At 43.0% G+C, this 72089-nt stretch overlaps 1 protein-coding gene across 1 annotated transcript; it reads left to right on the plus strand.

Annotated features, from left to right (window-relative positions):
* The first annotated feature begins 9010 nt into the window (after positions 1-9010).
* Positions 9011-41973, plus strand: GOLGA5 (golgin A5). Its single transcript, XM_024206007.3, has 13 exons — positions 9011-9158; positions 10383-10997; positions 13247-13468; positions 14529-14748; positions 15752-15875; positions 19135-19338; positions 22397-22567; positions 23787-23915; positions 32839-32937; positions 35494-35719; positions 37212-37317; positions 39750-39813; positions 41141-41973. Exons 2-13 carry the CDS (start codon positions 10433-10435, stop codon positions 41219-41221), a joined length of 2211 nt encoding a protein of 736 aa, XP_024061775.2. The 5' UTR covers positions 9011-9158; positions 10383-10432; the 3' UTR covers positions 41222-41973.
* Positions 41974-72089: the final 30116 nt, after the last annotated feature.

Raw genomic sequence — 72089 nt, forward strand, 5'->3', positions numbered from 1 at the left:
TCTCACACTTAAATTGTATGTAACTATTTAAACAAATATGCTGTTAACTTTAATTACACCTGGGAGAATTCTGCGCCACTGCGCATGAGCAGAATTTTTGTCCCCCACAGATTTCTTTGCTTCCCCGCAGAAAAATGACTTTGACGGGGAAGCAAAGGAAAGCTACAAGAGTGGTCATGCGACCCTCCCCAGCAATATGTTTCTGGTGCCCAGCTGGCAGAGAGGTAAATCACTGTGGGGCATGTAGCTACACACCGCAATGTGGACACAGCCTGCTTTTCACTGTGGTGTGTAGCTACGCATACCCTATACACTGTCACAAGAGGTGTACTATGTATACATAGCCACAGATCACCAAAAGCACTCAGCTTTCTTACTAACATCCTGTGAAAAACTGGGTCAAAGTCAATTTTTCTGTCCTTCTGTCAAAGCTTTCATAGGATTGATACAAGTAACCTGAGGGACTGTCTCACCCTGTGTGATTGTGACTATCCATGACAGTTGCATTCCAATGGAACAATAGTGCTGTCACCCTCTAGAGTGAGAGATTCATGTTTGCAGAGATAGAACTTTCTTGGTGAGTGGCCATAGATTTGGAACTCATTCTTGGAAGATATCCACATAATTACAGACATCAGCATATTCAGAACAGAATGTAAACCCCATTTCTTTGAGCCTGCTTTCCCACTATATCACAATCAAAAGAAAGAGAAATTGATCCCTGTTGACAGGGAAAGGGGAAAAAAGAAATATCTTAAATTCATTATTTTGAAAGGTGCTGAGGTACAGTGGAGATGAGCACTAAAAGTGGTAAAACAAAATTCAAAATTTGAAAATTGTGATTGAAAGAGGACAGTTTTTTTGTGAAAATGTTCACGAAACAATTCATCCTTTTTTTCGACCATCTTTAATGAGCATTCTATAAGAATCTAGATAGATGCTATTTGTTTAATTCCATGTAGTTTTACATTAAGCTGTATCCTGTAGGTAGACAGCATTATTACTTATCCTCAGAGCATTACTGTGAGCAGTCATAAGCTCTTTCCAACAAATGCACCACAAAGAAACCAAGCATATGCTTGGGTGTGGGTGAAATATCCAAATCCTCAGCTATCATTTCAACCCCTGAGTCTTCTGATGTCTGACAAAATAAATGCACTCTTCATTTTGAGATTTTTTGCCTTTTTTTTTTTTACACATCATTCATCAGTTTTTGTCCCCTAACTTTTCTCTCTATCAGCATTTAGAATGGCAGGCACTGTTACCAGTTTGTGTGAATAATACATCAGTATGGTAATTCTCTGACAGAAGGAGAGAAAATGGAAAGAGGAAATAAGCACTGAAGGTACTAGCAGGAAAAGTTTTGTCATCTATTACAGGAAGGAGAAGAATGAATTAGGAATGATGATAGGAAAGGAAAGAAGATGTAGCAATAGCAACACAAGGTTATACTTTTAAATATATTGTTGATTTCCACCATGTTACAATTAAATAAAGTACATAGGAGACATTACACAACTGTTTTAGTGCTTGAAACTGTAGGAGGTGTGGCTTTGGAGGAGTCTTGTGACACAGGTGTTTTCCACCCTGGCTAGTAAGTGTCTTAAATATTTTTAAAGCTCTACATTTTGCACCTGGCAATCTGAGAGATTGCCACTCTATCCACGGCCACATTTCAGCTAACAATCCCCATATTTAATAATCTAAGGGCTGGAGGAAGGATAGTCTCAGGGTCAGAGTCACTGCTGCCTTGCACCTTGAGTAGTCATTTAACTGTAATTTAGCTAGAGTTGCCCTACACTCTCCATGTATTCAGTTGCTTATAACTTCGCCAAGCTTTTAGTCATTTCATTTAAGATTTTCCATGCTAGGTGTCTGCCTCAGGTTGAATGTTTTTTAGAAACTTCCAGATAAAATAGTTCAGTCATTTCTGAGAACAAAATAGGGGAAAAACACATTTTTGCCCATGTTAAAACAAATTCTTATAACCATTTCATTGAGAACTCTAGCGCCTTCACGCTTTGGAGCAGTAACTTGAAATTTGGCAAGGTGATTGTCCTAGAGTTAGGAACATGACTTTTGCCCTCCCTATGAAAAGACATCCAAATTTGTTCATACTGTGAGACTCCAAAAATTTAGTTTGCATATGCTCAGTAGACTAAGTTTGGCAGTTTAATTACCAGAAGATTTCATCTGCCCTGAGCATGCTCCATCACAACACAGATCCTACATGCTGACTGGACTGAGTACGCACCATCCCTACAGTTTGACTGATCATGTTCCAACCTGGAATTTCAGAGGCTGGGCAGGACTTTCCCTGCAATTGCTCTTTGTGCCTCAATTCTTCATCTGTAATGTGGGGATAATACCACCTAGTCTCACAAGGGAGTTGTGAAGATAAAAGTCACTAATATTTGTGAAACATGCTGAGAAAGTTCATAGAGGAGGTGTGGTGGGCCTGGCACCACAGTGCCCCTTTGTGGCAGGGGTAGGATGGGGTGTCGGCACCTCGCCATTCTCAAGTTTCTGCGCCCGACTCTCTGTGGGCGGCCAGTTGTGGCCTAATGGCCCCCTTCCACACAATCACTCCTGTCGGGCGAGATAGTGCGGCCTAGTGGCCAGGGTCCATACAATTCCCCTCGCAAGCAAGGTAGCGCAGCCTAGCAGCCAGAGTCCATATAATCCCCCTCGCAAGCAGGGTAGCGTGGCCTAGTGGCCAGAGTCCCTAGGATTCCTCACAGTTCGGGGGTGAGGTGGTGGGGGACCTGGGCCCGCCCTCTCCACTGGGTCCCGACCGGGCCGACGGGATTGTCGTGCGGGAGGGGGTGTGGAGCGCTGGCTCTGGGAGGGAGTTTGGGTGCAGGAGGGGGCTCGAGGCAGCGTGTTGGGGTACAGGAGAGGGTACAGGGTGCTGGATCTCGGAGGCTCTCAGCTCAGGCGGCTCCCTGCAAGTGGCGACCTGGCCTGGCTGCTCCTAGGCAGAGACGCGGCAGTCGGCTCTGCGCATTGCCTCCGCCCGCAGACACCGCCCCCACAGCTCCCATTGGGCGCTGTTCCCAGCCAATGGGAGCTACGGAGCTAGTGCTCGGGGCGGAGCAGGGGCAGCGCGTGGAGCCGCCTGCCACGCCTCTGTCTAAGAGCAGCTGGGACAGGTCGCCACTTGTAGGGAGCTGCCTGAGGAGAGCGCCCCCCGATTCTGGCACCCCGCATCCCCTCCCGCACCACAACCCACTGCCCCAAGCCCCCTCCCAGAGCCACCCCATCTCGCGCCCCAACCTGCAGCTCCACACCCCCTCCTGCATCCAAACTCCCTCCCTCTTAGTTAACCAGCATTTTTCACTTACTGGCACCCCCTATTCCCCCAACATGTCGGATAAAACAGCTTTTACTGTATATAACTTGGTTGGAGAAATAACTGAGGTAAATCTTGGGAAGTGTTATGAACTTCAAAGGACTTTTTAAAACTTTGGTTTGAGGTTTTTATTCCCCTCATGCCATGTGCTCTGAGCTGAAGCCTCAGCTGATGGGAAGAGACCACTTGCATGACTCATCTTCACAGGGAGGTCAGCAGAACAGCAATAAGTCTTTAGTCCTCTTGCTGATGTGATGGTTTCTCAAGCAAGACATAAGGCATTTCCAGTTGCAAAATCCAACCACAGCCCATCTGATATCGCTGAGTCTTCTTTTTCAGGAAGCACGTAACAATTTTTGTAGAAGAGCAGTTCTTCACAATAATTAATGTCCCTCTTCCTGGATGGTGATTCACATAGTCACAGAGGCTCACACTACACCTGCTCAAATATTATACTAAGGATAGGGCCCTTCGTTTTCAGTTTTTATTTTATTTATTTTTTTTCCCCTGGAATTTATCAGAGTTTATTACCACAACAACAAAAACAAGTGAAAATCAGTGCAAAAAACTACTGATTTCTCTGGGTAAATATCAGGGTCTATTTTGGTGGATGGAAAGACAGGGCAAAAAAGTAGATTAGTGCTTTGAATTCTGTTCATTTATGTGGTTTGCTGCAGAACTAAAACAGAACTCAAAACACAATGCCACCACTGAGTTTAAGAAAACAATACATCTCTAATCCCAAAATAAAACTTTTCATTTGAATAAACGGTTTACTATTGTAAACTGTTAGCCTATAAATATTTACATTTAATAATTGGGCCACACCATTTTCAGCGCATACACTCAACTTCATCCTTTTTTCCTGTTTTTGTTTTTTTAAACTTTTGAATACTTCCTTGTGTTCTGAGACGTATTCTGACACAGATTTTAATTTTCCTCCCATTTTAGTGTGTCAAATCTTTAAATCGTTATCTGCTAACAGCTTGAAATGTGTACATAGTGTGTGTGAGTTTTATCAGTACGTTCTGATGTGCACGCACTTCAGAGCTTCCGTGTGTGTCTATTTGTTCATTGTATGTATCTTCTAGACTAATACATAGCCTTACTTCAACTGGCAGCTTTGCATATACACACATAGACTAATGTGTTATCGTAATACATATATCTCATGCACTGTATTGTATTTTCCTAATAAAACAAGTTATTTTTATATCTTTGAATGGTACAAAAGTAGGGTGAAAATCGGAAAAACCTGAATAATACTTTTTGTAAAACCTGGGAAATTTTCAGTAAAAATCGGTTTAACTGAAAATGAAGGGGCTTAAATGTTGAATACAGATATTACAAGTGAGATATAACTTTGTGCTCTAATCAAAAACTGCTTCTTGGGCCTAGTACAATCACAAAGACAAAACCAGAAATTTGGCAGCTCTGTCCCCTGTCCTGCCTCTAACTTTGTATGAAATGACAGGCCCTTTAAAAGTATTATCTTAAAGAAACTCTTGTATTGGTACGTAATATACTACTACAATTTGGTTCCTCAATAGTCAGATCTTTCCATTCTTTTTATACATCATGAAGAATTTTTCGATCCTTCAGACAGACTGAAAGGTTTGAGCTTCTCCTGCCATCAGAAGACAGAAGTTACATTAAGATGAGGGAGCTTAAACAAAACCATCAAACTACTTAAACATTTTTCATTTTAAAAATACTATTAGCTCTCATTTATAAAACCCCATAGACATTTGAAACTGTAATCCATTAATTCATTTACAATCATTTTTCCATCATGCCATATATGTAGAGGAAAAAGAACTGAATCATTTGAAAAATAACTATAACTATGAACAAACTATAAATACCAAGAATGTTTGTCAGATTATGAGTTTGGTAACATTAGGGCCTGATCCTAGAAAGCCTTAGTACTCAGTTTGGTTCCCAAACTGGATATGTTGCAGAGATGATGCATGGACGGGGAGTGCCTAGATTTCTCCCTTCTATTTGGCCCTGGTTCCTCCCCGCAGAGCTTACTAGTCAGTACAGTAGCTCAAGTGACAGGGATAGACAAGGTGGGTGAGGTAATATCTTTTAGTGGACCAACTTCTGTTGGTGATAGAGACAAGCTTACACAGAGCTCTTCTTCAGTTTTAAATAGATACCTTGCAGGGATCTTGCCTTACTTTTCTATATGGGGCACAGCCTAGTGTTGGTCCAATTATATTATTATTGCTATAGGGGATAAAATCAAAAGCTAAGAGGAATATAACGTGGAGCTCCAATATTATGTGCCAAATGGGACTCTACATTCACTACAAACTACCATGCTCCTCCCTGTTTAAAAAGCCAATAAAATGGTTTTCATCTTTAAATCTTCTGCTAATCTTAAAGGTTAAAACCTGTTAATTTCCCACTGTTCAATGATAGTCCAGTTTGCTCTTTTGTGCTGTTACAATGCACTATGGCCTTCATTGCATACCATAAAGAATTATTAACATATATCGCTGGTTGAGGGGTGTGTTGATGCTTTCAGCAGTGAAAAAGTAACTCCCTTATCTAAAAACACACCCATATTCATCAACCAAACTAGTCAGCTGTACGTACTTTAGAACATGTATTGTACAGCTAGTGCAGGTAGCAATGCCTATAGATAAGTGTCGGGGCATCCTTTCCATTATAAGACCCTTGTTGCCATTGCTTATAATTTTACCAAATTTAAACAGTTTAGTTCTGGAATTTTCCATGACAGGTGTTTGCCTAGGGCTGCTGTTGCTTTTTAGCAAAGTTTCAGCTGTAACAGTGTGTCTGTTTCAGAGACCAAGATTAAGGGAATATGTTTTGCCCATGTTCATTTTTTGCTCTCAACCGTTTTGTTGAGATGCTCAGAGCCTGCTTGAAATGTGGAAACAGTGGAATCTGGTTGAAAGGCCTTATAATGTTCATTGCAGGTGGTAGGGTTGCCTGGTGTCCAATTTTCGACTGGAATGCCTGGTCGAAAAGGGACCCTGGCGGCTCCAGTTGGCACCGCTGACCAGGCCATTAAAAGTCCAGTTGGTGGTGCAGCAGGGGCCTGGGGCTAAGGTAGGCTCCCTATCTGCCCTGGCTCCGCGCGGCTCCCAGATGCAGCTGTCAAGTCCCAGCAGCCCCTAGGCACTGGGGGGGCCAGGCAGACTCCGCACGCTGCCCCCGCCCCCATCGCCGGCTCCGCAGCTACCATTGGCTGGGAACCATGACCAATTGGATCTGCGGGGGGCGGCGCCTGCGGACGTGAAGGCAGCGCGCACAGTGCAGAGCCGCCTGGCCGTCCATGCGCCTAGAGGCTGCAGAGACCTGATGGCTGCTTCCTCAGAGCCGTGGTAAGCGCCGCCCAGACCCCGCACTCTCCCACACCCCAGCCCCCTGCCCCAGCCCAGAGTCCCCTCTTGCACCCCAAACACCTCATCCCTGGCCCCACACCAGAGCCCACACCTCCAGCTGGAGCCCTCACCCCCTCCCGCACCCCAACCCCAACCCCCTGCCCCAGTGTGTGATTGTGTGATTAGAAAGTTGGCAACCCTAGCAGGTGGACTACACTAAAGTACAAGTAATAGATGACTAAATATGGGGGGAAGTAATTTGTGTCCTTTTCAAAGAAGGGGGCTGGGGAGGAAATGTATTCCGGGAACTGCTGCAGTAGCAGAAGAGCACGTACTGGCAATGGGAATGAAGGATGGTCCCATGGTTAGATAGCAACCTAAGATTTAGGAAACACAAGTTCAATTCTCTGCTCTTCCAGGTGTCCTGTACGACCTTGGGCAAAATACTTAGCCTCTTGCTGCCTGTTCCCCACATGGGCAGAGATGGGGGGGGGCATTGGAGAGCATTGCCCCCCACTCCCCAAACTGGATATGTTGCAGAGATGATGCATGGAGGGGGAGCACCTAGATTTCTCCCTTCTATTTGGCCCTGGTTCCTCCCCGCAGAGGAATGTTTGCAGGGGCAAGCGGTGACATGCGGCTAGGTCAGTTTCCCCATCTGGGCTGTGTAAGGGGAGGTGCAGGAGAGCACCTCCTGATGATACTTCACAGCACAGCACAGCCGGGGAAACTGACTTGGACACACAGAGCACCTGGTGTTGCTGCTTCCCCCCAACTCCCTAGGGGGGCACAGAGGAATGTTCAGGGGATGAGGGGGCGAGCAACAATGCCAGGCGCTCTGTGTGTCCAGGTTTGTTTCCCCACATGGGCTGCCTAAAGGGAGGGCAGAAGAGCAGCTCCTGACCCTCTCCCTCACAGCAGAGCTCTAGCTTGGGCTCATTTCAGTTTTACCAGCCTATAAAATAAGAGACTTGCCCCAGAAACACAGGCATCTAGACATGGGGGCCACATTCTAATCACCACTGGTAACATGTAGCAAGTGAACATAAGATCTGACCAAGTGTCTGTGCAGTGTACAGCATTGACTGTGTCAAGCCCAGCTGAGTGGCAGAGTGAACAGGGAAGGTTAAATGTGAGTGGAATGTGCTTAGGCAGATGAGCAAAGGGGACAGGCTTTAGCGATGGATTTGTTCAATGTGTGCATTGCATATTTATGTATCTCTAAAACCTGGGAGACATGCTTTAGTTACATGAAAGTGCTGGGTTCTGTTTATTCAAGAATTTGTTTTTACGCTAATGTTAATTTTTAAGTGGTAGCTGGTAAACATGGCAAATAATTAAGTTACAACAAAAAATGAAGGGTGATTAAATAATGGACGTAAACTGTACTTGTGATTTCAAGTACACTGTAATTTAAGTACCACAACAATTGGTAAATCCAAAAATTAGACCTATGCCTATTATTACCCTCACATAGAAGTCAAATTACACCTATGGTTCCCCATCTGTACAACTGGGGCTACAGGGTCTGCCCTGCCTCTCAGGAGCAGCCTGGGGAGAACCAGGTGAAAGACTGGGAAGCGCGCAGGTGCTGAGGAGGTGGGACCCCTGGCAGTACCCCAGATAAGCTGTTCCCACTGAATGGAGGGGGAGAGGAATGTGAGGTGGGGCGAGCATGAAGCTGCTCTGGTTGAGCAGCTGTAGCTATAACCCCCTGGCTGGAAGTTTGCAACTCCAGGACAGAGCAGGGCCCGGCCTGGACAGCTGGGGTGGCTCGTTTCTGTGTGAGCTCACAGCGCCCTCTAGAGGCTGCTCCCTGCTCCGCTTCACGCCTCGCGGCTGTGAGGAGGAACAAGAAGGGAGGGGGGCTGGAGGAGGGGTTGTTGGCGTTAGACCCGTTGCCCTCAAACGAGTGGGAGGGGCCTGTGAGAGAGCCGAGGGAGGGGTCACGCGGAGGGAGATCAGGGATGAGGGGCAGCGGGGGATGGGTTGAAGTGCGCAGGCCTCGGCCTCGCCGCGTGACCCCAGGCGGCGCGAGACACTGTGGCTGACAAAGTGTGCAGCACCGCTCTAACTCCGCCCCTCCCGCCAGGAAAGCTACGGGGCCTCTTGCTCACTCCCTGCCCCTCCTCTCTGGGACTGGCGGGAGCTCGTGGCAAGGGGCGTGGGCTTGCTCCCTCCCTGCCCCTCCTCTCCCGGCGGTGGGGGACGTGGCCTCGCTCCGAGGTTCCGTCCCTCACGGGGCTGGTTCGGAGCGCGCCTGCGCATCCGGCGGCCTGGCCGGTGGTGCGCTGGTGGCCACGTCTCCCGGAAGATGGAGCTGAGCTGCCGTGTCCGGCCTGCGGCCTCTATGTAGCCGCTGCGGTCTCCGCCGCCGATTTATCCCCCGCATCCCTCGCCCGGCTGCTGGCCGGGTGCTCCCGCGGAGGCAGGGCGGGCGCCGGGACAAGGTGAGGCCGGGGCTGAGCTGGGGCCTACTAGCGCGGGAGAGGCGGGCGGAGGGGTTTTGGGGACGGGAAGGGCTTGGCGGGTGGGGGTTAAGGGCGACTCCTCATTCTGAACCGCCTGCTCCCTCCCCCCGTCTTGTGCTGCCGCTGCCGACCCTTCTGTCCCCGGCCCCGTCACTGGTGTCCGCACGGCTGGCGCCAGTGTCTCCTCCAGGGTCCAGGCAGGGCTGTGGGCTCGTATGGGGCCCGGCTCCCCCGAACACAGGCACAGTGTGTCATCGCTGGCAGCCTACGGGGCCCTCAGGACCCGACTGGCAAAGGTATATGGGTGCCTAACCCCAACTGACCTTCTCGCCTTTAAAAGTCTGGCCCTTAGTGCCCATATGGGCCCTTCCCTCCAACATAGTTAAAGGGGTCCACACTGTCCACAAGATTAGGAGTTTTAAAGCAAACTATTTGTGTTGGGGGAGGAGTTCCTGAAAGTGCCTCTGGAGAGGTCTGTATGTCAAAGGTCAAAGAAACTTTTTTTTCTACTATACATCTGTGGTTATCAGCATTACTTCCTATTTCCCTCTCCATCCCAGTTTGTTTTCCTTTAATCTGCTGCAAGCAGACCATCATTTTATAATTATAGGGGTTGCCACAGCTGCTATCAGGTGTTGATGCCCTGAATGACTATGCTGGTTTAGTAGCTAAAACTCATTCCTCTACAGTACGGGTAGTCATTTGAATGGACCCCAAAATCTTTTTATTTACTTATTATTGGGCGATTAAACACTGGAATAAATTGCCTAGGGAGGTTGTGGAATCTCCATCTCTGGAGATATTTAAGAGTAGGTTAGATAAATGTCTATCAGGGATGGTCTAGACTGTATTTGGTCCTGCCATGAGGGCAGGGGACTGGACTCGATGACCTCTCGAGGTCCCTTCCAGTCCTAGGATCTATGAATCTATGAATTATAATTATTTAATTATTTTCTCTGGAGTCTGGACCTTAACTATACATTGACTAAGAAATTTGGACCCTGACAAAAAATAATTGACTACCCCTACTCTACATTTTCCTGTAAGAACATCTGATTTGGAGTCCTTCCAGTAATATGGCATGTTAATGGATGAAACAAGGACAAAACTATTAACATAACCATAGTTCACAACAAAGATAAACCAAATGCATCAGTTCATCAACATATATTTGATCTGTAACCATTTTGTATCTTTTTGCAGCTCACGCTTTTGGAGTTCAGTTCTGTAGATTTTGTCAGTAGACATCCATTATGTCTTGGTTTGCTGATCTTGCTGGAAAGGCAGAGGACCTTCTCAACAGAGTCGATCAAGGAGCTGCATCAGCTTTGAGCAAAAAAGATGGTACAGGGAACGTAATATATGATAATACGGATTTGGAGTCTGCCAGGGAATATCCTGAACTGCACCAGCAAACCGGAGAATTGAAATATCAGACATCATCTAAAGCAACCTATATCTCCTCAGCAGCTGAAAATATTAAACACCAGAAAGCTACAATCCTAGCTGGAACTGCAAATGTCAAAGCCGCATCCAAGATGTCTTCAGAGGCCTCTTCTCCAGCAGAAAGTGTTTCCACACCCAGACCTTCTTCCCAGTTTGTGAGAAGGAAAAAGTCTGAACCTGATGATGAGCTTTTGTTTGATTTTCTCAATAGTTCTGAGAAAGGAACTAATGGACGGATGGACCCTAAAAAGGAGAAGAGCAAGACAGTTGTTCTTCAGAATCACTCTCGGACTTCAAGCATTAGTTCTGTGCCTACAAGTACACAAAATGTAAAAACTACTGAAGACAGTTCCATGAGGAGTCGAAGCCATGGTAGCTAACTAGAACTATTTATTGAACATAGGTATATTTAAAACCATGTTATGTGAAGGGAAACAAATTTACTGACAGTAAATGAAATAGATTCTAATATGAGGGAAAGGTGTTCTAGAGTAACAATAACATGGTTGGGAGTCAAGAACCTCTACATTCTAACCCCAGCACTTCTATTGATTCACTGGGTGGCCTTGGAATAACCTTACCTATTTCCCTCCATTTCTCCATATGTAAAATGGGTATAATACATGAACTGCCTCACGAGAGTACTTAGTTGATATCAGTACAGTTCATTGAATATTTAAAGTACTGTAAGTGCATGTATTAGTATTATTAAATCAAACCTATTCTGTTCACTTATTGTATTGAAGTTGGTAAAAAAAAAAAAAAACTTAGAAACTATAATAAGGGGAGAGCTACTTCTCAAAATTTGGATATGTTTATAGTTAAGAGTTTTTATAACTCTTTAATGATTAATCACAGCTAATTCAAGATGTATTAACTGTAGATTCATGTCACATGGTAACCTGATTATAGGTCACATTATAAGCCAATCATTGGTCTTTTTAGTTAGTATGTCTCTTAGTGCATCTGACATAAAAGAGAGTCCATAATTTTTGTGGGAGCTAGTTGTAAAATGGAGATAGGCTATTTGTGCATTTTATAATTATTGACAAAAATAAATGTATTGTCACACAGTGTCTGGTTATGTGAAGACTGTATAAACTAAAAGGAAGGGAATGGCACTTAGAACGTTTTAACTCTAGGGCAGGGGATTCAAGTAGTATTGAACAAATCTTGCTTGGATTTATGGTGCTGTTTTCTTGGTGTGTCAGTATTCAGAATTAATGGCCCACCCCATCTCCCTAGGGCACTGTGTGATGTGGACTGTTGAAGGTGGAGCAGGCTTGTTGGTGAGCACAAGGTGAAGTAAAGAGTATGATGACAGTTTAAAACACTGGATTCAAATGGACACCCTTGCTTTGTATTGACTTCAGTCTGCATTCACTGGTTTTCATCCAGTTATCCATGGTGGATACACTGAATCTGAAGTAAAATTAACATGGGTGGAACAGCTGTTTCTTTACTCTCCCTGCATGTCATACTGTTTCATATTGACACCAATGCAAGGCTTTAAAGCTAAGGCCCTATAGTATATGCTCATTGGCATCAAGAATGTTCTATAAGACTTCAGTAACCCCCTATTAGGAATCCAAATCCCGGGTGTGTGTTTTCTGGTGACTTGGTCAGAGCACTGTCAGCTGTTAGTTTAGAGTGTTCTTTCTATCAGCATCCATTCTATAAAAGAGAATTGCTACTTAGTTCCCATAATTCAGGGAATTTATATGCAGTTAGGATTTCTAGATACATGAAAATTACAAGGAACTTTTGAATAGTATTACAAAACCTCTTATGGAAGTATGATATGAGGCAAGAATAAAGGAAATATTCCACAGCCTACTACAGTGCTTCAAATCATTGTAATTTCCAGTGGTTTTTATAGTAAACATTTCTTTGATGAAAAGTGGCTCCCCCAAAAATAGATTGATTAAATACTTTGAGGCCAGGTGGTTAGTAAAGAAGTTGGTGAGGAGATGGGTATAATTGAAGTAACCTTAATAGGCTATCTTATATAAAGTGAATATACTGCACCCATCTGTGTTTGGATTAGATTTTTGAGGCTTGCTGTTGGCAATATAATTCATAAGAATGAAATTTGAATGGCTTATACGTGACATCAGAACTCCAAGATGAAAAATTTTACTTTGGAAATATGTACAAGTATGTGTATCTTTAGAATATTAAGTCCTAACAGCCAGCCAGTGTGAACTTGGACATTTATATTAAAAATAACACACCGCTTGCTGACTGTATGTACAGTGTATTCTATAACTCTCTGAAGTTTTCTGCAGCATAGTCATGAAAATGTTAACATTTTCCCACCCGATATGACTTTTTGTTATAACCAATTGCTAAACGTTATGCCATCTGTGGCTGTTCTCGCTACACTGTACAAATCATCTGCATTATACTATTTAACTAGAATATGGTACTATATAGGTCTATTTATTGTGAGTAGCTATTCAGTGATCCACTTTAATGGTGAAATGTCTATTTTATATTTATATATATATATATATATATATAGAGAGAGAGAGAGAGAGAGAGAGAGAGATCATTGTATGGCTACTCACAGTAAGTAGACCAACAAACATACTTGATTTAACTCAGATTTCTTTGTATAGAAACGCCTGACGGCTCTGATTCTGGATTGGATACACAAGTGGATGTTACAAAAGATTCATCACTAAATACAGCAACTAATCCCAGCCTTTCAGCTAATGATGATTGCAAATCGCACGAACTGTCCAATCTTCGCCTAGAGAATCAACTACTTCGGAATGAGGTTCAGTCTTTAAATCAAGAAATGGCTTCATTAATTCAGAGATCCAAAGAAACACAGGAAGGTAGTCTAGTTTGGAAGCTTATATTTCAAAATATTAACTGGTTTTGAGATTCTAGTAAAATAGAAACTAGTACTGCCTCTCCATCAGTGACTTGTGTTCAGATTCAAGTACTTCTAGTTAAATCTATAGATGTGGTTTGTTAAGCATAGTGATTCCTGACCATCTAAATGAGTACTAAGCTGGAGAGAATGAAAAGTATCTTTGAGCTATCCACCTTAAGCTCATTAGCTCCTAATGAATTTAAGACAAAGATGTTCTCATATGGTGGGTAACATGGCCTTCACTGAAACCATCTGGAACAAAAAAAAATTTACTTGCGATAGTTGGGAGGAGTAGTCATTCGACAACAACAACAACAAAATGAGTAGTGATTAAAGGGACACAATCAAGTTAATTAGACCCAAAATTTAGATTGTGTAAAAACAAGGTTTAGGAAAGGCTACTGCTATTAGAAATGTTTACACATTTTTTAAAAATGTCTGACTTTTTTTTTTTTTTTTTTTTTTATAACAATCTTCTGCAATATTTGAAACCCAAACATTACGGCATGTATTATGCAAATATATGATGCCCAGAAAGTGAAACAGTCTAGAAAATAACAATAAAAAAGTCAGATTGACTAGTCTATATGTTCCTTGCCTAAGCTAATTGAAATGCAAAATCTAGTAAAAAGCCAATTAAATTTGTAATATTGTTTAACTAATCAAAGCTGATAATACCACAGGTTAGGGAAATCTTTTTTTTAAAACAGTACTGCATATGAATTTTAACCTAATAATTTTGAGTAAAGGTTAAAACTAATGTGTTCAGTTTAAAAAAACAAACAAACAGTACAATCTCAAAGATGTCATCTTAACACTGACTCTAGTAGTGCCTTTTTAAGTCAGCTCTGACTTTTTTTCAATGTTATATAAACTGAACTGGTTGCACTTAATTTTTTCTTGTATGGATTGTGACACAAGCGGCATTCTAACCATGTGGCATCTAATACTATTTATTTTTTCTTGAGGCAGCAGATTTTATTGTATATATGCATATATATCCTTTTTCTTTTTTGTAGAATTAAAGAATGCCAGAACAAGGGTAGAAAAATGGAATGTTGACCATTCAAAGAGTGATAGGGTGGTTCGAGAACTTCAAGCTCAGGTTGATGATCTTACAGAAACTGTTTCTGCCAAGGATTCCCAACTGGCCGTGCTGAAAGTGCGGTTGCAAGAAGCTGATCAGCTACTGAGTACTCGGACAGAAGCCCTGGAAGCATTACAGAGTGAAAAATCACGGTACTTTAAAACCATTCCAAACAATAGTAATAGGTTGGAGAATTCAAGCTATAAAGATTGGTGTTTTCAGTAGTCAAAATGACAATTGTTATCGCTTTCCTATGCAAACGTTCCCCGGTTTACGCAAATCCGACTTACGCAAACCCACACTTACGGAAAAAGTTCCATAAGCGGGTTTTTTTTTTTTTTTTTTTTTTGCGTAATTGTCGGATAGACGCCCCCTACTTACGTAAAATTCGACTTACACAAGGCGTTCCGGAATGGAATGCTTGCATAAGTCGGGGAGCGTCTGTATATCTAGATTTGAGAATTTTAGTTAGAAAAAATGTAAGTATTATTTAAGGCTTGATTCAGATATCGTTATACTTAACATAAGCGTGCCATTGACTTCAGTGGGAACAGGTCAGAGTCCTAAATAAGTTTAATTGCCACTTGCTTGTGTCGGTGTCTGTTTGTGACTGAATTGATATAATTGTTCAAATGCATTTTATATAAACCATTTGTGTAATTCTAATATTTGAGAGAGAAGTCTGAAATTTGAGATCTCACATTGATAAGGACTATATTTGGCCAAAAGGGCAAATAAAATGTTTGCCTACAAGTGTAAGAACTTTCCTGTTTGTGTCCACATTGGGTGTTCAGTAGTCAGTTGAATACTTGCTCCTTTATTTAAAAAAAAAAACAAATCAAACCTAACAGTAAAATTCTTCAAGTTAGAAGTAGAATTTAGGCGACAGAATATGTGGGGTACTCTTACTTTTAGATGAGCTGTAAGTTTTATTCTTACTATTCTACCTGTGTTCTGAACTAGTGTTTAAGAAAATATATTTGTAGAATTTTTTCTGCATTAGAAAAGAAAAACATTGCAAAGTGAAAACCAGGCAAACCATTTAATTAGCACTGTCTGACATAAGAGAGTTTGAAAAAATCACCTTATTGTTTCTACCTTGAAAGCATAGTATATATGCTTACTTTTCAATTACATTCTGTAATACTCTTTTAGAATAATACAAGACCACAGCGAAGGGAGCAGCCTGCAGAATCAAGCCCTTCAAACTGTGCAGGAGAGGCTACATGATGCAGACTCCGCATTGAAGCGAGAACAAGAAAGTTACAAACAGATGCAGGTTAGATGTGAAAACGGAGGTGGAGTGTCAGATTCTGCTTTTGGGTTCCTGAAATCCGAGATGCTAAGTGCCCTCAACTGCCACTGACTTTGCCTGGAGTTAAGGGTTCTGAGTACTTAGCAGGATCTGGCCTCTGATGAAGTAGGTGTCCATTGTACACTAATTTATTCAGCTTTTTTAAATTTTATTTTCCAGATTCAGTGGTGATAGAGTCAAGAAACTATTGACCACTTTTATTGTAGTTCTGTTTTTACCAGACTTTGTTAGTGTTTAAACATAAAACTCCTCTTTAAATAGATTTGTGAACTCATGTTGCTAATAGATTACTGAACTAGTTTTAATCTTGTTTACTTTCCATAGTTTATACTTTTTTGCTTATTACTTAACTGCACTTAATTTGGACAATTAGTTTGAGCATTGGCCTGCTAAACCCAGCGTTGTGAGTTCAATCCTTGAGGGGGCCACTTGGGGATCTGGGGCAAAAATCAGTACTTGGTCCTGCTAGTGAAGGCAGGGGGCTGGACTCGATGACCTTTCAAGGTCCCTTCCAGTTCTAGGAGATGGGGATATCTCCATTATTAAATTAAATGGAATCCATCGATGCATTTTTTTTTTCTGATTCTCCCAAATTAGTATGCTTTTTGGGTGTTCACTCTACAACAAGAAAATGTTAAAACCTGCTGTGGCCAGGGGAGAGGCACCCCAATCCGGCCCAGCCACGGCTGGGGAAGAGGCGCCCAGCCACGGCCGGGGAAGAGGGCCTGTCCCGCGGCCCCAACCCCAGAGCTGCTGTGGCAGGGAGAGGCGGGGAGAAACACTCTTCCCCCAGACCTGCCTGGGGAGAGGCGCCCATCCTGCGGCCCCAGCCCCGGAGCTGCCAAAATCGGGAGAGGCACCTCTTCTTCTTCCTTCCCCTTCCCTCCCCGCCCCCTGCCCCAGGTGCTGTTGCAGAGAGACAGAGCTGTGGGGAGTCCTCTTTCCCTGCCATAGCCTGGAGCAGCCTGCACCCTAAACCCCTCATCCCTGGCCCCACCCCAGAGCCCGCAGCCCCAGCTGGCGCCCCTCTTCCCCCCCCCCCCCCCCCCCCCCCCCCCCCCCCCCCCGCACTCCAACCCTCTGCCCCAGCCCTGAGCCCATCAGCCCCAGCTCAGACCCTGCAGCTCCTGCCGGAGCCCTCACTCCCACACTCCAAACCCCTCAGCCCCACCCCCGTCACATGAATTTTGTTATGTGCCCCTATATGGAGGTGATTTACTTCTGAGGGCATTCTGTGCCAAAAAATTAAAAATTCTGCACACAATATTTTAAATTTCTGCAAAATTCTGCAAATTTTATTCTTCAAATAAATGTGGAGGCTCCAGCATGGCATTGGGGAGCATAGGTGCTGATTCTGTGGGTGCTCCGGGGCTGGAGCACCCATGGGGAAAAACTAGTGGGTGCTCTGCACCCACCAGCAGCCAAGCTCCCCACCTCGCCTCCTCTGAGCGTTCTGCGTCCCCGCTCCTCCACCTACCTCCCAGCGCTTGCTGCCGCCAAACAGCTATGCTATAGCAAGCTCCAGGAGGGTGGGGGAGGAGCGGGAACATGGCGCACTCAGGGGAAGAGGCGGGGCTGGGCTGGGGATTTGGGGAAGGAGTTGAAATGGGGCAGGGAGGGGGCGGAGTTAGGACGGGGACTTTGGGGAAGGGGTTGGAATGGGGGTGGGAGGGGGCGGGGCAGGGGTGGAGTCAGGGCGGGGGGGGGGAGGTCAAGCACCCACCGGCACCATTAGAAGTCAGTGCCTATGTTGGGGAGCACAGGCCACTGGCTGCACAGAGGTGGGATATCACTGTGCAGCTACCCCCGGGACACGGACTCAGTGATGAGGCTGCACCCAACCCTGACACAGCGCAAGGACAGGGCCTGCCCCAGAAACACCCCAGGGCCCTGCCCCTCCATGCCAGATGCACCAGGCAGGTGTGGGCAGGCAAGCTCAGCATTGCAGGATCCAAGTGTGGAGGGGCTTAGTGTGGGGGGATCCAGGTGTGGGTTGAGGGGGTTCGGTGTGGGGCAATCTGGGTGCGGGCGGTTCAGTGGGGGATCTGGATGCGGGGGGATCTGGATGCACAGGGGCTTGTTGGGGGGTTCTGTGTGCAATGGTAATGGGACTCTGCAGGGGGGTCCAGGTGAAGGTGGTTGGGTCTCAGTGGGGGGCAGGTCTAGGTTTGGCGAGGATAGGACTCGACAGGGGGTCTTGGTGTGGGGGGCTCATTGGGGGAGATCCAGATGCTGGGGGAGTGGGGCTCAGTGAGGCGGGGATCCAGATGCAGCTGGTTGGTTCTTGGTAGGGTGGGGATCCATGTGCGGGTGGCTCATCAGGATGGTCTAGGTGCAGGGGGAGTGGGGCTCGTCTGGGGGGGCGGTTCTGGGTGCCGGGGGGTGAGGCTTGGCAGGAGGGTCTGGGTATGGATGCATGGGGGTTGGACGGATGTGGGAGCAGCTCCCTATACAGTGATTCACCCCCCCCCCCCCCCCGCAACTGAGGTGCAATGGGTGCAGGAAGTGCGGCGGGGAAGGAGGGGAGAGTTTTAAGAGCTTCCTACAGCCAGGGAGAAATCTGGGGGTGGGTCTGACATGGCTCCGGATGCTGTGCAGGGGAAGAGGAAGTCCCGTCTTCCCCAGCCCAGCCAGAACTAGCAGCTGTGCCTAGTGCAGGGTAGGAGCCACCAGCTAGGTCTTCCCTAGTCCCGCCTCCTGCCCCACAGTGATTTACTTCTCTGCCGGCTGCCCTGGGCACCCGAAACATACTGCTGGGATGACAGCTCTTGTGGCTTCCCTTTGCTTCCCCGTCAGAAAGTCATTTTTCTGCAGGGAAGCAAAGAAATCTGCGGGGGACATAAATTTTGTACGTACACGTGGCGCAGAATTCCCCGGGGAGTAAAAATTAGAGGGAACATTGGTCTAAATCCCAAGTGGACTGTGTCTTTTCAAGGGGCAATTTGCTCATTTTGTCAGTCATATGGCTTAAATAATAGGATGAATTTTCTTTACTCAGTAAAGAAAATATCTGTTGTTTAATGAATTAGATCTGGCTGCTTTCTAGGATTTAGCACTCCATTGAATTTAGTGTGAGTTTTGTCTGAATAAAAAGTACTGAAGAAGATTTTAACCTGGAGGGAGTGAATGTCTTGTTTCTTATATAGTCAGCGTTGAAACCTCTTTTTTGCTAACTGAAAGTTGGGATTGTATTAATTGTTTAAACTTTTTTTGCCACTAATAGAATGAGTTTGCTGCTCGCCTTAGTAAAATGGAAGTTGAGCGGCAGAACTTGGCAGAAGCAGTTACTGCAGCAGAACGAAAATATGTGGATGAGAAGAGGAGAGTGGAGGAGCTTCAGCAGCAAGTCAAAGTAACTAAAAACAACATGGAGTCTGTTAAACAGGAATTGGTGGACTACAAACAAAAAGCTACTCGCATACTCCAGGTAAGAATGCAACTCCCTTCTGAGTATAAATAACTGAGAAGAAATCCAGGTTAATGCAAAAACATTGACACATGAATTTAAAATGGAATGGAGCAATGAATCATTGGAATGGGTCATCATGTTTAATTTTGTTCCATTTATGTTTTCTACATCTGATCAGTGATATATTTGCCTTTGGACTCTTTATATTAACAGTATATTATAATGGTGCAATTTATCTTAAAATACAGGATGATAGAATTACATTTAATAGAATCCCATGCCGCTGAAGACTGAGTTAGATAATTAACATGCAAATTAAAATCCTGATCCTGCAATAGAATCATAGAAGATTAGGGTTGGAAGAGACCTCAGGAGGTCATCTAGTCCAACCCCCTGCTCAAAGCAGGACCAACACCAACTAAATCATCCCAGCCAGGGCTTCATCAAGCCAGACCTTAAAAACCTCTAAGGATGGAGATTCCACCACCTCCCTCAGTAACCCATTCCAGTGCTTCACCACCCTCCTAGTGAAATAGTTTTTCCTAATATCCAACCTAGACCTCCCCCACTGCAACTTGAGACCATTGCTCCTTGTTCTGTCATCTGGTACCACTGAGGACAGCCTAGCTCCATCCTCTTTGGAACCCCTCCCCTTCAGGTAGTTGAGGGCTGCTATCAAATCCCCCCTCACTCTTCTCTTCTGCAGACTAAGGGTACGTCCAGACTACCCGCCGGATTGGCGGGTAGCGATCGATCTATCGGGGATCGATATATCGCGTCTCCTCTAGACGCGATATATCAATCCCCGAACGCGCTCCCGTCGACTCCGGAACTCCACCAGGGCGAGTGGCGGTAGTGGAGTCGACGGGGGAGCCGCGGCCGTCGATCCCGTGCCGTGAGGATGGGAGGTAAGTCGAAATAAGATACGTTGACTTCAGCTACGCAATTCCATAGCTGAAGTTGCGTATCTTACATGGACACCCCTCCCCCACAGTGTAGACCAGCCCTAAATAAGCCCAGTTCCCTCAGCCTCTCTTTGTAAAACATGTGCCCCAGCCCCCTAATCATTTTCGTTGCCCTCTGCTGGACTGTCTCCAATTTGTCCACATCCTTTCTGTAGTGGGGGGCCCAAAACTGGACGCAGTACTCCAGATGTGGCCTCACCAGTGCCGAATAGAGGGGAATAATCACTTCCCTCGATCTGCTGGCAATGCTCCTACTAATGCAGCCCAATATGCCGTTAGCCTTCTTGGCAACAAGGGCACACTGTTGACTCATAGCCAGCTTCTCGTCCACTGTAATCCCCAGGTCCTTTTCTTCAGAACTGCCGCTTAGCCAGTCGGTCCCCAGCTTGAAGCAGTGCATGGGATTCTTCCGTCCTAAGTGCAGGACTCTGCACTTGTCCTTGTTGAACCTCATCAGATTTCTTTTGGCCCAGTTCTCCAATTTGTCTAGGTCACTCTGGACCCTATTCCTACTCTGCAGCGTATCTACCTCTCCCCACAGCTTAGTGTCATCTGCGAACTTGCTGAGAGTGCAATCCATCCGATCATCCAGATCATTAATAAAGATGTTGAACAAAACCGGACCCAGGACCAACCCCTGGGGCACTCTGCTTGATACCGGCTGCCAACTAGACATCGAGCCATTGATCACTACCCGTTGAGCCCGATGATCTAACCAGCTTTCTATCCACCTTATAGTCCATTCATCCAATCCATACTTTTTTAACCTGCTGGCAAGAATACTGTGGGAGACCATATCAAAAGCTTTGCTAAAGTCAAGATATATCACATCCACCACTTTCCCCATATCTTCCCCATATCTACAGACCCAGTTATCTCATCATAGAAAGCAATCAGGTTGGTCAGGCATGACTTGCCCTGGATGAGTCCATGTTGACTGTTCCTGATCACCTTACTCTCCTTCAAGTGCTTCAAAATGGATTCCTTGAGGACCTGCTCCATGATTTTTCCGGGGACTGAGGTGAGGCTGACCAGTCTCTAGCTCCCCGGCTTCTCCTTCTTCCCTTTTTAAAAGATGGGCACTGCATTTGTCTTTTTTTTTTTTTTTTTTTCCAATCGTCTGGGACCTCCCCCGATTGCCACGAGTTTTCAAAGATAACGACCAATGGCTCTGCAATCACATCAGCCGACTCCCTCAGCACCCTCGGATGCATTGCATCTGGGCCCATGTACTTGTGCATGTCCAGCTTTTCTAAATAGTCGTTACCCTGTTCTTTCACCATTGAGGGCTGCTCACCTCCTCCCCATACCGTACTGCCCAGTGCAGCAGTCTGGGAGCTGACCTTGTCTGTAAAGACAGAGGCAAAAAAAGCATTGAGTACTTCAGCTTTTTCCACATCATCTGTCACTAGGTTGCCTCCTCCATTCAGTAAGGGTCCCACACTTTCCCTGACCACTTTCTTGTTGCTAACATACCTGTAGAAACCTTTCTTGTTACCTTTCACATCCCTTGCTAGCTGCAGCTCCAATTGTGCGTTGGCCTTCCTGATTACACCCCTGCATGTTCAAGCAATATTTTTATACTCCTCCCTAGTCATCTGTCCAAGTTGCCACTTCTTGTAAGCTTCCTTTTTGTGTTTAAGCTCACCGAAGATTTCTCTGTTAAACCAAGCTGGTCATCTGCCATACTTGCTATTCTTTCTGCACCATCAGGATGGTTTGTTCCTGCGCCCTCAATAAGGCTTCTTTAAAATACAGCCAGGTCTCCTGGACTCCTTGCCCCCTCATATTATAAAGTCTGTGGGTGGACCACTGCGCTGATGCGGAGCAACGCTACAGTCTGTGGATTCCATGCAGGTGTAAGGGTTCACCCACATGGATCAAATTGCAGGTTCAGTACCTGGGGGGTGGGGGGGTGTGTGTGTAATATATATATTACAAAAATGTTAGATGTAGTTTTTAATTTTAGTTTCATGCCTGAAATTTTAGAGCCAAGTCTTGCTGAGAGATTCAAGCATGGATCTTATATAGTCGGGGGAGTGGAGCATATGTATTTAAGGGTAGAATTTAATAGCATCTTTATTAATACAAAAGCATTTTTAATCTTTCAGTCTAAAGAAAAGTTGATAAACAGCCTAAAAGAAGGCTCTGGCATTGAAGGGCTGGATAGCCTTACTGCAAGCACCATGGAATTAGAAGAACTGAGACATGAGAAAGAAACACAGAAGGAGGAAATACAGAAATTAATGGGGCAGATACAGCAGCTGAGAACAGAGCTACAGGTAGATATCTTTATATGCAGTCCTTGTAGTTAACCACGTAAGTATGTGGGATTACAGTGGCCTTCGTGTTGCTTCTATTAATACCACTATAATGGTATTCAAGACACCTTGTTACGGTTGGAACAACCATTTTGCTGCTTTTAACATTTATTTATTAGTGGGTTTTTTAAAAAAAAACTCTTGTGGGTGAGACAAATGCTTTGCCATTGATACTCCAGTTTCTCTCCATTCTCCTTGACCACTCCAGTTCCTAGGGTAGAGGTAATAAGGTGTCTGAGGGCATGAGGGGAGAGAGGACATAGGTGTTGCCCCTACTGCTGTCTGTCCTCTCCCCCATCCCAGGCCCCCATTGAAAGATGGTATTTCTGCCCAAAAAACTGTCATAGATATTTCTTTGGCGAGTGAAGGGTGTGCCTTTTTGTTCTTCTAAGCTTCCTTAGGACTGTTGATCTTCACAGTAGCTGTAGTCTCTGGGCAGCCACTGTTCCCTTAGTTGGCCTCAGAGGCAACGTGGGGGGGGCATGCAGGGTCACATGCCTCCCCCCCGATTACTTGTTCACATGGTACAGTGGGCCCCTCTCCCTGCGGAGCAGCTGAGCCAGGGGGCTGTGCTGGTCAGAGAGAGGCATAGGCAGGAGTGGAAGAACAGCTGGGAGCTGCTCTGAGTCACCAGTGCTTTAACTCTTCCTGGAGAGGCAGAGGAACAGCTGGGAGCTGCATGGAGTGGTTGCTGCTTTCCCAGGAGAGCAGGAGGGCTGCTTTCCAGAAGGGGAGTGCTGCTGGGGGGAGGTTGGGGGGTGCGTGACTTGAGTTGTTCCGAAGTGCCCTCCCCCCCCCCCCCCCCCCCCCGCACACACACACTGTTAGCAGGAACGCGCTGTCTGTGATTAGCCCTGCTCCCTGCAACGATGTACAAGTTTACCTGTTGAGGCTTCAACCTGTAGACAGGATGAGAAAGGAGGTTGTCAGTTGGAGGTACCTAAATATTTAAAAAAAAACAAAACAAAAACGTGCATATTTACATACACACTTTAAAACATTTTTTATTACTATTTAGTCATTTATACCGAGGCTCTTTTTTCTTGAAAGCAACGAGAGGGGAAAAAAGTGGCTAAAGCCATTTTAAGTTCCACTCCGCGGGAGTAGTTTTTGCTATTACTACAGTGATAGCTGTGTGGCTTGATGTTACTGGAACAATAACATTTTATATTATTTTTAGGATATGGAGGCTCAGCAGGTAAGTGAAGCTGAGTCAGCAAAAGAACAACTTCAAGACCTCCAAGAACAGATAACAACCCACAAAATGGCCAAACAAGAAGTGGAGGCTGAACTGGAACGGCAAAAGCAGGTAAAGAATTACAGAGAGCTGAGAAATGTTATTCTAGGCCCTATACAACCATGGCTTTGAAAAGCATTTTGGCTTAGAGTTGCCAGAGTTACTATGAAGGCTCAAAGGAGAATGCTTCTATAAAGTTTGAAGAGAATTTGTCAGTCATTTGTCATGTATCAGCTGTATTTGAAGAAATTAGTTTGTAATTAAACAGCATTGATGATTTGTGGTGTTGCTAGTTTTAGGCCCAGTGATTTCAGTAGGAATTATTTGCCACTGATTTCAGTGGGTACAGAATTGGGCATTGTGCTTCCTGCAATCTGATCTGCACAAATATATTCTTCTGCCTTCAGGGAGTTCAGCTCAAGTTAATGCAACCATTGTGATGGGGCCACTCACCTCACATGAGTGCCTCCCATCGGGTGTGCATCTGCCTGCATTCTGTCTCTAGCTGTGCCATTTACGGCAACCCCTATTGGGCATTTAACTTCTCAAGCAGGTTTTCTATGACTCAGCCCTCCGGCCAAGTCACACACAGTCCGTAGGTGTACAACAAAACAAACTCCTTTCAGGGTACAAGTCCAACAGGGCCTATCACAGTGCCCTCAATTAGTATCTTTAGCTCTCTCTCTGGGCTTAGTGCTTAGCTCCTGTCTAGGCTAGCTTTCAAATTGTCCTTTTCAAACAGTCCCTGCTCTGGGATGGAGCAGTGCTCTTTAGAGACTTTTTGCCTCCTGGGGAACCCCAACTGACTCCAGCTGTGCAGCTGAGTCGCTCTCTGTTCTGTCCCTTTCTGAGGGTTTATCAAAGTCCACAAATGCTGACCCTCTTCAGTGTCTTCAGTCTGCTCCCTGGGCCTGTGTAAACTCCCCTTCTTCAGGGCTGTCATAAATATAAAGGGAGGGGTAACCACCTTTCTGTATACAGTACTATAAAGTCCCTCCTGGCCAGAGGCACAAAATCCTCTTACCTGTAAAGGGTTAAGAAGCTCAAGTACCTGGCTGGCACCTGACCCAAAGGACCAATAAGGGGACAAGATACTTTCAAATATGGGGATGACGACTTTTGTCTGTCTGTTCTGTGTGCTTGCCGGAGACAGATCAAGAAAGCAAGCAATCCAACTCCATTAGAATTAGTAAGTACTAGCAAGGGAATGCGTTAGCTTACTTTTATTTTGGCTTGTGATTTTCTCTGTGCTGAGAGGGAGGTGTATTCCTGGTTTTCTTTTTGTAACTTGAAAGTTTTGCCCAGAGGGAAATCCTCTGTGTTTTGAATCTGATTGCCCTGTGAGATTATCTTCCATTCTAATTTTACAGAGGTGCTTCTTTTACCTTTTTTCTTTCTAATAAAGTTCTGTTTTTTTATGAATCTGTTTTTTTTTAATGTCCTAAAAAAACCCAAGGTTGGTCTGTGCTCATCTTGTTTATTCTCAAGCCTCCCCAGGAAAAGGGGTGTAGGGCTTGGGGGGATATTAGGAGGGAGTAGGAACTCCAAGTGGTCCTTTCCCTAAGTTTTATCTAATCACTTGGTGGTGGCAGCGTTTACATAATCCAAAGTAAAAGGGAGAATTTGTGCCTTGGGGAGTTTTTCACCTAAGCTGGTAGAAATAAGCTTATGGGGTCTTTCATGTGGGTCCCCACGTCTGTACCCTAGAGTTCAGAGTGGGGAGGGACCCCTGACAAGTGCTTTGGCCCACTACTCCGGGTCCCAACCCAGGAACCCTACAAAAACCAAGGAACCCTGCTGTGTCCCTTTTAACTGTGCAGCTACTGTTCCCTAGGCCACTTCCCCGCAGCCCTTTCACCTTTACCTTCACTCTTAGTTCAGGGCTGAAGTCTTGCTTGAGTCCCTGCAGTCAGCCAGGAGCATCTTCCTTGCTCCCCTAGTCCCTGCCAGCAGCCGCTGTGTCCAGCTCTGCAGGTCCTGTAGCCAGGAGCACCATCCTTGCATCTCTGGCTCCAGCCAGTGACTGATCTGCTCTGTCCAGCAGCTCCTTTTTATATGAGCCTGCTGGACTCTGGTTGCTTCCCCACAGCTACTCTAGGCAGCCTGAAGGACTCGCCTCTACTGCTCCTTTTCTGGGGCTGGGTGTGGTAGGCCCATGAGGCCTCCAGCAGGGGTGTCAGGGGTCTGGTACACCCCATCACAACTATACAGGGGTCTGATTGGAGTAACTGATTACAGGATTAGGGCCTGTGTGTGTGAGCATGTTGCCCTCTATTGGCTGGCTGCAATTTAGAAAGGATATAAGGATATTTCTATAGGTGGCTGCTCTCAGAGCTCTTTCTTCAGCTCTAGTGATAAGAGATTGGTGGTTTTAGAGTTAGAGAGACAGGATTCCAGTTCTGGTTCTGCAAGAACATACTTTATAACGGAAAGGGGGCTGCCTCTTCATAGTTAAGGTTCCTTAGAGACTAACAAATTTATTTGAGCATAAGCTTTCGTGGGCTACAGCTCAATGAGCTTATGCTCAAATAAATTTGTTAGTCTCTAAGGTGCCATAAGTACTCCTGTTCTTTTTGCGGATACAGACTAACACGGCTGCTACTCTGAAACCTATAGTTAACGTTGCAACTACAGTCCCATTACAAGATTGATTTCTATCTCACTTTAACTCCAAACAGAAGAGAGATCCTCATGCTTTTGTAGTCTGAGTTAAGTCTCATTGACAATTAGAATGTTTTCTAAAAAATGGATTAATCTGAGTAAGTACTCTTGAAAATAAGTTCAGAGTGTTCCTTTAAAATGTTTGCAAAACATCTAATGTTTCTTTGGGTCCCTCCATATCTCTAATGAAACTACTCTACATAGCAGACTTGAAAGATAGATAGATTTTGACAATGACTTGTGCAAGAGGCAGTTTTTAAGGGAAGGAATAGTAAAATTTGTATTTGAAAGATCAATACATGATTTTCTTTGAAGCCAGCAGCCAAAAAAATAAAATCATGGTGATGACAAATATTTGCATCATCAAACTCTGAACTGATCTGGGCTAACGTTCAAAAGTGAAATGAAACCACAGGATCTGATAAAACTATTCCTTTTATACCCTATCAAAGGGTATTTTCCCCCTTTTTTCGCTCACCCTCCCGCCGCCAGACGTAGAAGGAATTTCAAGGGTCTGTTTGCAGCAGGTGTGAATGGACCACTAGACAGTTTGTGGCTTACCCAAGTTTACACAGGAAGTTGGAAACCGAATTGGGCTTTATATGCAGTCTTCTCAAATTTCTATATTTAAGGCCAAATGTAAAATGAGGCTAATAACATTTACCTCTTTTTGTAAAGTGCTTTGGGTTCTGCAGATGAGAAAGCACAAGCTAAGTGCAAAGCATTGTTAGTGACATTTTTCTGATGAGATAACTACTTCAATGGGTTGTTAGGGAGGCACTGTGTACATTAGACATTGGCTGTGAAACAAAGAGACCAGGAGTATAATCTCTGGTGTGACATTACAGTAATTTTTTTGCCATTGTTCAGAGTGATGGTAGGTTGTGTTGAGCATTCATTTTGGCAAATTTAGGTGTAAGCATCAGTGTTTCCCTCTAATTTTTCCCACCCATGTGTGGAATGAATTTTGTTATGTGCGTCAATATGGAGATGATGTGTGACACATTACCTCCATATTGGTGCTCATAACAAAATTTGTGTGGCAGGATAGGGCCTAGGAATTCCGAGTGTGGGAGGGGGCTCAGGGCTGGAGCAGAGGGTTGGCGTGCGGGGGCAGTGAGGGCTCTGGCTGGGGGGTGCAGGCTCTGGGGTAGGGCCAGGGATCAGGGGATTGGGGTGCAGGAGCGGGCCTAGGGTTGGGGTGTGAGGGCTCTGGCTGGGGGTGTGGGCTCTGGGGTGGTGATGGGGATGAGGGGTTTGGGATGCAGCTGCCCTGGGGCTATGGCAGGGGGAGAGGAGTCTCTGCAACTTGCTCTCTCCACAACTTGCTCTCCCCGCAGCAGCACGTGGGATTGGGGTGGGGTGGGGAAGAGGTGCCTTTCCCCTGGCCACGGCACATCTGGTGGGGCTGGGCGGGGGGAAAGGCTCCTCTCCCTAGCCGCAGCAGTTCTGTCAGGGCTGGGCCAGGGGAGGGCTCCTCTCCCCAGCTGGGGCAGGGCCAGGCTTGGGGACCTGCGGGGCCCTAAATAGCCTGTTGCACGGCCACGAAGCTTACAGGGAACCTAGGTAAGCATGCATATTGCATCATTTACAGGTGCCTAATGCAAAGGAAAAAATTATGAAGAAAATAATAAATATTGCCCATATAATTAAACAACACATTATTCTTATGAAATATAAAGCAATATATATTTCATCATAACACAATAAGCTTAGCTCCAACACAATATTTTTCATTAGTAAACTCAAAATTGAAAGAGTACAACCCGTTTGCAAAGTAAACAAAACCTGAGCGCTTCTGTAATACACACATTCATCAGCAAGTCTATATATACATAGTTTTACTAAAAATTAGTGTTATGAAATACATAAATATTGTTAAATGGGAAATATCAATTTATTTAAAAGAACATGTTTACATATTGGAAGCAAGATAACAAAATAATGTACTTCATTCACATTTAATACTTTAAGATTGTTACAGTTCTCATAATCTGAGCAGTATAAATTATGATGTCAGCAACTGTTCATTTCCCAGCTTTTAAATGCTTGAATTTTGTAAACTATGTAATAAGTAACAATGTAATTACATAACAGCCTTAATTGTTTTTCAACACAAGTATTTTGGTTTTGTAAGATTTATAAAACATAACATATGTATATGTAGTTTAAATGATATATAGTTTAAAATTTAAGATAATTTGGGTATACTGGTTGAAGACTGACATCTAGTGGTATAATGGAATAATCCAGGAACAAATGAACTTTTTTCTATTTATTTTTCCTAATATTTAAATACTTTCCTACTTACATATAAATATGTTCTATAAGTAGTAAGTCATCACAGAATGTCAAGGTATATCAAGATGTTGCCCATTGCAACAGTGAAAGCTTGGGGGCTGTCAGCTCTCTGAGAAGTTATGACATTCCTGTTGCCTTCCTCTGACTTCACTGGTAGTTTTGCCAGGGTCTTGCCTGGCTAGTTCCATATTGTGTTTTCTTTAAAATGAGTCTGATGGAGCAATGCTGCTCAGTTTATTCCATTGTCCTGAATACATGTATTATCTTAAAGTCTTCACTGTCTAATCAGCAGGGATCCCATAGAGCCATTTGCCTTGGAAAAACACAGAATTTGCGTTTTTACAGAGAATCTTTAGTTTTTTACATTTTGTGAAAAAATAAAAACATATACAGGAGAACCCCATATATCCAAGTCTCCATTATTCGGCTCTCCATGTTAACCAAACCACCAGCCACCTGGGACTGACAGCGATGGGACTTTGGTGGTCAGCCCCCGGGCGGCTGGTGGTTCGGTTAATATGGAGAGCCGGATAATGGAGACTCAGGTAAACCGGGTTCTACTGTATATCAATAAAACATTGTGTTCAATCTATCTATCTAGGCTAGGGTGTTTCATTTCAGTCACAGAAAAATGTGGATTTTTATAGGATTTTTTATCGGAGAATTTTTTTTTTTTTTTTTTTTTTAAATCATGGGAAACTAGGATCCCTGCTAATCACCTACCTCCTTTTTTCCAGCTGGTTTTTGTAAACATGAACTAAGATTATGTTGTTTAGCACTGTTGAATAAATATTTTTGATAATAAACTAGCAATGATTCCAGATTATTACTCAAGCATAGTTTCCTGTTCAAATAGTCCTTTAGACTTCTCTTGCTGTCAAGTTGAAGTACATTGATAGGAGATATGATGGAGGCTAGTCTTGACTCTTCACATCAGTCTTTTCAGAAGGAGTAAATATTATGAATGTAGATGGTAAAATTGTTAAAATGATAAACATTTTACTAAAAGTTATGACAGTCTCCCAGTATTTGTATGTTTTGACTTTTTGTTCTGCATAGTCAGAATATGCATTCTGCACTTTTCTGTAAGATGTGCATATTGATGTGTTTTAAACAAGTAACATAGTAATTACAGGACTTGCCTTCAGAATCTTCAACTTATGTGCATTCATTGTATTTCTTGGAATTGTGAAGGAAGATTTATAAAACAAAAAGCCTGACAATCCCAGATCCTAGTTTTGGTAAAAGTTTGAATTACAAACTTATTTTTCTCTAAGATATTATTTTTCAGAAAAGAATAAAGCAGGTGTAGTTATCAAAAGCATCAAGTACAAGAACACCAGGCACAATTTTGAAGCTGTCTTTTCAATCTTTTGTGGTTTGTTTTAGGGAGATCCAACATATTTGTGTGCAAAAACACCCTGTATTATCCAGGAGTGCCACACATATAGCTGTTGTAAATGTTTATAACAACAAAAGATAAAATAGCTTAAGTTTTAGGCATAGGAATATAGTCGAAATGACAGCGTATTTACTGCATAGGTAAATGGTGTATTCTGTGTAAGAAAGTAAGTGTAACATCTGTTTGCTCCTTTCATATTTTGCATTTCCAGTGAGATGGTTTAAACATTATTTAAATATCAAAATTAAAACACTTAAAATGGGGTACGACAGAACTTTTTTTGCCTAATTCATGCAAAGGACTTAAGGAAGTCTTGATTACATTAGCCTGTAGTAGTTTGAAAATGTGCCTACTTATGCAGACATTTTTGGAATCCATTGTCCAAATATTGTTACTCCCAGACTGCTTAGTGTATGCTGCTAATAAAGGGTTCTGAGAGCATTGGGCCATATTATGCCATTAGACTTCAAGCAAAACTCCACAGTGATTTCTGTGAGGGGTTCTCTGCTTTAAATTATGGCATAATAGGGCATGTTGTTAATGACTAGTACTATTAGGCTCATCATTCAGTTGAACACAGACCAGTGTCTTATATCTTGATAGAAATATTTATTGTTGTAAATAAGTTGCCACTGTTAAGAGAGAAAATAATGAAGGCTGGAGAGTGTACCATAGTGCTAGGAACAATTTATTTTGTAGGATTATCTGTCCTTTTAGAAGTTACATTTTAATTAGATGCTAGCTTGAACTAATTAAAATTCAAAAGTTCAAGTCTGCTCTAGATGGATGGCTAAATAATGTTTATTATACCAAAGCAGATGGTAGAGTATATCCTGTTACCTCTGTCCTTACGAGTGTGGGATATATTCTAAGGCAGTGCTATATCAAGAAAGACAGAGGTGGAGTGAAAATTACAGTAATTTTCTTTTATATTCATTTAACAAACTGAAATTTCCGTTTTAGGGACATAATGAGTTATTATAATACCCAAATTATAGGTAAATCTGGTACTAAGTGTGATGGGTTCCCCAGGTTGTAACCTGGAAGTGGGGTACGGCTGAGCCCTCTGGCTTACCAACCGGGGCTCCCTCTCACACTTGTTGTGACAAGCTGCAAACCTCTCAAGATACTGCACTTACACAGACATCCACAGGCAGGGACTTACCCAGCAGTGTTACATAAATGCTTCTCCTAGCCACTCATGAATTAACAATAGAAAGGCTCCAGCCAGTTCTCCCAGCTCCCCAGACTACGACCCCAGGGCTGTACCATCTTGCCCTGGTCAGAAGCCTGACCATTGTAAGTTTATAACCCAGTCCACCCCTCCCTCAGTGTGGAGAGGACATGCACCAGCTTTTGTTCCTGAGCAGATTTCCCAAGCACTTCAACCAAAACACACTGTTCTAGGTAAAACATGAGACAGATTTATTAACTACAGCTAGATTTTAAGTGTTTATAAGTAATAAGTGTACATATCAAAGTTGGTTACCCAAGAAATAAAAGTAAAATCACAATCTGAGTTCTATAAACTAGACAGGATTTGACCCAAGCAGTGTATCACCCTGATGTTTTCATTCCTGAATACACAGGATTCTTTTTTCCAGTCTGGAACCACCTCCCCAATTCAGTCTTCGTTCTCCAGACGTGTTTCCAGGTGTTGAATTCTGGGGGGGAGAGAGGCCAAGTGATGATGTCACTTCCCCTCCTTTATAGTTTATTCCAGCTTGCTGGAAACATCTATGGTTGTGACATGTGTCAAGGAATCTCCATTGTCTACATGCTGTCACTGAGAAGTCTCCATTGTATAGGTTCCTGGGGCAGTCCTTGTGTGTATTCCCTTTAATGGGCTATTAGCGCATCTGGCTCCTCCATTGTTGCACCTGAAAGGCTGGTCGTGGGTGTTCCCAACCTCACAACATATTTCTGTAACACGCGCGTAGCAAAACTTCATAACTCCACGTACAATGATAGCCCATACAATCCAACAGGATATTAAAGTTCAACAGATCAAGCCTTTTAAAATGATATCTCACAAGATGCACTTTATACAAAACATATAATTATATCACCACGGTAAATATGGGGGTGCCGGGGTACTGCTTTGGAGCACAGAGTGCCACACTAAGATAGTTGTAGTATCATATATAACTGTGGCATTTTATATACGGAGATTGTTTGTTTCTTTAAAGTATTTGCTGTTTAGGCTTTTGATATTGAAGACTGGTGGAGGATCAGTAAGATAAGGATTTTTTTCTTCTGCTTTGTGTACTCAGTGATTTGAAGGGAGAGAACGGTTATGTGCTGCTCTAACAGTATATGACTAAAGTAAGACAGATTTTAAAAACATCCCAGTAAACATGTTAAATCGTCAAATGGGAATTTAAAAGCGCTGTTCAAAAATCATGGTACTAACAAGATCTATGGTCATCTTCACCACTCAATCAGTTGCTCTTGGCTAAATCCCTTCCTTCGCTATTTTGTCTCATTAGACGGTACGGTTTTTTCAGGGCAAAGTACAACCCTCTGCTTTAGTGTAAAGCCTCAAATAGTGGCTAAAATGTCACCCAAAATACTTTCCAAAGGCTGTCTACTAATACTTTGTTTTGTAACTGATTGCAATTAATTTTATAGGAACTCCATTACAATGAGGAAGAATTGTATCGGACAAAGAATACCTTGCAAAGCAGAATAAAAGACAGAGAGGAAGAAATTCAAAAACTCAGAAATCAGGTAACTTATTTGCATTTAAGAATATTTAATGCTGTTAAGTCATTAAAAACACTAAACTGCCTTCTTTGTTTTAGCTTACGCTTTTGGTTGAGTAAAACTCTGTTTTTCATCTGGTTGTAAAGCTGTTAAAATGAAACCGTTAGATTCCATTTGATAAACTTTGGTGCTTGCGTTCATCCTTTTACTAATCAATAATTCAGATTCCAATAATGAAACAGAGTATATTAGGTTTTAAGAAAATCTACTCTACACTGAAAATTAACTTTGCAGTAAATATCAAAAGCGAACACAATTTTAAAATGCCTGTCTTCAAAAACAAAGGGCTGTATTGTCTGATAAGGCCCTGTATGTGCACATGATAACTAGAGAACCAGGTACTGAATCCATACATTCTCTCCTATGAAACGACAAAGAAAGGTATTGGTGATTGTATGGGTAGTATGAATTTCTGAGCTGGATCCTGTTAATGTAACATTTGTTTCATTTCATGCAAATTATATACAAGGCCACACAATGCAATGTAGACTATTACAGGAAAAAATGACAGTCTAGTGTTAAACATTACTCGCTGTACATATTGGATGTCAAAGGACTTGAAAATTGTCTTGATATATTTTTCTTTGAACCCAATGGGGCTTGCTTTCCTGATACTACTTCACTATACAAAATTTACTTCAGAATGTATGTATTGTCCATGTGTACCATGCCCTTCCCAGTGCAGCTGATTTGTATTTGCATTGCCTGAATGCCAATAGTCCATGATCACTCTGGTATCTCACTGTAGACTCTGTACTACCACTTAAAATGTATGACAACCACAGGTGGCTAAGATTCAACTTACAGCAAGTTAGATGATTGGGTCAATGTCAGTATATTCAGGCCTTTGCATACTGAAGCAGGAGTAAGATCTTCAATTTAACACCTATTTTGATTCTACATAGGTGCTATACTTGGCTTTAGTATTCCAAAGGATGCACAGTTTCTTGATGCTGGTCAATATTTAATAGACAAAATGTTCTCTCAAGGAATTAAATGACTTCAGTATACTGGTGCTGATGGTTTTAATTTTCTGTGTCCCTGGTGATAACTGGCATGTAACCTTGTCTTTGTAAGGTGAACATAAGTCCATTGTTTTTCACTGCAACTCTATCAAACATAACTTGGAGAGCCTCTTGAGTGTAAACTGTCAGATCACATTTGTCTGCCAAGACTTTGTTGAAATCAAGCCTGTCTGGTACAGCTTGCCTGATGTGAGAAATCTGATGCTCACCCCTTTTTGGAGGCCACATATTGCATCTTCAAGGAGAAGAGAGAGAAAAGACATACATTCTTTTTCAACACTGTAGTTCACACTGAGAGGATTAAGCCATCAGCAAGTACCCTCCCGAGCATACAACTATGAATTTGGCACATAGGCTGGCTGATTTTTTTCCTGGACAACCAAACTTAGCTAAGTTTCCATAATTATGCACAGTTTACAGGAAGAGTCTTGAGTGTTTAAGTCAGTACAGGCCAGATAGAGGTCAGAGTGTTGTCTGCACCACTATCAACATGGCAGTTGTCTCATGCATGAGATTCAAGACATGCCTTGAATTGTGCACTGAATCCAGTTAGAACCTGGATAGAAACTATAAAACAGAATCACTTAAGAAAGATCCACTTCAAGTGTCTCTTTCTTACTTTAAAAAAATCTCTGCAAATTGGACCCTATGGACCATATTGCCTTAGGCTTGGTCTACACTACAGGCTTATGTTAGTATCACTGTTGCTCAGGGGCGTGGAAAATACTCACTGAATTCCTGGTGTAGACAGCGCTATGTGGACAGGAGGACTTCTCCCGTTGACATAGCTACCGCCTCTTGGGGAGGTGGATTAACTCTGCCAATGGGATAAGCTCTCCCATCAGCGTAGGAGCATCTTCACTAAGCGCTGCATCGGTGCAGCTATGCCGCTGCAATGCTATATGGATAGACAAGCCCTTAGTTTCGTCCTTCTCCCTCTGCTGTTCTTATCCAGTGCCCATGTGCCTCACCTCTCTCTAATTTTCCGTCACTTATGTCCAGTTTCGTGCCGCCTTTAATGCTGCCCCTTAGGCATGTAACAGCCTCCCAATTAACTGGCATCAAGTTCCCTCACTTCCCTCTGTTCTGTGAAACTTGCCGGTTTAATGGCCATGGGCCGATCAGTAATGCATTCCTACACAAGCCAGTAGACTACAAGTTCTTTCGGGCTAGGATTTGTTGTTAGGTGCAAACTCACTATTGTATGGCAATGTTCACATGGGGGTAGCACTATATTCATACATACTGGCCAGGAGCTTCCTAGTGACAGCAATTATCAAGGCATAATGCTTCTACAATCACATTTCTCTCCTTTACATTTGTTAATGATGGTAGTAGTAATAGCTGTTGCATCATTAAAATCCTGAGGCATCCCACTCCTTGCATCAGCCTCTCTCTCATAGGACTTAGGAGTTGAACTATTTCAAAATCTAGTTTTAATTTTTATAATGTATCATCTTCTGGCTTAGATTTTGCACTGACTCTTCTTTTTCAGCTCACAAACAAGGCTTTGAGCAGCAGTAGTCAGTCAGAGCTGGAAAATCGGCTTCATCAGCTGACAGAGACTCTGATTCAGAAGCAGACCATGTTGGAGAGTCTCAGCACAGAGAAAAACTCCCTCGTCTATCAACTGGAACGCCTTGAGCAACAGCTTAAGACTATCCAAGGCAGTAGTACTAATGGACCTACGATTAATATGGCAGGAATTGACAGTGGTGAAGGTAAACATGGAAGGATCATATTTAAAAATGTGTGTGCTCAGCTTAACTAAGGACTCTTATATTCCCCATTAATTTCCTTAAACATCTCTGTGTTTAAGAAAAATATAGTAAATAAGGAGTTTGAGTTGATCTTTCCAATTATAACTAGTACAGTCGAAAATAGCCAAATAAAGACTGCTGTTCAATGTGTAGGCAATTTTAAGTGAATTTAATAAAGCAAAACTTCATTCTTAATTCTCCCCATTGTGATTAATATTATAACAAGTATGTTATTTTAAAATCAGTTTACCATGACATCTGCCAGTGCAACCAGCAGTGCAATTTCACCTATGAATTACTTTGTTTTTGTGGGTTTAAATATTACTTGCATATGTGTCCTGTAATAATTTTTTTTTATGGAAGGGATCTAGTTGTTTGGGTTGGGTTTTTTTGTTTGGGTGGGAGGTTTTTTTTGGGGGGGGGGGGGGGGGGGGGGGGGGGGGTTATGGTTTTTGGAAGATGGGGGTTAGAATAGCTGTTCCATTATGAGATGATCTAACTTAAGTGGAAGTCGCTGAGAAAGCTTGAATGCACTGTCTTCCATTTGGTTAAACTCAGTTTGCCCTCATTCTGTTTTCCTTGGAAATCTGTGAGAAAGTAGCCTACAAATGTGTCTTCTCCACGGAGATTGGCTTGGTTGCTTTGAGTAGTATCATATCTCAGATGTCTGAGAAACTTCAGCTGCTATTGGATTCTGCTTTGATACCTTACTTTGATTCAGCTCTATGAAAAAAGTAATTGTGTTAACTTTAAAAACAAAATACACCCATTCCTTGAACTTTGATGTAAAATGCCTGCCCAGTTATTTGCCTGTGAAATGTCTTTTTTTTAAACTCCCTTTGTCAGGAGAACAATAAAATCTGAAATAATACATTCAGTTTTTCTGCTCTTATAAAGCTAAAATAAAATAAGCCAATTTTCTTCAGTCACACTTAGATGTATCCTGGTCTGAAAGTCTATGAAAATTTTATCCTGGGTCAGCTTTTTTCATGATATTATAAAACCCTGAAAAATAGGAATTTATATCAGAAATGCTGTCAGATACAGCTATTGTATGACAAGTGTTACTTTGTGATAAAAGTACAGCAAATAAGAAAATCAATGCAGTATATACTTAAGAAATTATAATGAAGCAAAGAAATTATTTTGGAGTATAAAACATCTGAACTGAATACTAAAATGCTTATTTAGTAGATACAGAAATATAATAATCTTTCTCAGATGCATTTTTTACAAAATCTTATCCAACAATTCCTCTCAAAACAGTCATGCCCTTTAAATATACAGTGATTAATCTGATTTGTTTTCCCTTGTGCGCTGAAAATCTTGAACATTTCAAAAAGGCGAAATTAATGATTAAACTCTATGTAGACACTATATAGACAAATACGTTACCTGGGAAGGCATCTTTAGCCTACTTAGATATGTTTTTGTTTGTTTGTTTTTTAAATAGGTACTCGCATGCGAAGTGTTCCTGTCCTTTTTAGTGATGTAGATGCTAACGTGGCAGGAATGTATGGAAGAGTTCGCAAAGCTGCCAGTAGTATAGACCAGTTTAGGTAAGAGTACATAAATCATAAAGGAATGTTTCTCTTCTTGGACTAGTTCCTTATACAGTCTTCCTCCTCAGTACACCTTTTATTTTGAATTGTTTTTAATTGTATAAAAACACACCCATACATTTTAGTATGGTACAAATTCATATTAAATATTGACATGGTTAATTCTCATTCACTTTATTCCCATCATGATTTCTTGTGCCACCACAAATTATGTTAACAGTTGGGTACATGGTGCAAGAACCCATTGGGTTTTATTGGACATCGCAGTTATCTTGCATATATAAAAATTAACTTTTACCATTGTCATGCTGTCTGCAGTTCACAGCTGAGTGCAACTGCAGGGCAAACTGTCAGAAAGCAGGGCAGACATCCCAAACTGGTGGTATGTTCTATGATTAGGTTTCCCCAACCAAGTATCAAGTGTGAACTCCTGAATCACTATAGCAGTCTTACCATAGAGAGACAGTCCCCTGGGGCATTCCAATGTATCTTGCCACACAGGCAAGCTGGACTTAGTGATTGTTGGTTGCCATATACCAAAGATCACAAAATATTCAGGTTGCTCCCAATCTCAAGAGACCAGTCACTTACCTTAGATATCATACCAAAGACAATGCTGGTAGCCAGTCTTATCGTATACTAACTAAAGATTTATTAACTAAGAAAAGAAATGAGAGAGTCTGTGGTTCCAAAAGATGATAGATGATGTAATCCATCCACTGAATGTCTTTTAGGGCTAGCCCAGGTTGACCGTGGCGATCTCTGCTTTTGTTTCTTTGCTCCAGCCCTTGTGAGAGTCCAAACAGCAAAGAGAGAACTGTTTCTTCTTGTGATAATCTTTATATGCCCTTCCCCAGAGTTCAAACCAAAGGGGATGAGTGCTCCTGCACGTAATTTCTTCATGGGTGGATGGGGCAAGCAACAAAGTGTTTGTTTGTTTGTTTGTTTGGTACTACAATTGCCATTTAGTTTTTATAGTCCTTCTTGATGGGTGGGGTGACCACTCTTCCTGCCTAGATTTACAAATTCAGAGCAGGCCCTTTTAGATTTATAAAGCAAACTTATATTTTACTTTGAAATATGAGGTGCAGACATTACAAGTGAGATTAATTCATGCAGAAACTTACAAGTATTTTATAGAGACTAATCACATTCTTACAAGTCTAACACCCATCTTGAACCATACTAATGTGAGCTTCCAACTATGAATTTGTCAGTGCTCAGCTGATGCCTACAGCCATGGCTAGAGTTGGCACCTGGTCTTCCAACATCACAGTCACTATTAATTCTCCTCTTCTTTTCTCCTTCTGAGTCTTTGGCAGAGAAATCCTCTGCATCAGAGCTTTATCACTGTTATGTTTCTAAGTTACTTAGACCAGGAACATTCTGCCTGATCATGAAATGTGCCCAGTGTGTTAGTTTTACTGTAACATATTACAGTGTGTCATGGATCAGCAATAAGGGCATAAAAAGTAGTTGTTATAAATTATTAGCTAGTTTTTCAGTGTGTTTCCTTTCTCGAATCCTTTTTAAAATCTTTTTTTAAAGTATCAAAGAATAAATCCATGCTATGAACCAAGTGTCCTCAAAATATGTGCCTAGAATGAGTCAGAAATGCTTTGGAACCACCAACCAACTCATTCTGATCTCTTGTCTCAGGAGTTATCTTATCTTTCTTATCTTAGCCTTTCCAAAAAAAGGGTCTTCTCTGGAGCTTAAGCTTAAGTCAAATTTCAGTTGGGAGTAATAGTTTCAAACCCTTGAAAATCAGGATGCCTAAATTGGATATGCTTTGCACTTCTAGAGTGATTTTAATATTAAGATTATAAATACCAGTGTTTCCTTGATGAGTGGCCTGTTGTATGTGACACTGTGATTGAAACATTATTTCTGTATTAGTATTTGTCACTTTCCTACTAGCGTATTTTTATTTTATTAAAGCAGATTACGAGGCCATGATGCAAAGTACTGATATGGTATACTTCATGTTGCATTATACAGGCCAGTCTGTTTCTCACGTATAACTAAGTGTAAGAATGACACAGACCTCTTTCACTAAGATTTTCAAAAGAACTTAAATGAGTTAGTCAACTAGATCTCATTGTAGGTCAATCGGAGTTGAGTGTCTAACTACTTCAGGATTCTTTGAAAGCCCTAGCCTTTGTTTCTGACCAGGCCTAATGCGACATACTTATAGCAACAAGGGGACTGGCTTTTTTATGGTCAGAAAAGTATGTACAATTTTGTGTTGTGACTAAAGACTATTTTCTCTCAATCCAGTAGCTGTTGTGAATAAGTAGTAAAATTCAAAAGGCAGAAATGTGGAAAACTATATGTATAATACCAGTTGATGTTTACAGTTTTGTGGGGGTCAGGGTAAGGGAACAGGAACATTTTTCTGTTCTAACATGTGTATTATACTTTCACAGCATTCGACTGGGAATCTTTTTAAGACGGTATCCCATAGCAAGGGTATTTGTAATCATTTATATGGTGAGTACATTGTTGTGCAGAATTTTTTATAGTCAGTTTTATATAGTATCTGCCTTCATCTGAAAGGCATTCAATAGTGTATAAAAGAAAAAGGGTATCTAATTAGTTTTGACTATTTGTTGTATTTTATAGTAGACTATAAAGACTGCTTATGGAACATGGGTTCTTGAGTCCTATAGCTTGACAATATATGTACAGTCATGCCTTGAATTCGTAGTGCCTTTAAAATTTTTACATTTCTGTGTAACTAATACTGGTTGTAATTTTGTAGTTTCATATTGAAAGTATGGCACATTTCTATGGTTGACTGGCTTCCATTAAAATAACTTGGGAAACTGATGTTTTAATAACATTTTACCTCAGCCCAGTGATTGATTAATCATTCTTTTCAAATACTGTAGCTATAAAAGTAGTGAGCATGATTTTTATCTAATCTTGGGCTATAGAAGGGAAGTTTGTTCTTCACATCTTGCATGATTGTCAGTGGAATTTCTCCCAGTTCCACTAGAGGGTTGATGTCTCTGTCAGTTGATGTGATCAGTAGTTATGTAAGTAAGCCGAGCTGCAGTGTGTTATTGCTTTAAAGATTTCAGATTTCAGTACTCTAACTCCATATTTCATATGGAGTGAAAATGCCTTGCTTGAGAAAGCGTAATGTTGCTTTTAAAATAAATCACTGGGTGAATAGGGTTGCCACTCTCCGGGGAGACAAAGCAGCCAAATACACACACTTGACAAAATTAAAGGTAACCACACTTTTCTGTACCACCACCTCTCCCATTTTTTGAGTGATAGATGGAATTTGGCCACTTTAATTCCCCCTTCTCTCTTCCCTTCTAATGTAACACTGCCATTGTACTGTTTAATAGGTGAACTAAAAGCTTCATACTGAAACAGTTGAGAATTTTACTAATTAATATGGTTCTGAAACCACTTTCTAAGCTGGATCTCAGGCATTATTGTGAATTAGCCCTATATGGGGCTATCTGTAATGTAATTCTTTTTTTTATCAGAGATGGTCAATGCCTAGCAGGACACTCAGACATGCTAACTGTAATTTTTTAGTAAGTTTTTCATAATTTGCTATAAAATGCTTTTTGCATTGGAATCTGGCACAATGCTTCACTGTGCAAATCAGAATAGATTTCCTTTGCGAGGTGCAATGGAATAAAATGGAAGGAACCCTTAAACAAATGTTTCATGAAAGGCATTTCGCCAAAGCAGGTCTACAAAATTAGCTGCTTCTGTCTACATTCAGAATTACAGCTGTTGTAAATGATGGATGGTAGTCAGCGTTGTGTGCTAACTCCTGCTTTTCTTTTGCCAGGCATTGCTTCACCTCTGGGTCATGATTGTTCTGCTTACCTACACCCCAGAAATGCACCATGATGGTCCAGCTGGCAAATAGACTGAGACATACTTTATGCTAGTGCTCACTATATTCTGGACTGAGTGTATTTAAAATGATTAGTACTGAAATATGGGGGAAATCACATTCCTGGCATTATCTATGGAAGAAGGACAACCATCATGCCTGTTTTATCGCTACTTTTTAAAACTTAAATTATTGGACAAATATTACTACATAGCTTCTTCAATTTACTTAAAACAGCAGCAGTTTCCAGGGCAAAGGCAGTTGTTAAGCTAAGCATAGCCTTTACATTTTACATACATTTTCTGATGGTTCCTGTACAATATAAGATTCACACCTGTATAGAGATACAAGGATTTCTAAGATTACAGCTGTATATGGTACATACTCTAGATCATACTGGACATGGGCTATAATCAGGGAAACTAATTGTACTTAGCAAATTAAATAAACTTTATTCTTCCTGTTTTTCTTTTGTATTAGTTTTTAATTCTGTTAATATAGGTTAGTTTTTTCTTTAATCTGTTAAAATACTGCAGAACTGACAACTGGTGCAATATCTCTTTGTAAATACCTTCTAAAAATAAAATATTATGCATTCTTCTTAGCTTTGTCCATTTAGCACAACAGAAATGTATCTTCCCTGATATGCTGAAATGTGGAATTTTTAATTGTGCACAGGAGAACTTTTACTCTTAATTCATAATTAATTCAGACAGAAAAGACGTATTCAGCTGCTTGAAAAATGCCATTTGCTTTTGCACTTTGTATAATTAGCTATGCCGTTGCTTTTTATTCTGTACGTCTCTCTCTCATATTACACATAAGGTGTCTTAGCAAATCTTAAATTTATGTAGTTTCTATCTGAAATTCTAGGCAGTTGTTAACCAAATTAAAACAATATTTTTTTACAAATGTATAGCCAGACATGATTTCAGAAACTCCCCCATACATAATCACTTAGGAGATTCATCACCAAGCAACCGCATCAGGTAATGATAAAAACAATAACCCCAAAATCAAACCCACTGTAATTTGTTTTTGCATTAGATTGTGGTATCCTCCATTTATTAATCCTTCATTTATTACTCAAGACTGAGTAATGAAAAAACAATTAAGGAAATTTGTCAGATACGCCTACTCTGGTGATTGTTCAAATGGAATGAACACAGACTAAACGTGATAAGTCCTGGCTGGCTGGCACCATCTCAATGGTGTTATTACAGCTACCACGAACTCCTGGAAACAGCCTATTGGGATGAAAGGAGATCAGCTAAGGGGTGTTTAAATACATAACATGATTTTGCAAGTGTTTTTTTTTCTGTAAAATTTGTAAATCTGTGTAATGAGCCAGCCACCCCCCCTCCCCATGCACCTTCTGGTGGCCAGAGGTTGCTCTGCAGCAGTCTGCTTGTTTCCCTTTTTCAGGGCCTCTTAAGGACTCCATATGCAAGGTTTTCTCTAGTTCAGCAACACGCCTCCTTAGGGTTGGACTTTATTTGGAAACGATTTCATTATTGTAATAAAGTACTGAAATCCCCATCATTCCATGCTCTCAGTCTTCCCTCCAGGGTCTCCCTAAACCTCCCTGCCTGGAGCTCATTTGCTCCTAGTAGCCTCTGTAGTCTTTTTCAATTTCCCTCACCCCACCCCAATGCCTTGGGGTTCCCTGCTGGAGTCTGCTTGCTCCCGGCAGCCATTCCCTGACTTGCCAGGCCTCTGCTGAAGTCTCTTCCTCCAGTTTCCCTTTGGTTGTCTCTCCCTGAGCATCTCCCCCCGACTCTGCAGCTTTTTCCTGCTCTTTATAGTGGAATCACTGCTTAGGTGTGCTTCCTGAGTAACCAGGGTTGGCTGGCCCCAGGCCTCTAGCTGTTAGCGGGTAAGATTCTCTGTTACAAACTGCAAAACCTCAACATCTATTTCAAGAACCCCATTTGTCTGCCCCCTGTGTATTAAGTCTAAGGAACAGATCCTCAGCAGGTGGAAATTGTCATAGGTTCATTGAAGATGATGGATTACACCAGCCAAGGACCCTGTCCTCCCCCCCCCGTCTCCCCCTGTCATTCTCTGCTCTCCTTTTATTCCTATGATTTGTGCTGAGGCATGTGTATATTCTTTTATTCTATGTTTAGAAAGATCACCACAGCAGTATTTATATCCTTATACTCTAGCATACTTTTTTAACCCCTTACATTATTCAGCAAATCTCAAATTCTTATGCTAGAAACGTTACATGATGTGCGCCTGATCTAACATTCATTGAACTGGATAGAAAGACTCCAATTGTCTGCAGAGGTCATCTGATCAGGCTCCTAGACCCTAACCCTGCATTAGAATCCACTATCACTAAATATGGGACTGACCAGATAGGGACAGTCCCATATTTAAGCCCTCCTGAAGGTGTCCTGACTTTTTCTTAAAAACAGGTAAATTGTCCCGTATTTTCTGTCTCTCTCCTCCCCGCCCCCCCAGTACGGGCAGGTCTGGCTGCTGGCCAGCTGTCCGACCAGCAGCGGTGAGTGGGGGAGTCAGGTGGCCGATGACGGGGGGACAGGAGGCAGCTGGGTTATGTCGGTGGCCAGCAGCAGCCTGGAGGTGTTAGCTGCCTTTCGACACCGTGGGCTGAAAGGGACAAGCTGCTTCTAGTCACAGGCAAGGGGGAAGTAAGAGATGAGCTCTGCAAAGACACAGGCCAGGTCATACCTCCTCCCCCACCTCCTTACCTGTGGCTGAAAGCAGCTCCCGTCCTTTCCCTCCCACACAGTGCTAAAAGGCTGCTGCTGACCACATTCTGGTGTGAACCCTGGCAGAAATCTGGGGAGGGAGAGTATGTGACCCTGCATGCCCCCTGCCCAGGTGTTGCCTCGGGAAGACGCGGTGCCAGGTACGGGGAGAGGCAGGTGTATCCCAGGGGCCCCGCCAGGCATGGAGTGTGGAGAACGCTGGGTGGGCAGGGAGGGTGGGGTCTGTCAGTCGCCCCCCACCCCCATGTGAGAGAGTTGTACGGGAGCGTCTCACCTCTCCCTCTGTGTGGGGGCGGGAGTAGGGGTGTGTGTGTCACCTCTCCCTGTGTGAACCCTAAAGCCTTAAAGATAAGGTAAATAAAAAGAATCCAACTACACAGTATATCTTTTTAACGTGGGCTCAGTCAGCTTGATGTTAATTTGAATGTTTGTACTGCATAGTTCTGATTGATTGCTGTTGAACTCCCTTAATATGAGTAATTTTACCAGGTGTCCCATATTCAGCATAGGGAAATATGGTCACCCTAACTATCAGTGACCCATGCGTAGTCTCTTTGACTTCAGTGTGATTCCACATGGGAACAGGGATCCATGGTAGTGGATCCTGATGCAGACTCAGGGCCATATGCTTTAATCCTCCCCTACAATATATAGACATAGTCGCGTGTATCTGGTCAAAATAGCAACTGGTCTTTTTGTTGCTGAACTGACTTTTTCCAGTGATACGTAACAATATCCCTCCTTTCAGCTTCAGCTGCTATCTTTATCTTCCTAATAATTCTTCCTTTCAAATACATCTCTCCTGCTGGTGAGAAAGGGGGCAGCAGCCAGCACAAGAGGACAATCCAGGGAGGATCAGACTTGATTTAAAAATAAAAAGTTGCAAATTAATCTTATCATTCTGTGCAAAAGCCTGGAAGCATGTAGGCAGTGGGTGGGAAATGTTCTAGAGACAAGGGATTATTCATTGTGCAGAATTAAGACTACCAAGTGTGCTTGGTATTAGGAAACCAAATGCTCTATTTCCTCTTCTAATATGTCATTTTTTTTTTCATGTTAAGTTTACATTATATTCTACATAAACCCATTTACAGCCACTTTAAACCATCTTTGGAGTGTATATTAAAGAATATGGAAATCTTTGGAAAGCAGCTGTCCATTCCAAAGCTGGTTGCATATACAAATGAAAAATTAAGGGTCACTGTCAAAGTGGACCCCAAAAAGTTGTATAGACTTCCTAGTTGTGTTTGTTTTGTTCCCCTACAGCCTTGGGCCAGTGCACGGGAAAGCTAGGTTCCTAAATCCATATTTGGGCACCTAAATAAGTGCCTGCTGAGCAATCACCACTTCTGTGGGATGTGAAGAGGAGTGGGAAGTGCTCAGCACCTCTGAAAATCAGGACACTTCGGCCAATATGGATTTAAGAGCCTAATTTCAGGCACCAAAAGTTTGAAAATTGTGGCCTACGTAAAGAGATGATGTGGGACAAAAGCTTGCCGCCTCAGCTTGTGGGCATGAAGGGCTCTGACTGCAGAGGAGCTAATGTGGGAGTGGAGTTACGAGGATCTAAGTCTCCAAGCCTTGCAGCACAGAGCGTGAGTTTGGGGCTAGGGACAGGCCGGTGAATTCATGACTAAATGGATTCACCGGTCATTACCCTGCAGAGTGTGTGAGCAGCAGTAACAGTGGAGTCCCCTTCTACCCTGAGGTCTGTAACGTAGAGAGGGAAGGATCCCTTCCTCCCGGACTGAATTGTGCTTAAAGCATAGCCCAGTTATTTGGGCTGTGTGCTGAGAACTGAATTTAGGCCTATGTGAATACGGGCTTTGTGTGAATATTAATTTTTCTACCTGATATGGCATCCTGTGCTAGTCATGGGCCCTAGTGTTCTGACAATGTCTCCTCCCTTGCAGCCTTGATTTGCAGTATGTCACTGTAATACATGAGACCAGCTATATGTGCATTAAGACACTGAGTACAAAGGAAGTGGTTTCTTTGAATAACTCTTCAAATATCAACTAATCAGTGGGGAAAATCCAGATTTACAAAATAATTAGTATATTCATTGCTTATCTGGGTGGCTGCAGCAGCTGTTGCTTTACCATAGGTATCAGGTTTGTTTGCTTCCCGTGTTCCCTCCTAAAGGATCAGCTGCTACCTAGTCTGAAACGTGCCTTAAACAAGTCAGATAAAAGGTTTGAGAGACAAAAATTCAAGGGTAATTTTTTTTAAAAGGGCTCTGCAAATACAGAGAATAAACTGGCATTTGAAATGCTTTGTCTGCCTGTAAATTACCACTGGTGCCACATTCATAGATTCTAGGACTGGAAGGAACCTCGAGAGGTCATCGAGTTCAGTCCCCTGCCCTCATGGCAGGACCAAATACTGTCTAGACCATCCCTGATAGACATTTATCTAACCTACTCTTAAATATCTCCAGAGATGGAGATTCCACAACCTCCCTAGGCAATTTATTCCAGTGTTTAACCACCCTGACAGGAACTTTTTCCTAATGTCCAACCTAGACCTCCCTTGCTGCAGTTTAAGCCCATTGCTTCTTGTTCTATCCTTAGAGACTAAGGTGAACAAGTTTTCTCCCTCCTCCTTATGACACCCTTTTAGATACCTAAGGACACATGACTCAGTGTCCTTGTATCTCTGGCTAAAGAGCACTTTTTGTGGTCTGTTCATGTATATCAAGTTAAAAAATGTGACAAAAACGTTGGTGGAGAGATAGTATAAAGATATCTGAGGGTATTTTTAACAATAGCAGCAGAAAGGAGGAATTAAATTAAAAACCAGACACATACTGTTTTTTTTAATCAGCAGTCAGAATCTGTTGCAATTGTTAATTACAGTCATTACATCTCTCTCAAAGAAACATGATATGACATACTGTGGCAAAAAAATTTATTGACCATATGAAAATGTATCAACTTCTGTAAATATCACTTGAATTCAAATGTTTAGGGCTCAGAGAATAAGTGGTCCTGGAGTAAGCAGTTGAGCTGTTGGTGGTCATGGCTGCTTTCTACAATCAGTCTTTCAGCCTTCAGATGGAGATAGGGAATGACGTCCCAAAGGATAGACCCAAGACACAAATGGAACAGTTTGGGGAGGATGGCTAAGGCTGCACAGGTGTGACTTCGGGGTTCGGTACAATGCACGAAAGGAAAGTAGATGTGCTCTTTCGGGGTTACATTTTCAAAAGTTTGCACAGGGTCACTTTTGGAAAGCGATATAAGATCTGTGGATGAAAAGGACTGTGGAAGTACCAGCTATTGTTATTAAAGGGGGAGAAGACTGGCTTGAACAGTGTCTTATTAGTAATGCAATGAAGGAAAACCTTATAAGGCTGGGGTCACACAAATGATAGCTGATAATGTCATTAGAGCTGATCAGGAAAAAATGTTCTTGGAAAAAATTCAAGTTTTTGTTTTAAAAAACATTTTTAAAATCGGTTTTTGAATTGCTTTGACAAAAACAAATATTTTTGTTGAAAATGAACATTTAAATGAAGAAAATTATTTTTGACCAACCCCCTTTTTTTTTTTTTTTTTTTTTTTACACAAATTTTGACCAGTTCTAATCATGGACATATTTATAAGTCAGTTGATGGTTGGACAAAACTGTGAGGAAAAAAAGTTTGTCATGTTTGTAATTGTTAACAGACTGCTGCTCAAGTGGTTCAAATTCTGAATGGGAAAATCTCGTGTGTGAATAGGGGAGCTTTTAATTAGAAGTCTGATAATAGAAAAGGCAGGATCTTTTATGTTGTGATTTAAGTTTCTTTAATCAAGGAAAAGGACGTAGAAACAATTGCTTCGTGTATAAATCTCAAACATTATCACCTACAATTTTATTTTTGTCTTAAAATTTAATTCTTACTCAACAGAAGGTAAATTCTCACATAATTTGCTGAAAATGCTACTTGGTGGCTTAAAATCAAATTGATCTAGTAAACTCTTTGTTTAGAGCCAAGTTCATTCAAGACAAAGTGGTGCATGGTATTAATAGCATTCTGGATTCCATTATGTCCCCTAAATGGGTTCAGCTGACCCCCCAAACTGACAGATTTTCAGCTGGATTTTGGTTTGAGTTTTGCAGCCCGGGAGCTAGTAAGACTTCCATCCTGCTCTTGCCACCCAAACAGGCATTTAGTACAGATCTCCAGTGGGACACAGGGACTGAAAAAAAGCGTCAAAATGGAGGGAGGTGGGAAGGAAAATTGAGCCAATTCGGTGTCTGTTATGCCAAGGGTTAAATCCAGAGTAACTCTAGTGAAATTAACAATTTCTCCTGCTTTATGAATATAGCTGATATCAGAATGTGACCTATTATTCAATATTCCATCAAGAAAAAGAAAATATCACCTTAAAATTAGATTTCTGTGCAACTTGGATAACTCTACCCTATAGATTACTATTTATGTGCCACTTCAAAGGGATAATTAAATCCTAAAGTGCCCTATTTAGAAAATGAAGAAGCTTGTTGTGAGCATTTGTGTTCCTGTCTTCTGTGGTTACCGAGTATAATGATTCCCAATTAGTGTATAATTTGTAATTAGAAAACATAGTCTGCTGGAAGAGAGACAGGAAATGCCAGCTTTTCTGGCAAAACTAACAGGTGTCTCGGGATAACCCCCCAGGGAGTATACCATAATTATTGTATCATACCCTGGCAAGCAGTGTGGAATTGCACCAGATAGCCTCTGCGATTTACCATTGCTGCTGGGAATCAGCAGGCTTTCTTCCTCTCCTCCCCACTGAAACAAACAGCAGGAATTTGTATTTCCCCAGTTGATCACACAGTGATGTTTAAAGATAAATTACACACTAAACAAAAAAGCCAAGACACACCCCAAATTGCCTGTTTGTATCTATCAGTAAGTGAAAGATACGTAGAGGAAGATTTTCCAAAATGGATACCTGATGTTAAACTCTTCAATCCATATATAGATATTCAAATAAGAGGTCTGGTGTTCAAAACTCTTGAGCACCTGCAACTCCTATTGACTATTGACAAGGTAGTTGGCACTTTTGAAAATCAGGCCACTGATGTAGCTATTTAAATATGACCTTCTGCGACCTGTGTTCCAGGCACTGGCTTTTAGGCAGACTGGCTTGCTAGGGATATCTCAGTGTAAGGCAGGGAGCTGTGCAGCCTTAAAACCCCAGTCAGCAGCAGGAGACACACAGGTCTCCATGCAAAAGAGGTGATGTCTGGGAGCCAGAATCCTTAAGAGGGTGCCCTCAAGGGACCACGGGGGGAATACAGGTGCAGTTACCCTGAAGCTGTGACAACGGACATTTCAGCTTTGGCTTATCACTCTGAAGAGGCAGTGGCATGGTTTGCTGAGGAGATATAGCAGGCTGCCTGCAGACATGGTGGAATGGAGACAGCTGATGCATGTTAATAGCTGTGTGGAATCCCCTTTTGCTGACCAGTGGTTCTGGAACAGGACCACAAGCACAGAGTGGGACTACATAGTCATGCACATTTGGGATGGCAGCAGTGGCTCCAGAATGTCCACATGTCATGAAGGACACCTTCATGAAGCTGTGTGAGGAGCTTGCCTGTCCCTTCAGCACCAGGACATGTGAACGAGGGTGGCCATACCAGTCCACAAGCATGTAGCTACAGTCATCTGGGAGCTAGCTACCCCAGCCTGCTACGGATCAGTAGCTAACCAGTTTGGTGTTGGCAAGTTAACTGTTGGTGCTGCAGTGGTGGAGTTTATGGAGCGCTTACTGCTCTGGTTTACCCCACAGGTGGTGAAGACTGCTTATGTCACCGGAATAATTGCTGCCTTTGAGAGAATGAGATTCCCAAACTGCAGTGGTGTCATTGATGGAACACACTATCCCTTGCCGGGCCCCCACAAGGTGCACGTGAATATGTCAAATAGAAAGGATACTCCTCATTCATTATGCAGGCCTTGGTCAACCATGGAGGAAGGCTCATGAATACCAGTGTGGGATGCACCAACAGGGTACATGATGCTAGGATATGCTGGAGATCTGTCATTTGCATATTTGGACAGTGAGCGACTTTAATTCCTCCCAGTATAGATATCAATGGGGAGTCTGGACTCCCTGTTATTTTAGAGGACCCCAGCATACCCTATACTGCCCTGTCTCAGAAATCTCAGATGTTTAATTATACCTAGAGCAGTTGGAAGGTGATGGTAGAATGTGCATTTGGTGGACTGAAGGTGAGAGGGTATTGCCTACAAACTCATTTGGATGCCATGTACATAATGCCATTCATGTTACTGTGGCATGCTCAGCATTGCACACCATATATGAGAACAGGGTGGAGAATTTTCACCAAGAGTGGGTCAAATACAGTGCCAGTTTACAGACCCAGTATTAGCAACCGGAAAGCACACCTCTGATGACTGGTGCCAGGTCTGGGACAGTGAGGGAAGAATGGGATGCCTTGCGTGCCCACATCTGTGTGTATTGCAAGGGAAAGTGCCTGTGAAAATGCGCTAATGTGGTGTTATAGGATTCAGCTGTACTATGCCTATCAATTATACATATCAGTTTATCTAGTGTTAATCTCACTTTATTAAAAGCTTTGGTTTGAACTTCCTGTTGCTTTATTGTTTCCCAAACACACACACATTGATTGATTGTGCAGCCAAATATTTTATTAAAAACAACACGAGCAGCCCAGCTGCCACTGCATTATGCAAAGTGCAATGTGCAGTCAAAATCTATATTGAGCTGTAAATGGAGCAGACAATAAAGCCCATTGGTGCAATGTCATAGAAAAATGAATTGCACATTGCCAATGTACCTCTTATCCTTCCCTGGTGGATGTGCTGGCATTGATTGAACAGGGTACATCTCCCCATACACACTTCCACCACCCCATGCAGCAGTTGGCTCATTCCACAGCCAGAATTCTCCTGTGGCTGCAAAATGTGGTAGCGGGGAGATGAGTCCAGGGGAGATTGATGTACCAGGAAAGCCTGCACAGGGGCAGGCGCTGTTGTTTGTATCTGCTGCCTGTTGGCCATCATGCTAAGTAGCTGCTCAAACAGTTCCCTCTGCTGTTGACAGTCCTGCTCCCTCATTGCCCTGTAATTCTTGACGTACTCTGTCACCACTTGCTGCTCCCTCTCTTATGCTGACCTGTAGGCAAAGTCTCCGTACATGTCCTGGGGCAGGTCATCCCTGAGCCTTCCTTCTTTCCCCCTGCTCATCAGGGTTCTTGCCCAAGGCGTCTGGGAATGTGCCTTACTTCAGCTGAGGTGGAAGGCTCTGCAAAGGCAAAGAAAGCTCTTATATGTTTGTCTGGGGGGGTAGGGGGGAGGAAGAGAAGTTCCTCCCTTTTAATGTGGTGTATCACATCAAGGCCACTAGTCAATACATCTGTCTCCTTGGTGTGCCTTTATTCCATCTCCCTACATTTTCCTCCTCAGAAGCAGCTGCATCCCAGGTCCTCAGCCCACCAAGACAATGGCAAATATTTTCATATTTATTTTATTTTCAAAAAATTCAAGCAATGTTTTTTGTCCTGGGGGGAGGATGGCACAGACCACGGATGATTTTACCAGTGATGGTCCTGACACTTTCAGACAGTAGTGGCATTGGAAGATGTAAATTTGCTGGAGATTCCAGATTGGAAGAGGGCACAACTTTTCAAGGTCTCTGATAGAAGGCCCTCTATCTATGCCAAGGAGATATTTTTTCCCATGGTGGCTGATCAGAAAATTAATGACTGGAGATGTCTGGTATAGGGTGGAGAGGGGGTTGTGGAAAGTTTGCCCTGCCCAGGAGTCTCACAGACCACCTTGAGTTTCTCTTCTATGAAAAGTTCCCAAACATCACTAAAATTCAGATGAATGTGAAGAGGATGCTGAACTGGGATGCAGAAACTTGCTTGCAGTAGATTTGCCTTTGAAGCCCCCCCCCCCTTTGCGATTCCACCCACAGCAAACAGGCAGTGGACCAGCAGAACCGAGAAACTTTTGAAGTGCTCTGGTCTTTATACAGCCTCCAGTTGTACAGTAGGAATTAAAATCTGAGGAGGATAGGATCTTCACTATGGTATATAACAATAATACCTAGCTCTTATATAGAGCTTTTTGTCTGTAAATCTGATGAAAGTAGTAGTTGCATGTTTACATTTTCCCCCCTGCTCAGAATCCATCTGTGATCTCACATGTCTGGGGAGGGAAAGAAGGGGGAGCAGGGAAATGGCATTGCTTTTGCTCTCAGCTGAAACAAAACCCACCTCACTGCATATAACATATCCCCTAACAATAATTAGATTGGTCATAAACCAGCAAACCCATCCCTCTTAACAATAACAGATGGCACTGGCATCTTACCAGCCTGGTGGTGTGACACTGCTTCCTCCAATCCCAGTTCCCTGGGCTCCTCCCAAACAAGTCCTGGGAATGTCCCCCAGAGGACTCTGTTCACGCTCTTCCTCTTCCTCTGCCCTTGGAGTCTGTTCAGACTTCTCCAGCCCTTTTTCCCCTGGTCAAGTAATAACTCGTTTCACTCTCCAAAGCCTGTGCAGCCCAGCAGTGGGTTCTGCGCTTGGGGCAGTGCTGCGAACCTGGCCAAACTCATCAGAGTAGGGGCAGGTTGATAGCGAGCTACCAGGCTTGCCATTGCAGTCTGGGATCTTCAGGGTGTTTTTTATTCTCTCCGTGTGCTGAATTGATATCTGCCTACTCCCCTCTTTGCATGCTATGAAGAAATGAAGCAGGCCATGTGAAATTTAAAGGTTGACCAGGTGTATATAAACTTGTAGGTGATTTCCGATGCAGAGGAAAGGAGTAGGTGGAAGGGCAGGAAAATAGGGCTTCGAAGGAATTGTGGGAAGGCATTGGAGGACTATCAGAACCTCTTCAGTAGCCTGGGTTTACAGCCTGTGTCCACACTGCGAAGAGGGTAGGTTAGAGCTTGGCTTAAAATGAAAGCTGGGCTCTAACCTATACCCCCATCTGGGTAAGCAAGCCTGAGTTCAAAGCACATATAAACTCAGGTAAAAGGTTTGTGTGTGTGTATTCAATTGGAGGAAGCAGGGGGTTTGGCTCATATCCAGGTAAGAGCCCAGGTAAACTCTGCTCTGAAGACATACCCAAAGATGGATGTGAATTTTCATTCAATGGCAACAAAGTGTGAGCTTAATTATTTTATTTTATTGCTGCAGCTGATGAACAATGAAATAGCATTGTGGGTTTATTAAAGGAGCATAGTTTATGAAGTCCTGTTTCCTTAAATGATCACACTATTTATTTGAATTGAGTAATGCCTAGAAGCCCCAGTCATGGATTGTACTAGGCATTATACACAGATACAATTTAAAGACAGTCCCTGCCCCAGAGATCTTACAACTGAAGTATGTTGGTGCCATTTTCCCTGAGTAAGTATTTGCCCTTTTAATTAATAATGGATCATTTTCATAGATCAGTAATTGGCTCAACACAAGTAATAACAATGTTGCTTCATTAACTTAGCATCTTTCCAGTATGTTATGTCTAAGACCTTATACTTGAATGATCCATGTGGTTTTAGTAATCAGATCTGATGCTGAAATGAACTCTGTGTTTTGTCACTTCAGAATTGTTCTACAAAGGTTAAAACCAGATCACGGTGGTAGTATATTTTCCAAAAATATTTTTTCAGTCTCTAACTTGATTATCACATGAATGATTCAGCAGTCCAAGAATGCCAAGAATCTGGGCATGCATTGATCTCTCAGTGCATTCTGGAAATATAAGTAAAATGCCACGATGTAATACATTCCCTCTGATTGTTGGAATTATTATTATTAATACAGGAGACAACCACAACACCAATGTAACCATAAATTCCTTTATTAAATCTAAGGGCTGAATGGTATTTCTGCAATTGCTTTAAACATGTCTAAAAAAAGCCTAAACAATATGCAATTTACTACATCCAAACAGTAACAAAACATTTATAAGAATTTGATTCAAAATATTATGAAAGGGCTAAACCCAGGGGTGCTTAAAGCCATATTGGTTGGCTCCAACTTGGTCAGGCAGGTATTAACAATGAATCCTTTAAGAGTTTACTTTTTATACCCTTTAACGAACAATTATTGGAACTTAGCAAAGGCCAGATGAAGCAGTTTTTTACAATACATTGAACAAATTTATATAGCCAATTATTTACTGTACCTGATAATTAATCATCTTTTATTTCTATTACTTCTGCCCAAACCTTAAACAAGATAACACTGGTACTTTGAAGGTCACTACAAGTTTAACACAACTTCTCTTCTTTCTCATGATCTCATTTTTTTGGTCATATGCTTTGGGCCTATTGCTCATGCTACTACCAACTCCGTTTAAAACCATAGTTTTCCCAGGGCTAATGTGGGCCAATATTCCTACACTGATTCTATCCAACAGAGCCATCTTGCTTTAACTTAAAAGACTACATAATAATTTGTCTTTAACCTAAACACTTGTAGCATAAGGGCACAATTCCAATTTTTATCATGTGGTGTCATTCTAGATGAGCCAAGAAATATAGCAATCTTGTGTATTTGGTATTTCATTGATAATTATTCTAGGTCAGTAGCAGTGCAAAAATATTAGTTTATATTTCTAAATAATTTTGTTCTGAAATCTTTCAGACAAAGCCATGAGAAATTATAAATGTAAACATCTACAAGTATTGTAGTCTACCTCTCTATGTTGGACCTGATTGGCTAATGCACTGTATGCCAAATGCCTCCACAATACAGGTTGTGCTCTGATTTCATGATGTGAAGAGTTGCATGTGTAAATTCCCAGTCCTCAAGCTGAGGATATACTTTTGAATATACCTTACTCTGCATACTACTTCCTTGTCCTTTGTGAGGGTTGCCCTTAGTAGAAGCCAGATCTTGTAGATGTTGGGTTCTGAACAATTCTGGAAATCTGGTCATCTATTTAAGTGCTTAAACGGGAGATGATGTTGCTTGCTGAGCTCTTTTGAACATCAGACCCTCGTATTTTAAATCCAAGTTTAGCTCTTCTCCATCACACAAACCTTTGTTTTGAAAGTCTACTTCATAAAAACAAAATCATGAAATAGAGGTTATAGCAACTCTTGTTTATACTCAGGCAACAAATGCCATGTCATTTAAAAATAACCCCGGTATTGTTTAGTTTGGTTTCCCGGTCTGAGCCTAGGAACTGTGAGGTTAAGGGGTATATGCCCCTGGGTCTCTCCTGTCTGAGCTAGTGTCACGTCTGTGTAATACTTGATATGTTGGCTTGCCATAGGCAGTATAGTTGTCATTGAATGGGGGTGGACTTAATCATAGGTCTTATCTGGAACTAACTATGATGAGTCCTTCACAAAAAGAATGAGACTCACGGTTGCATTCAGACCAGTGTTTTTAGCTTCGCAGCAGAAAGTGCGCTCAGTACACAGCTCTGAAACTTTCCCTATAGGAACAAAGGATCACCTGAGATGTGGCAGAGGGATCTTACCAAGACTATAACAGGGTTCAAAAAAGAACTAGATAAAGTTCATGAAGGATAGGTCCATTAATGGTTACTAGCCAGGATGGGCGGATGGTGTCCCTAGCCTCTGTTTGCCCGAAGCTGTGGATGACAGGGAATGGATCACTTGATGATTACCTGTTCTGTTCATTCCCTCTGGGGCACCTGGCATTGGCCACTGTGGGAAGACAGGATACTGGGCTAGATGGACCATTGGTCTGGCCGTGTACGGCCGTTCTTATGTACTTATGTAGGACAGCTGATCTAGCTGAGAGGGCACTGGGCTGGACTCAGGAGACCTTGGTTCACTTCCTGCTTGTCACAGACTCACTGTGTGACCTTGAATAAATCACACACTCTCCCCTGTGCCTCAGATCCAACTTTTGCAGATGAGGAAAATACTTCCCTACTCTGCAGGGGTGTTGTGAGTATAAAATCTATTCATGACTCTGAGGTGGTGCTCAGATACTACAGTCCGGGCAGCGGGACTCGAGCAGGCCTCTCCTGGGGTCGTGTAGTAATTTTTGTTGTCAGAAGGGGGTCACGATGCAATGAAGTTTGAGAACCCCTGATCTAGCTTCAAGAACTGACAGAAAACACGACAGAAACGTATATTAGGAAATGGGCAACTTGTAATCAGTCCTTTGCAGTATTTTGCTAGTTTAATCTTTCCAGCTAGTTAAGACCATAGTCAGGCCATGGCTTTTAACAATAGGGTGATGTCCTAAATTAACGGTAGGTAAATGCTGTTTTCCTGTCTAGCATAAGGTAAATGCACATTTTATCTAGCTAATTTATCTGGGAGATAGAGCTAACTTGTTTACTGTGTTCTTCTTTCCCTTGCTCCCTGTCAATAGGGCCATGTGGCATGAGCCTTTATTAAAATGGCCTATTTGCTAGCAATCAAGCTAGGAATATTAGAAGGAAGTGGACGATCATTTCAAACTAGTACCTTTATAGCGCTGCTAACAAGCAGGGAGCTGGCACGCTGCCTTTTTACTGGCTGCCTCACTATGTAAACTTTCTTTCATTTAAAAAATAAAGCTCTTAAATAAGCAACGAGGAAGGGGGCGGGGGCTAGAGAATTCTATAGAATCCAAGGTGCTGATGTGTTTTCTTTCTGTGTAAGAGCAAACACCTCTAGGCCCCTCTGTCCTTCATGCTAAACCCTTTTATTAATATGTCAGGAAACATGACTCAATCTGTGCCTTTGTCAAGGCACAGACAGGAAATTTAGGTGCTTGCGTTACCAACTGCCACTGTTTGTTAATTTTATTTTCCCTTTGATCTCGATAGCTCTTTGCCTTCGCACAGTGTGTTTCTTTGATTGTAGTGACTAAGAAAAGAAAACAGTCAAACTTGCCTTGCCCGTAACACTTATTTCGTACACAGATGATTTCTTGATGAACAGAATAATGGTAACTTGATGGTACTGAATGCTGAGGAAAATGAGATAATGGAACCTCTTACCTGTAGATCACTGATTTAAATCCAGCCCAGATCAGTACTAGTGATCAAATGTCATTATCTAATGATGTCTGTTTCAATCCTGTTTGATGTTCTCAGTCCTGTTCCCAGTGGAGTTGTCACACTGGAGTGGCTCATGACCGTGAGTGCCTACCTCAGGGCAGACTGTCAAAAAACCAGGCAGACACCCCAAGCTTGTGGTGGGCTCTATAATTAGATTTCACCAAGCCAGTGACAAATGTTAAGTCCCAGATCACTATACCAGTCTTACCATGGAGCCACAGACAGTCCCCTTAGACTCTCCAGTCTATCTTGCCACCCAGACAAACTGGACTTTGTGATAAAAAGACTGAAACCAAAAATCACACCACATCAGGTTGTTCCCAGTCTCAAGAGACCAGGCACTTACCCCAGATCAACTGGCCTCTGGATCTCACACCAAAGACAACACTGGTAGCCAATTCTATAGTAAACTAACTAAAGGTTTATTAGCTAAGAAAAGGAAGTGAGAGTTATTGAGAGGTTAAAGCAAGTAAAAAATATGTATGGGTGAGTCAAAGTCTATCATTCCAAATGGTAGCAGTGATGTAATAAACTGCCAGTTTCCCAAAAGTCTCTCAGGGCTATCTAGAATAACTCTGGGGAGCTCGGTCTTATCATTCAGTTATTCTGCCCTGTTAGAATCCAAACAGTCCAGAGATGAAGGCTCTTTCCTTGAATCCATTCTTATAGATTCTTCTCACAGAAAACAAGCTGACAGTGTCACTACCCACGTGGGCTTTTCCTTTAAGGACAGAGAGTGAGGAATGCATTTAGAGTCTTTGACCTCCGATCATCACAATGACCACTTGCTTTGAAATTAGCACTTTTCTGTTTGAGTTCTTAATTTGCATTCCACAAGGCTTCTTTCTGTTTGGTGGGTTATTTAGTTACAGGGGTATTTACAATATAAATGTTTGCTGTTACATTTTAACAGGATACAGGTAAGTGAAAACAATGTAAGGAACATCCCATTAATTTTCATGAAGTTTAAACACCAAAGTCTCTCTTATCCATTTAACAATTACTTTGATCTATACTACTACACAAATGAATTGACCTGGGGCTTCGGCATGAGTTGGCACCTGGTCTGCCAGTGTCACAGGAGTATCGTCTACATTACAGAATCTTCCCAATGTCCACCATAGTTGCCCTCAGTCTTAGAAGAGGAGTAGAGATATAAATAAACATGGTGGCTGAATACTCTTGTGCCCCAAAGGCGGGTTTAAGTCCATTGGAAGAATAGGATGGGGAAACTTGCACTGACACATAGCCTGTGCTGTCCCTTTTCTGTAGGAAAATAACAGATGTAAGGCACAAGTACAGTCTTGTCAGTCTTGTCACTTAAAAAAGTACTAACCATGCTTTTTTCAAACAACAGTCTCACTGAAACATTGTGCTCTTCTATCTTTATTTTCTGAAGTGAGTATTGTAAAGACCTGGACTCAAATTGGATAATGGACCAAATCTGAAGACAGAATACAAACACTGGGGAAAGTCCGTATTGCCAATGACAAGCAAAGATCATGAGATTGGCTCAAATATCATGAGATCTAAATATGTATTTTGGGTTCTTTTTCTCCTGATTTCTGGGCCTTTAGGATGACTTACCTCACATTTTCAAACTTTTCTCTACAATAATGAGGTTTCAAAACTTTTTGTAATGAAAGCTGGGGGTCTCTCATAATTGCATAGTGCCAGGACCTGAAACTTTAAGACAAATGCCAACTATTGCAAGACTTACAATAAAATCATAAGAATTGGCAATGCCAGAAAGTTCAAAATCAGATCTGGGGTTTGAAAGCCCCCCCTATGGCCCCTCCAAGCCTCATCCCAATTTGAGGAATGTTGAACTCCAGGGTTTTGTTTGCACCCTTATTATTAAGATGTGAGGACAGATTCCTGGCTCTGGCTCAAGCTGCTTTGTGCTACTGAGGCAGCACAGAACAGCTGAAAAGCTGCCCTAAAGGGTCAGCTACGGATTGCCCCAGAGTGAAGATTTGGGTGGCATAGAGCTGATGGAGGGAGCTCATAGGGGAGGTGAGACAAGAACATACCAGAGGAGCAGTGAAGCACATGGCAATCTGCCATATCCTTAGCTGGCACAGTGGTCCCTATGGGACTGCTGCTGCAGCCAATGTAATTTTGAGCAGCAGTTGTTCTGGTCCCTGCCCAGCCCAGGAGTGAGCGGGTAGAAAGCTGGCTAGGCTAAATCTACACAACAAGCTGGGGGTGTGATTCCTAGCTCGCATAGATATACTTGTACTTGCTCTCACTGAGCTAGCGCACTAAAAATAGTGCATAGCCATAGTAGCAAAGGCCACAGCAAGTGCCGACAGGGGCTAACCGCCTCGAGTACAAACCCGCCTGGACCTGTGGTTGTATACTCGGGGCGGCTCACCCGTGTCGCCGCTGCCCATGCTACTTCAGCCACTCTGCTATTTCTAGCACACTAGCCCCATGAGACCTAGCGCGAGTACCTCTGCGTGAGCTGGGAATTGCCACCCCAGCTCCAAGTGTATCTGTAGCCTTCCAGCCATCTTCCCCCTCTTGCTCTCCTCAGCTGGACTGAATGTAAATATGAAGGTCAGATCCACAGCTGAGGTTTTGGTATGAATCATAGACTATCAGGGTTGGAAGGGACCTCAGGAGGTCATCTAGTCCAACCCCCTGCTCAAAGCAGGACCAATCCCCAACTAATTCATCCCAGGTTCTAACATGCTTTTAGCTCAGAGTGGAAGGAGCCCAGCTCAGTTTTAACTGTTCAAAATGACACAAACTAATTTTAATATCAGATGGGGGCGGGGAAATGATTATATTGCACCGAGCTGGCAGCATTTCAGGGGTGAGCGAAGCGATCCTGATACAATACTGGCCATAATTAAGGCTGGTCACTAGTCTTGCTGCCATGGCTTCCACAATTTTTATAAAAAGTCACAGATGCTCAGTGCTCCTCTGCAGAACTCCTTCAGATTTCAGTTTTGTTTTAAAAGCGAGTGTCTAGTTGTTTTGGTTGCGAAGACACTCTCAAATGTGAACTGAATGGAAATGACACAAATGTTGCCTTCCTACATTTTACCAACGAATAGATCTACAAAACCATATATTTCATTAGGTATTAGATAACAAGCTTTATTTAAACAAGTCAGAATATCATTGCTGTTAGAATCTGATTCTTATTTTGTGCATTGTGGATTTTTTCTATTTGAACGAATGTCGCGTTTAATATATTTTTACATTTAAAAAATTAACATAGTTGAGGTGGTGGTGAGCAAAAGTGATTCATTTACATTTTTGAGATGACAAAGCAATGATTTTTCCCATTTTTAGCCATGACAAGCAACCAGCCTCTGCTATAATGTACAGCATCTTGACATGTGGAAGAAGACATTGTGTTAATCAATTATACACAGCACAGTGGGAAAGAGAGGGGAGTGTATTATTATTTGTTTGTATTAGGATAGACCGTAGATGCCCCAATCAGATCAGGGCCCTATTGTGCTAGGCGCTGAATACACATATAAGGTGGTATTTGCCTCAAACAGTTTACAATCTAAGTATAAAATGAGAGACAACAGGTAGATATAACAAACAGGGAGCTCAAGGTAACAGGGCGACAATTATGATTAGTGTGATAAGCAGCAGTCAGGGCACACCAACTGCCTAACCATGTAGCATGTAGTAATCCAGTCTGCCTGCCCCAAGGTGTAACATAGGAAGAATAACTTTGGGATCCATTACAGCACTTTAATCCCATTTGATGTCTAAAATTAGAAAACCTAGGGATTAAAGTAGAGATTAATCAAGGGCTACTTTGCAGAGCTAAGACTCCTTCCTAGTTCTACTTAAGCATTATCCACTGTAGGTCTTGGAAAGAAGGTGTCTGTCTTCCATAGACCAGGGCCTAATTTTTAGTGGGCAGGTTCTGTGCCCTCTGAAAGTCAGGCCCTTGCAAGTTTGGTTTGAGGGACCCAACTCCTTGGTTACTTTTTCAAGCCTTGGCTTTAGGCTGCAAATGTCAGTTTTGTTTAAAGAAAAATGTTACCAACTGTTATATGAATAGAAACCATTTCTTAAGTGTCAATGACTTTTAAAATTTTAAACATTCCCTGCAGTGCTGGAAACCCAGACACAGCCAAATACTGGTCTACAGGTCTTGCAGTAGAATCAGAAGGTGCAAAACTACAGCTGACTAGAAATGAAAAAGAGAAGCCACCCAGGCTTCTTCCTACAAAGAAAAACCTGCAGCTGGTCTGTGCCAGCCAACTCGGGCTGGAGCCTGAGCTCTGGGACCCTCCGACCCCACAGGGTCCTAGAGCTCAGGCTCCAGCTGAGCCTGGAAGTCTATGAAATAGCCCCACAGCCCGAGCCCTGCAAGCCTGAGTCGGCGAGCATGGGCCAGCCGCAGGTGTCTAGTTGCTGTGTAGCCACACCCATGGTCTAGTTTCACTGTGCAAGCTGTGAAGTGAAAAAGCTAAACACAGAATGAAAACGTACTGTGTGGGGAGGTTTTTTTTCTTTCAACCTCCCCCCAAAGTATTTCAATGTAAATAATCCAGGTGGTTGTAACACAGCTAAGGAAAATGATCACATCTGATGTTTTTTTTAGCCTGATAATGAACATCTATCTCGTGCTACATCCTTTCAGTTAGGATAGTCACCAGATCAGCAGTATTTAGGAAAAGAATAAGACTGAACAACAGCTTTTGGAGAGAAAGTGTGCCACAGACTACCTGTATAGCCTTAGACAAGTCATTTCAGCTCTCTGTGCTCCCATGTGTAAAGTGGAGGTAATTATACTTCCTTTCTCTCTCCCTTTGCCTATTTCAGTTGTAAGTGCTTTGGCCTAGGGATTATCTTTTTACTATATATCTGCACAGCAGCTAGCCCAACAAGTCCTGATCTCAGTGGAAGCCTCAAGGTACTGTTATAATACAAGCAATAATTTTCTGGTCATTTCCTCACCAAAGGTTTCACCTTTTATGTTTCAGATCATATCATCTGCTTGGCAAATTGATTAGTTTAGGTGTTGCACAGCCTGGGCTTTAACAGGAGAAAAGAGACAAAGGCATGCACATGATTGTCGATGGTTTTAATGGTACTAACTTGATATATAACGTCCTGACCTCCCCTCTCCTTTTGTATTTCAGTACAAGAAATCTCTTTTTCAAATAACCAATTACCTTGAAATCATGAAAAGCTAACAAAGACCTCAGGCTCTGTCTCATGTTCTTCTGACAGGTAAAAGTGGTGTGGCTGGCATTCCAGACCTCTGCTTTCCTGAGGATGTCAGTCTTAATATCCTTCTGAAAGATTGGCAGGTAGGTATGATCAGTGATTGCAACTTTAGAATTCATTTGAAACCAGATTGAAAAGAGCTTCATTTAATGCAAGCAACTGGTTTGTACTGAATAGGAGAGAGGCTGCCACTGCTGTGGAAACCTGAGTATGACTGGATAATTCTTGCTTTAGTATTTCATATTTTCATTTAAATACATGTAACAGGAATGACTTAACTGGTCAGTTACAACTCAGCCTCTTTTTTTTACTAGGTGATTAATTGGAATGATAGGGAAGGGGGGGCAGGTTTATGAGGAGGATGCTTACATTGAATTTTCATTAATACAAAGTCACAGCAATAGCTGTGAGTCTATATGAACAGGGTGCAGATTTAAAAAGTAAAAATGCTGTGATACCCTATAACCCCCTAGCCATGCTTTACCCCCCCCCCCCCCAATATTCCCCCTACATCCAGTGTTGGCTCAAATGCCCCCACCCCAGCTTTTTTTTAAATCAGCAGGTATCCAAACAAAGGAAAAGCCATGAAGGTTGGACCCATGCCCCCAATCACTCAGCCCATTCAGTCGATCAGTTACAGAGGCAAGCATTACAGTCAATCTAAGGATTTAGGGCCCAATTCTGTGAGGTCTGAACCATCCTCAACCCCCATTGGATTGGGCCCTTATATGGAAGTATTTGATTCTCCTGATTCAGCAGGAGAATCCCCAGTTAATGCAGAAAGGAAGGCTAGAAGAGCAGCTGGGTCAAAAGGAAAAGCAATTGGAACTAGTCAAACCAAACTGTGAAGGAAATGATGATGATTGTTAGCAGATGGTGTCACCGTGAACCAAGACATGGTGATTCCAGCTCTGAATGTTTGTGTATTATGTATCTCCAGCTTTGTGTGGAGAGGGAATCGTCTTACACCTGGCATTCTAGATCTGTGAAAACAAGAAAAATGATACCAAAGGCGAGGCATGGTTTCCTTAGCCTGCTTGCACTTGGGACATTCTGGTCCATGTCATTAAATTGTAGTCCCGTTTATTTACAGCCACAGAAGTGGCACCAATGTCTCACAACTGGACACTATTTTACTGTTCCAAACAACCCAGCAAATGGTTTGGCAGTATTGGGATTAGTGTGTTGTTCTTAGTGTTTAACTTGTAATATTCCAGCCAGGGAGTACTAAATTCCTAAATGCCCCTTTGTTTCCTGCTCCCCAGCATGGCAGGGATGCTAGGGAGCAGTGCAGTGCAGATAGGCAGAGCCAACACACACTGCTTTTCACACACCTCCCACTGGCTGAACGGAACAGCTGCAGAATGTGTAGCAGAGAGGGATGAGAATTTGTAAGCATTTTAAAGAAGATTTTAAAGCCAACTGGCTGGGGTTGGCGGGCTGAAAACATTGCCACTCAGTCTGTTCCCTCCTTTTGGCCTTGACCAGAGTGGGCAAATGTAGAAGCCTGTTTCAGCTCTGGTCCAGATGTTCCAGCTGTAGCACAGACTGTGCAGGTGTTGATATCGGACCTAACAACCTGACAAAGGAGCGGGGCAGTCAATGTCAAACAATCCTACTCAGGTGTAAATGACAGGATAAAAAGGCCCGCACGAGGGCTTACCCCATTGGTAACAATCGTGCAGCCACACCAGTGCTGAATCAGTTTCCGGTTGTAGAAAAGGCCAAAGAGAGGTTACAAATAGCTCAGATTGGACCCTCCCAAACACAGCCTGTTTGGCTTTAAATGTGTCCTTTCTTTCCTCAAAGCAGAAAGGGCAGAGCAATATTTCTGGAGCTAAGAGCAGAGTTCTCTTCCCACCTCTGCTGGTCCCTGGCTGTGTGACCTTGTGAAAGTCACTTATCCATTTTGTGCCTCCAGATACAGAAAAGATGGGGCAGGCGCAGTATCAGGGAGCCAAAGAGCACAGAGTAAAATGTTGGAGTTTAAATACAGCAGATCTTCCCAGCCTGAGAGCTGGGAGCTGTGTGAAATTAACTGCATTGCTCTTTGCCAGGCTGCTGGCTCTGGCTATGAGAAAGAATACAGCAATGAAGCAGGTTGGCAGGCTTCCATAATGCTGTGAGTATCACTTATTACAGCTGTAGCAAGCGGTTAACTGAGGATGCAGCACTTGTGCCTATGCGAGAGAACCAAACCATCCCCACCCGAGCCACTGGTATTGCACCCAGCTGAGCACAAACAGTTAATAGCATCCACTCTGACAAAGCTGAGTCGTGTTCTGTGCTCTTGCAGGTTTGCTCTGCATTTGCTCTCCTGGATGTATAAAGGACTTCAGTGACAATGCCCTCTGAGTACTTACCCTACATTTCCTGGCCCAGCTCCCAGAAGCTGGGGTTCTGAGAGACATTTCAAGGCCACTGGTGCACTGTGGGATAGAGGAGGGGGAGGCAAGTACTACCAACCAGGCTCCAGATCCATGGTTTATCAAAACACATCCATCTTTCAGCTGATGGGGACACATTTTAGAGCTTCTGAAGTGAGAGGCAAAGTAAAGTATTGAAGCGAGGAAGACAATTCTTCAGTATAAGCATGAGCTCCTTAGCAGCTTACTGCTAAATAGCTTGGCCAGCCATGGAAGGAAGATCAGTGACCCTAATGTGTCTTTAAAGGGACTCAAATGGCACACAGATCTTGTCTGAAAGATTGAGTCCTCGCTCCCCCCAATAAAACCATGCAGTGATTTAAGTTCACCATGCCTCACTCCTGCTCTCATGGCTCACACCAGGCATCTCACCAAAGTCAACACGGCGACTCACGCGAAGAAGGCGAGTGGGATTCGGTCCTAAATGTGTGTCACTCTGCACTGACCAGAGTTCAGCACCGTCAGTGAAATGATCGCAGCTGCACCTATGCCAGAGGTCATTAGATGGTCAGAGATCTGGATTTAAACCATTATAATCACAACAGAGCCCATGACAATGTTATTTCAAAATGTTTTGTTTTAAATTGTGGGACTGCAATAGATACTTTATGGCTTAGCTGATAGGGCTGGAGTGAGAGGGCTGATACTGTCAATGAATTGCCACCTGCGAGGCATCATGGTCTAGAGGACCGAACATAAGATTGGGAGCTAAAATACCTGACCTCTGCACCTGACTCTGTCTTTGACTTCCTATGTCCTTGGGCAAAGCATGTAGGCATAAGCAGCTACTGATATTGGGTGCTGTACTTGAGAAATCCATACCCTGACTTTTGTTAAGCACCTGCAGCTCCCTGTGACTTCATCTGGAGTTGTGGGGATTTGCCTCTTCTTAAAATCAGGCTCAATGGATCCATCCAGAATCAGCATCAGCTTCTGAAAATGTGGGTCTTAGTCTCTTGGGGTATGTCTACACTACCCGCCGGATTGGTGGGCAGCGATCGATCCAGCGGGGATCAATTTATCGTGTCTAGTCTAGATGCGATAAATTGACCCCCGTGTGCTCTCCCGTCGACTCCTGTACTCCAGCTCGGCCAGCAGGCAGAGTCGACAGGAGAGCGGCAGCAGTCAACTTACCGCAATGAAGACACCACGGTAAGTCGATCTAAGTACATCGACTTCAGCTATGTTATTCACGTAGCTGAAGTTGCGTAACTTAGATCGATTCCCCCCCCCAGTGTAGACAAGGCCTCTGTGCCACAGTTTCCCCATCTGTAAAATGATGGTGATGCTTGCTTGCCTACCAGACGTATTGTGATTTGTTTAATTTTGTCATCCTTTTAACTCAAGTGATTTGTGATCTTGTGCATTTCCTTGTTTCCTTCTGAGTCAGGTATTTCTTTGATGCCATCCTGTTTGTTTATAAAGAATGTACCAAAAGTCCTGTTTCCCTGCACACAGTAGGAGACAGTTTCTTTGCTCACAGTCCCATGCCCCTTTCCAGCCAGCCCTTAGCCCAAAGCTCTCTCAGCTTTATTCAGGATTATGCTCCAGTTGTTTCTCTGGTGCTTTCTTGCTGCCTCCTCTGTGTGCTTCTGTGGTGTTTTCTGCTCCTCTCTCACACACACGCTATCCAACAATACCCAGCCCTACATTTGCATATCTCCCCCAGTGAAATCCCTCTGCTCACAGAGCTCAGATTCATGTACGGGGTCTGAGGTTTGAGCAGGGACTCCTATTGCTTCAGGTATCTGTTCCATAAAGGAGCTTAATTGCTTTTTATATTTACCCCAGGTGAAGGGTGGCAGTGAAACCCATCAGTTTCAAAAAGGTTTTCACCCAACCCCAGCATAACATTAAGGACAATTTGAAAACCTAAAGTACTAAATGTTGTTTGTTCCATCCTCCATTTTTTACAGTCTCCCTTACCTGCTGCGACAGGAACCCATCACAGAAAATAATTTCAGCTAACAAGAAATATGCAAAACAAAAATTATGTGGTCTGTGTCACGGAGTGGAGGGACGTCAGGGCCCTGCACCCCTCTTCCTGGGATTCACCGTGACTCTCAGCCAGCCAGTAAAACGAAAGGTTTATTGGACAGTAGGAACGCAGTCTAAAACAGGGCTTGTAGGTACAGCCAGGACCCCTCAGTCAAGTCCTTCTGGGGGGCAGGGAGCTTAGACTCCAGCCTTGGGGTTCCCTGCGTTCCACCACCCAGGCCAAAAACTGAAACTAAAAACTCCTCCAGCAGCTCTCTCCCCCCTCCCCCCAGCTCCCCCTCTCCTTTGTCCAGTCTTCCAGCCAGAAGGTGTCACTTCTCCCACCCCCCTCCTGGCTCAGGTTACAGCTCAGGGATCTTCCTTCAAGGGAAGTCCCCCATCCCCAATGTAACTCCCCTGCAACATTCCCAGGTCAAATCCGCCCCGCTCCCTGCTCCATCACAGTCTGCTCTTTACTGAAAACTAGATCACGAGGAGAATTTCCTTCCTGTTGTTTGTTATTGTCTCCCTGCTCACCCTTCTTTCCTGACCATATCAACAACACATGCTAGGCAAGGTCTACACTACCCGCCTGAATCGGCGGGTAGAAATCGATCTCTCGGGGATCGAATTATCGCGTCTCGTCGGGACGCAACAATCGATCCCCGAATCGATGCTCTTACTCCACCAGCGGAGGTGGGAGTAAGCGCCGTCGACGGGGAGCCGCGGAGGTCGATTTTGCCGCCGTCCTCACAGCGGGGTAAGTCGGCTCTGATACGTCGAATTCAGCTACGCTATTCACGTAGCTGAATTTGCGTATCTTAAATCGACCCCCCCCCCAGTAGTGAAGACCTGCCCTTAGAGTACGTGGAGCTAGCACCCTACAAATAGCAGTGTGGACTTTGCAGCATGGACAGCGGCATGGGTTACCCACCTGAGTACAGACCCAAGAACTCGGAGGGACTTGTGCTTGGGCAGCTAATAGAGGCGACTGCTGCTCAGGTAACATCCTTACTGCTATTTTTAGCACACTAGCTCTGCTTGCGCTAGCATGTTTGTCTCCCCAGGCAGGAAGGCATGCTCCCAGCTGCCACGTAGACATACGCGTAGTTTCTTGTTTCTATGGAGGTATTTATTTATGGCTATAAAAATAAAATGTTAAGGACTACTTGAAAGTTAGATCAAGGCTGTGGCTTCTTTCCCCTGAAAGAATTTGTTCAAATAGATTATTGTATCAAGTTTATCAGGAGTGACCTCCCAAATCTCAGTGTTGGGTGTAAAGGAAGAAAACAATGGGGAAAAATTGCAGGGAAGTTTGCCATTTTTAAAAGAAAAAGAAAAAAAAGACGTTGAATGCTTTAATTCAAAAGAACCGTGTGAAGCTAGAATTGTACAAGAGTGATGATGTCTCCCACTCCTCTGCCATGGGACCTCCACCCTCAGTCCCAAAGAAATATTTGTTTTTAGTTCCCATACTGTGCCTATAAGCGGGCTTTGGAGGAAACCCTTCACTGAAATAAATGGTGGGGGTGGGGAGTACTTTTGTTCCTTTAACCAATTACATCAGCATCTTCATGGGGAAAGCACTACAACTCCTCATACCTATTGGCCAATATGCAATGTCCCTGATTTGCTTTGTTTAATGTAGTTTCCTCTCTTCAGGGCTGCTGGATCCCCATGCAATCCCTTTGGGTTGAATACTGTGTGTGCTCCTCACCCTACCTCTCCCTAAAATAATAAGTTTAAGTTGTAAAAAAAAAAAAAAAAGTTTAGAATCTGCAGGATCAGCAATGATATTTTCCAAGTAAATTTTAGGCCCAGTCTTGAAGCCAGCTACTCTCTTGAGAAAGGGCTTTAGAATACTTCAATTCTTCAGCTCTTCAAAGGGCTTTGTATAGTGCAGGCTGGCCTAATGTGAATTCCCCATAATCCTCTGCCCATACATTTGAATGCTGACCTATATGGCTTTTCTAGTTGCATCATACAGATATTGACTTCTGCAAAGGTCAATATTAAAAATGACTTAACGGGACAAGATATCAAGATATTGACCGAAAACAAAAGTCATTGTCATTGTTAACATGTGCACCTCATTACCCAAGTCAATTGATGGAATTCTCTGTAAATTTCATTGTGAAACAATGCTGTAATTAAGTTCCCTGGGCTTTTTTGAGGAAGGGATTAGTTAGGCAATAAAGGAATTGCATTGTTGAAAGGAACTAGAGTCTTGCTTTGTGTGGAAAGGCATGGACATTTTATTTATTTGGAAAGCTAAAATATTACTTTTCCAAACATTTCATTGATTGTTTGAAATAAGTTACATACACAGGGGCAGATCCTCAGCTGGTGTGAAGGGGCGTTGACTTCAATGGAGCAGCACCAATTAATGCTAGCTGAGGATTTAGTGCATTTTTTTAATGCCTTGTTGGTTTCTCTGGTTTCATGAACAGCTCACACTCACCTCAATTATATTTTGTGATTTGTATCAAGTAGCACCCAGAGAGCCCAACTGAGATAGGTGCTGTACATACATGTCCTAGGAGCCAGTCCTGGCAGAGAGCTGGTAGTCTAAGTAGACAGAGTTGGGAGAAAGTAGTAGTATTATAAATCTTAGCGTTAGTCCAGACCATACACACTCAACACTGCTCTAAAGCAGGGGCCACTTTTGAAAGAGTGGAAGCTGACTAAAATTTAATCTACATTTGATACTCTGGAATTCGCCCTAAGAAGTTACCTCACCTAGAGAACTCTTAAATGGGTCATTTGCTGTTCCGTTGGGCATGTCTTAATTTCCACTGCCACCTGGCTAATACAAGCACATCTCTGTTTGTCCTGCACCATTGTACCCACTGGCATTTTTGCAATATCTTGGACTCAGGGTGAGACATTCAAAAGCCCCATTGACTTCAAGGAGCTCGGAGTTAGGCCAATATGGAATGTGTTTGAAAAGCCCACCCTGTATTTATTTAACCAACAGCAGAGCTCCTCAACTATCACACATCAGGCAATGTTTAGCTGGCGGGGCTGGAGCTGGAGGGTGGCGATGAGAGCCTTTGTGTCAGCTGTTTGTAGCAAGGCCCAGTTAGCAACGCACCAGAAATTATTTCACTCTGATCTGTGTTCGGTGGTTTATTTGGAGTGAGTTTGTGCTTTGTCCTTTTTCTATTGGCTGTGTGGCCAATGAGAGCTGAGTAGGAGCTGTTTCCCCATCCTGTGAACGTTTTTGAGATTTCAAATATTTTTCCATTCTACCTTGGGAAAAAACCAAGACCTTTCAAAAAAAAAGCTGAGTAGTTGGGGCATTCACCTGAGATGTGGAAGACTCAGATTCAAGTCCCTGCTCAATTGAACCTGGGTTTCCCACATCTCAGGTGAGGGCCCCAACCATTGGGCTATTGGCTATGCAAAAGGTCTTGTCTTTGGTTTGGACTGGAAATTTCATTCTGGACCGAATGCTTAAAGACGAAAGTCTCATTGAAACTGGTCTGTTCCCACAAAAAGTTTTGGTTTCAATTAATCAGAATTTTTTCTTCAAAAAATTCCCAAACTTCATATCCAATACACACCATCCTACTGCTGGCACCCCTGTGCTGTTTTCTTTCACGTTTCTGATATAGAAAGCTATATATTTACATTTAATAAAAAACATTGCTTGAGCCTAGTAATAGGGTAAATGCAGAATTACATATTACAATAATTAACACAACTTTGCACTCTGTCTGAACCAGTAGAAATTATGGCTATTGTGTGATAGATAAGGCAGTGTGCTGAACAGGTATATTTACGGTGCTCCTCTAAGCATGCATGCTACGTTGATGCTGTCATTCGTTTCTCTCTACACAAATGTAGTTATATCAGTCTTCTCACCCCATCAGTGGCAGTGGCTGGGGCTAGGGCAGGATTTTATTCTGTGATAGTAGATTTCCTTATAACAACAGTCATAGAACTATCTTGAGCTTGCTCAACATAAGGATAGCTTTGTGTCTTACAGAGCAGCTGCAGATTTAGGCCAGAAGGGAAAAAATTGATTTCATTTCCCTACAGATTTGAGGTGTTCAGCATAAAAAAAGAAATTAAGAGCTTCCCATAAAGAGTGAAGTTGGTGCCTTGGCAGGAATTTTTCAGAGCCCCTAGCACTGCCCTGCAACAGATAATCCCCTGACACTATTACAAGCAATGCCATTATGGCTGTCAGCTTTAATTAAACACACTCCCATTTACTGTGTCATTGCTCAAGGGCCAGCACTAATTCATCATGCAGTTGAGTTTCATCAGAAGGGTTCTCTAGATTTTTAAAAACAGTTTTTAATGAGCTGGTCACAGGAAGGTTAGATCAATATTTTAATTTTTGTAATGGAAGAAGACCTGCTTCAATAAAGGAGTGTATACAGCTTTTACTGGCATAACTAAGCAAGAAAAACCACACCTCTTACTGACATAGTTATGTCGGTAACTTTTTAAGTATAGTCCGGCCCTCAGTTATTTTTGACAATGGGATTAAGGGTCCAAAATCACTTAGATGCTTTTGAAACTTTTACCCAATAATTGAGGGGGAAGCAAGGTCCAGTGGTCTGAGCACAAGACTGTGAGCTAAGAACTAATGAGTTCTATAAAATATTTTGCACTTCTACAGCACCTTCCATCTGAGCACCTCAGTGCCATATCTGTCACCAAGAGCAATCTCCTGTAATATCTTTGAGCAATCTTATTGAATTAAGGTTAACCAGGTTTGGAGTCTATTGTATTATAAATGCAAACTATATTTATTATTGTGGGATTATATGGAGTGGCAGATTAGCCACTGGGCCAATGGGACCCGTCCCTAGAGGCCCCAGCCAATTGGGGGTCCTGGAAAAATGGGCACTCCCATGCCCCAACCCGCTCCACCTGGTGCTCCAGCCAGGGAGCGGGGTCAAGGTGCGTCCCGGGGGCTTTCCCCACTCCGCCTGCCCGCCTGGCACTCCTGCTGGGGAGTGGGGCAAGCCCCCACACTCTGACCCTGCTCCGTAGCAGGAGCATCGGGCATGGGGGGGTGGGGCAAGCCCTCATGCCCCAATCCCATTTCCCTGACAGGAACTCTGGGGAGGAGGGACAGGGGAGACTGCAGGTGAAGGGGTGGGGAAGGGCCCCCACTTACTCTGGCCCAGGGCCCCACACAACCCTAATCCGCCTCTGATTATATGTACTGTCTCTATGGGGAGACATGGCCAATGTAAATCCTGGGAAGTGTTATGATCTTCAAAGGACTATTTTAAATATTGTGCCAGATAAGAAGGAACTTTTGGGATAAGCAATGTTAAGTGGGTTTGCTAGGAAATACCTGAGGAAGGTGGTGGGAGGGAGACATGCAAATTCCCACCTCCAGACCCAGCCTTTTGAAGCTACGCCCTGAGGAGAGAAACATTGTCTGACTGATTATCTATTCACAGTCTCAAAAGATCAGACCTGACCTGTATAAAGAAGAGACCAACTTGTCATGGGGGTGCTTGTTCTGAGTGGAACTTGTAAACACAGAAAACCCCTTT

Source organism: Terrapene carolina, unplaced genomic scaffold, assembly GCF_002925995.2.
Source record: "Terrapene carolina triunguis isolate 2854851 unplaced genomic scaffold, T_m_triunguis-2.0 Scaffold96, whole genome shotgun sequence".
In the NCBI taxonomy this organism is placed as follows: Eukaryota; Metazoa; Chordata; order Testudines; family Emydidae; genus Terrapene; species Terrapene triunguis.

What these genes read in the sequence shown, in the direction of transcription:
- GOLGA5 (XM_024206007.3), top strand. Translation starts at nt 10,433, where the DNA reads ATGTCTTGGTTTGCTGATCTTGCTGGAAAGGCAGAGGACCTTCTCAAC. An exon ending in AGGAATTGACAGTGGTGAAG is followed by an intron (nt 35,720 to 37,211) that starts GTAAACATGGAA and finishes TTTTTTAAATAG; the next exon opens with GTACTCGCATGCGAAGTGTT. An exon ending in AGTAGTATAGACCAGTTTAG is followed by an intron (nt 37,318 to 39,749) that starts GTAAGAGTACAT and finishes ATACTTTCACAG; the next exon opens with CATTCGACTGGGAATCTTTT.